This window comes from Hevea brasiliensis, chromosome 12, assembly GCF_030052815.1.
Source record: "Hevea brasiliensis isolate MT/VB/25A 57/8 chromosome 12, ASM3005281v1, whole genome shotgun sequence".
NCBI classification, from domain to species: Eukaryota; Viridiplantae; Streptophyta; class Magnoliopsida; order Malpighiales; family Euphorbiaceae; genus Hevea; species Hevea brasiliensis.
Window position 1 is genome coordinate 13,977,862 of NC_079504.1, and position 60,948 is coordinate 14,038,809.

Consider the following 60,948-nt stretch of genomic DNA (forward strand, 5'->3'; position numbering starts at 1 on the left):
AGTCGATTCTTCATTAGTTAGTCAAATTAATTAACTTTCTAACATCATAATAAATTTTAAAACTTCATCTCCCTTGTGTTGGAGCAGAGTTGAGAAATTAAGCATGGAAAAAAGCATAGTTCCCGAATTATTAAATGGAGATAACTATGAAAACTGTAGTGCTTGCATTAAAAACTATTCGATGGCTCATGAGATGTGGGACATAGTTGAAGCAGACATTACTGGTCCCCCAAAAGAGGCTGGGGTTGAATTCCAGGCTTGGAGGAAAAAGAATGCTGCTGCTTTGCATGCTATTCTAATTTCCTGCTCATCAGACATACTTTCTCTTATTAGAGAAATCGACCGTGCTGATAATTGTTGGGTTATTTTGAAAAACAAGTACGAGCTGCGGCCACCGCCAGAGTTAGAGCCACAAAAAGAGGGCACGTTAATTCTTATCTTGAAGCTCTAGCTCTGGCGGTGGCCTTGTGTATATATATACATATAAGTTGATTTAAATTAATTAATTAAAAGTTATAACTAATTAAATTATTTTCTTATCCATTTTTTTCACGAATCTTTTTTCCTTCTCTCTCCCTTTTTTACATTCTTTTCATTTTATTCACTATCATTTTCATTCTCATATATTTTATTCATCATCTTTTTTTTTCTAACAAATTTTTTTTATCATTTTTTTCTTTCTCATCTATTTTCTTCATCATTTTTTTCTCATCTTTTTTCTTCATCTTTTTTTTTCTCATATATTTTCTTTTTCATCATTTTTTTCTGTCATTTATTTTTTTTCATCATCTTTTTCTTTTTCATCATTTTTTTCTTTGTCATTTATTTTTTTTACCATCTTTTTCTTTCTCATCTATTTTATTCATCAACCTTTTCTTTATCATCTTTGTTCTTCTACATTTTTTTTTTGCTTTCCCATATTTTTTATTTAATTTATTTTTCTTTAATATAAAATAAAATTTTTTGTACAAATATGTCTTTGTTAGCAAATTATTTGTAATATTAATTTTTAATAGTGTTTTTGCTATAATATATATATATATATATATATGAAAATTTTTCGTTAGTAATTTATCTAATAAATATCTTTTTATATTTAATTTTTTGTTATAATAGTTAGTATTAGTAATTTTGTGATAATATTTTATCTTAATTTTTTTTATTAATTTTTCATTAATATTTTATTATTTTGGTAATTTTTTAAAAATTTATTTATTTGAATTTTATATTTATTATTTGGAATTTTATTTTTTTATAATTTTTTTAAATTAGCAATCGACTTTTCGGCTGCTAAATTAGTTACAAATAGTAAGTGATTTATAAAATGGTTGTAAAATTATAAAATTGAAGGCACCAAAATTTGTGCAACTTATTATATTTTGATTGCTATTAGCTACCGATTTTGGTTGCCAAATCGGTTACTAGTAGCAACTAATAGTTTTTAATCAAAAGTTTTAGTTTTTTTTTTTAAATTTAATTAATTCACCAACCAATTTGATTATCGATTGCTATTTCCAACAGATTTAGTTAGCAACCAGCTTTATTACAATCGACTAAATTAGTTACTAAATTAACGTGAATATCCACAAGTATACGGGCCATATCAAGTAATAAAGTGATAAGTCAAGTATCATTCTCATGAGGATTTGTGTTTGTGTCACGACCCAATCTATGGGCCGGACCGGCACTAGGACCTGGGCCAGCCTAAAGCCCCCGAGGCTCATAGTAAGCCTAATTATTCCTTAACCCAACTCTAAGGCCCATTTGGGCCCAATTTCAAGAATTCAACCGGACAGAGTTCGGCTATAAAGTGGACCTTTCAACGGGGAGTTTTTTAACTCACCCGACATGTATACACAATATATAATCAATTTGGGAGCTCAGCTCATCCTCCACATACTCAGAACAACATAAAAATAAATGGGAGCTCAGCTCCCTCATCTAGCCCAACACACATGCATAAAATAATAAGTTCACAGGTCCAAAATGACAATTTATATTACAGACCCAATTCAAATAAACATTTCTAACACATGTAGAAATTGTAAGAGTTAACAGGTTTATACAAACATTAATAAACGACCTGCGAGGGAGAAAAGCAGGTTAACCTCAAAAATATCCTCCTGTGGCCTGGAAAAATATTGAACAGGAGTGAGCGTTTAACTCAGAGAGTAAAATATCAATTTTAACCATAATCTAAAGCTAATGCACCCTGTAAAGTAAAATGCAACATCAGCAATATTTTCATATTATAACAGCAAAAAGGTAATTTGGAGCACTTACACACCCGATAATGTCAAACAATACATATATGGGAGCTGATCCCCTATACAGCTCTCTTATTCCAACCTGTGCCAGCGAAGAACTCAGCTCGGACTTCCACTTAATAAACCAAATCGGGGTCCCAGCGAAGAACTCAAGCTGTGTCTACCCTGAAGGACCGGGTCCCAGCGAAGATCTCAAGCCTTGTCTATCCGTCCTATCCATAGCCAACACCACATTACACACACGCTAACGCACGCACACTGCTCTAAATTACAACAACAACATCCATGGCACTTTAACAGTTGTGAATACAACATAAAACGTGCCTAGAGTTTAACTACATAGATATATACATATAAGTAATGTATGGACATGGTTAAACATATAATAATATCGAAATTACAATTAAAATTAATATTTTACTCACAGACTTGATAGCAGTCACTGTGGTAGTTGGGCGGAGGACGAAGGCTATTCCAGCTCACCTGACAATTTTTATTACAATCATTTAATAAATTTGACTCAATACAAACTAAAAAAAGACCAAATACATCCTAAGTCATGCCGAAAATTCGGCAGAGTCTCCCCTATACCTAGGACCTACCCAACCTGCAAATGGGTTTAAAACACACTTCTATATCCACCAACGATACATCCACATCTCAATCACATCACACAGCCCCTCCTGGGCCCATCCAAACAGTCATCAATCACAATATGTAAAATTACAGTTTAGTCCTTATAATTGACCTTTTTTGCAAAAACTATCCAAATAAACTCTAAAAATTCTAACACTTTGCCTTGCGGGCCTTAGCAATATTACTAGGCTAATGCAAAAAGAATCATAATTTTCTGAGCTACCACGAATATTTTATGGATTTTTAATCCCATTTAAACACTAGAAAATTATGAAAAAGTAAGGTTCGAGTTTACCTATGCCGATTCCGACGCTGAGGACGTGCTCGAGACATCTGACAATGGTGGGGTAGCCAAAATCTCAATCCAATTCGGAGACTTTTTCGGTAGCCAGTCTGTCTGGCCGAAAATTCACAGACCTGGACAACTGTCAAATTTTCGCAAATTGAAGATACCTACACGAAGCCCACAATACGGGGGTTAGTACATAAATTTTACGAAATTTTCTAAGCTCATTTAATGCTCGGAAAAACACTACGAAATTTCGTGGGACCCACTGAAAAACGGTGTCGAAAAATTTCAAAATTTATATTGCCGCGAAGCTCTCGACGAGTGGAGCACTCTGGTACTCTCAGTTTTCTCGTGGGATTCACGGTTTGCGAGAAATCTAGCCCAAAAGTCAAAATGGGCTAAAACTTCTCGGACAAAAATTGGACAAACCGCTAGATGGATTTTGGTGTTCTTGGTGTCTATGGAAAGCTCTCGAGGTGTAGATAGTGTTTGACACAAGACCCGGCCCAATTGGTGGCCGGATCGGCCGGATTTTGGCCGGGAAGACGAAACAGCGCGCACGCGTCGGGTGTTCTTCGCGTGCGTTTTTCGGCCCCCTGGAGCGTCGGCCAACCGTGGGGAGGTGGGGGGGCAGCGCGCCGACGAGGTGGGGTGGCTGGGGAGGCGGCGGTGCGGCCTGGGGGTGAGGGAAGAGAGAGAAAATGGGAGGGGAAGGGGAGAGGTCGGGCGCGCGAGGGAGAAGAAGGAAGAAAAAGAAAAGAGCCGGTCCAATTCGACCAGTCTGATCCGGTCCGGTTTGATTCGGCCAATTCAATTCAGGATACAAAATTTTGAATTTTTACTCTGCCTTGGGACCGAAAATGAGGTCCAAAAATTTCGAAAAAAATTTCAGAAAACTCAAAAAAATTCGTAGACTTTAAATATATTTTTTGTTTTGCCACGTGGTCTTTAAATTAATTTTTAAAAATCATCAAAGTTTTATATTTTCGGGAAATCAAACTCGATTTCGAAAATCCAAAAAATTTCAAATAATTTCCTAAAATTTAAATAAAATTAAAATATTAATATTACTCACAAAATAATAAATTTAAAAATTTGGGATGTTACATTCTTCCCCCCTTACAGAAAATTCGTCCTCGAATTTTACACAAGGCAGAATAAAGTACAAAATTATACATTGAATAGATAAGGGTACTTGCTACGCATGTCCTGCTCTGACTCCTAAGTGCACTCTTCCACTGACTGGCTCCTCCACAAAACCTTAACCATAGGGATCTGTTTTGATCTTAACTGCCTCACTTGATAGTCCACTATGGCTACAGGTTGCTCCTCAAACGTCAAGTTTTCTTTCAGCTCTACTACATCCAGTTGTAGCACATGAGAAGGATCAGGAATGTATTTCCTGAGCATGGAGATGTGAAATACAGGATGAACATGAGAAAGGTTGGGTGGTAACTCCAACCGATAGGCAACTACTCCAACTCTATCCGTAACCTCAAAAGGTCCAATATACCGAGGTGCCAACTTGCCCTTCTTTCCAAATCTCATGACTCCCTTCATCGGAGAAACTTTAAAGAATACATAGTCGCCTACTGCAAACTCTACATCCCTCCATCTGGGGTTTGCATAACTCTTCTGCCTACTGAAAGCTATTTTCAATCGTTCCCTGATTAAAGGAACTATCTCTGAAGTGTACTGCACTAGGTCTACATCATGCACCTTCGCTTCTCCCATTTCCGTCCTACATAGAGGAGACCTACACTTTCTTCCATATAGTGCCTCATAGGGTGCCATCCCTATGCTGGAATGGTAACTGTTGTTGTAGGCAAACTCCACCAAAGCTAGTTGATCATCCCATTGACCTCCAAAATCCAAAACATTCATGCGAAGCATGTCTTCCAGTGTTTGGATTGTCCTTTCAGACTGTCCGTCTGTCTGAGGGTGAAAAGCAGTATTAAAGTTCAACTGTGTGCCAAGTGCCTCCTGCAACTTCCTCCAAAACCGAGAAGTGAACTGGGGCCCTCTGTCAGATATTATGGAAGCAGGGACTCCATGCAATCTAACTATTTCTCGAATGTAGAGTTGGGCGTACTGTGCCACAGAATATGTAGTCTTCACAGGCAAGAAATGAGCTGATTTAGTTAGGCGGTTTACAATTACCCATATCGAATCATATCCTCGCGTGGTACGAGGCAACCCAGTCACAAAATCCATGGTAATCATTTCCCACTTCCATTCTGGGATAGGAAGCTCTTGAGCTTCCCTGACAGTCTCTGGTGTTCAAACTTCACCTTCTGACAAGTCAAGCACTTGGACACAAAGTCTGCTATGTCTCTCTTCATGCCATTCCACCAATAGCTATCTTTCACATCATGGTACATCTTGGTGGAGCCTGGGTGGACATTGTACAGTGCATAGTGTGCCTCTCGTATGATTTCATTTCTGAGATTGTCCACATCGGGCACACATATCCTAAAACCTTGCATAAGGGCGCCATCATTAGCAAATCCAAACTCACCACCTTCACCTTGCTGTACTCTTTCTATGATCTTCATCAATTGTTGGTCTCTGTGCTGGGAAACTCTAACTCTATCTCGCAAGTCTGGTCTCACTGAAAAATGAGCCAGCAATACCCCCTCATCTGAAAGATCTAGGATTAGACCTTGATCCATCAACTCATGTACTTCCTGAATCAATGGTCTCTTCTCTGTTGATATGTGCGCTAAGCTACCAGAAGATTTTCTGCTCAAAGCATCTGCCACTACATTGGCCTTCCCAGGGTGGTACTGGATGGTGCAATCATAGTCCTTCAGAAGCTCCATCCATCTCCGCTGTCTCAAGTTTAAATCCCTCTGTTGGAAGATGTACTTCAAACTCTTGTGGTCGGTGTATATCTTGCACACTTCATCATACAGGTAGTGTCTCTAGATCTTTAGTGCAAAGACTACAGCTACCATTTCTAAATCAAGGGTGGGCTAGTTCTGCTCATGTCTCTTTAGCTGTCTCGAAGCATAAGCCACTACTTTTCCATTTTGCATCAAAACACACCCTAAGCCAACTCTGGAGGCGTCACAGTACACGGTATATCCTTCACCACTCATAGGTAGTGTCAACACAGGGGCAGTGGTTAAACACTCCTTAAGCTTCTGGAAACTCTCCTCACAATCATCTGTCCAAATGAATGGAACTTTCTTCCGAGTTAACCTAGTTAGGGGAGCTACTATCCTGGAAAAATCCTGCACAAAACGCCTATAGTAGCTAGCTAGGCCCAGAAAACTTCGCACCTCGGTGACTGTTGTAGGCTTAAGCCAATCAGTTACAGCCTCAATTTTCTTGGGATCTACTTGAATGCCTTCACTAGAAACCACGTGCCCCAAGAATGAGATGCTTTCTAGCCAAAATTCACATTTTGAAAATTTGGCATATAGCTGGTGCTCCCTCAAAGTCTGTAACACCATCCTCAAATGCCACACGTGTTCTTCCTCGATCCGAGAGTATACCAAAATGTCATCTATGAATATGATGACAAAACAATCCAGGAATGGCCTAAACACCCTATTCATTAAGTCCATGAAGGCTGCTGGTGCATTAGTGTAACACCCCTAAGTTCGGTAGTGCGTTCTGCTGCTCCGGTGACCAGTGTTGTCCGGATAGCTAGGATGCCTAGAACTACACTTCAATATGAGTGAGGAGACATAAAATAATGAAATAAAAGAAAAGAAAATACAAGAAAAACAAAGGAAAGATAATAGCAAAGAAATGTGATCAAGTTAAGCGAGCCGGGAATCCTAGCGATGGGTGACCGCACTGGGAAGTCACGGCGTGGACCGTTGACTAGCCCTGGACTGCGGGGAACCCTGAAAAATATTTATAGGACTTAAAGAGACATCAATTGAAGTATAAATACCATTAGAAATATCAAAGAAAAATTAATTAATTAGTACAAAGAAAAGTGAGAAATCGAAAAACAGACAAAACCCAGTGTTACCGAAAAATCGGGAATACAACCCGAACAGGGGTATTATGGTCATTTGACATCCCGAATTGTCTTTTGACCTAAATTTCCACTAAAAATAAATAATATTACACTTAGAAAATGAAATGAAAAATTAATTTGCTGGTACCTAAAGTAAATAACAAGAATTAAGGGTTTAATGTGGAATAAGTGGGAATTTAACATATTATATGATTTAAATTTATGAGTGGACCACTAAGGGAATAAAATAAAACAAAGTGGGGCAGGTGTACTTCCATTATCCAAGCAGAAACTTCATCTTCTTCAAGGCTCCTCATCCATGCCGAATTGAAGAAACAAGGAAACCTCCATGGCCGTTTTCTTCAAGCTCTCTTAACTCCTCCATTTTAACTCCAATCACTTAGGGTTCTTCATTAAAGTTTGTCTACACATCATAAGGAAGAACTTGATACCAAAATCAAGAAGTTTAATCAAGGTTTAACAAGTTCCAACCATAAGGTAAGTTAGCATTTTTGAAGATAGCTTTGTTAAACTTTGTGTTCATGTTATGGGTGTTGGTTTTGTGAAGAAAATTTTTAAGTTTGAAGAGTTATTGAGATGTTCATTTTGGACAGCCATGAAGTTATGTATTTGATGAAATATTTGTACATATATTTGATGAGAAATGATGTTGGTTAGGGTGATTTAATATCCTAGTAAATTATTCCATATGTATATGGTGATTTTGCACTTGGAATGGTAATTGATGAATTGTAGGACACTTTGGTGTTGAGGAAGCTTTTCGGCAACCTTGGGATTCTTGGATAAATGTATGTGTTCATGAAGGTGTTGGCAGAAATATTGACATTAAGGTTGATGGATATGTATATAGATTGATTGTGTAAAGTGTATGTAAGAATTAGTAAGGTTTAGGTGTATATGTGATTGTATTTAGACTTTGTAAATGTGAGTTTTAATTGGTGTATTAAGGATGTTTGTAATCTGCCCAAAGTGATGTTAATGTAAAGTGGAATATGGTTTTGGTAATGAACCAAAACAGAATTGGTAAGGGAAGTGGACATATAGTAATGTAAGTGTGTAATTGATGTATGTTAAGTAAGGTAGTTAAGGGCAGTATTTATTTTAGTCAATACCTTTACATGTGTAACCTCAATTGGTATGAGACCAATTGGAGGTGAAACTAGGCACAAAATGTGCCAACTTTCATTGAGAAAGCATACCAAAATTCTGCTTGCAAGGTGATATGAAAAATGACCAATTCGGATTAGATGCAATTGAGACCTGAAAATTGACCAATTGGGCAGCAGTTAGTGTTTAGGCCATAACTCACTCAAAACAGGTCCAATTGACCTGAAATTTTAACCATGAATAGTTAAGACCCATACCTACAAGTATTATGAAGACACCAAAGCCCAGAAATGACCAGAAGCAATTCAAAAAGCTTGCACAATTTCGGGTCCAAAAACTGGCCGAACCAGAGTTGAACAAATTGACCTAAAATTGACCTAATTTGATGCCATTTGACCAGCAATAGTATAATGACCATAACTTGGTCTACTTAACTCGGATTGACCTAAAATTTTTCCCCGCGTTCCATAAGACATAGATCTACAAGTTTGTAGTTTTGACCGAAACCCGAAAACCAAGGGAAATAGGTTGTCCGGCTAGGTCAAACTAGTATACCGGAATACAGCAATTTGCAATAAAATGCAAGGAAACGCAGTATACATAGAAATGAGTATGGTAAAACGTACCAACCCTAAAACCCTATCGAATGTGACATATTAATGACACTAAAACCTAATTTACCTAAAACGCATTGAGGGTCGGTATATTAGGTGATTGAACAAATAATAGCCTTCAGTGAATTACTTATCGAACATTATCGATAGAGACAGTTTAATTTAGTACTGAAACACTTAAAATTGTGTTTCTCAGTTACCAAAGACTCGGAAAAAGGGAAGGAAATACTGAGTCGGACCGGAGACGCTTATCGAGAGGTTTGTGCACAACTAGTTTTCAACTGATTTTGCTCTGAATAATATTTCCTATGATTAATTGTATGTTATTGTTTTAAATTGTGTTTGTGCACAACAACTATTTCTTTTGAATTATTTTCAATTGAAATAAATTATGACTATTTGCATATTATTGTTTTAAGTTGTGAAATTGTGAAAAATGGTTTGAAAGATAATTGATGGATACTTATTGATTGAAAAGCACTGTAATTGGTTTGAAACCACAGCTATCATGTACATTGATTGTATTCCTCGCTAGCTTGTCTAGTGGGATGAATTGAATTCCCTCTCTGGCTGAAGTGTTGAGGTGTGTGCCTGTTGAGGACGAATAGAATGAGTACTCATATTTTTGCTAGCTAGCTATGTTATTCCTCATTAGTCATTGACTTTTGGGATGAATTGAATGCCTCATTAGCCATCGGCTTTTGGGATGAATTGAACCTTGAAACATGATAAAGCTGTGTGTGATTTATTGATATGTATTGTGAGATTGTGAAATGAATTTAAACTCTTATTGACATATACTGTCTTTTGAATTCAACCATGATCTGACTTATTGAAATTTATTGTGATATTGAGAAATGGAGTTTAAATTCTGGTTGACAATTATTGTCTTGAAATTAAATATGGTTTTAAGTATCCACTATTTATATGATTTATGAATTGTGATTTAAATTGTATTTGGTTAATGTTGTGCACCACTGAGACATTGTCTCAGAGATAGCTTTATTATTGTCGCCGCAGTAGACATGCATGTGGCAGCAGATTAGGCTGCTAGTACCTCCAGCGAGAGACTACCGGGTATAATGAGTATACCAGTATTTTGTATTTTGTAATGTAATGTATGTTCACTGTATGTACATATTGTTTTTGGTTTTGAGCAGTTGTAAATAAAAATTGTACATTGAAGTTGTAAAATAATTATGAGTTATTTTGACTTGTAAATTTGTATTATATTTTCTCTATCTCAGTCCTTGAAAAAAAAAATTTACTGTGAATTTGACTTGAGAACTGTGTTGGGTTGAGAAAAATGTTGAAGTTGAGATTTGGAAATCTATTAAAGTGCTTTTTAGAGGTTTTCTGAAAAATTGTTTTAGCCAAAATACAGATGGCACTCTGCCAAAATTTTTACAGAAATTCCAAATAAGTCAAATGTGTTAGTTCTATCACTTCAGTTCAAAAAGGTTTTTAACACCTGTAAATAGTGCTCACCACTGTAAAAGAAGTAAGAAAAGTTTTTAAAATCCCTTGTAGTGTATTTAATGGATTATCAGTAGACGGAGTTGGTAATTCATTAGGTATACTACGGGATCATGTTATGCCTTACAGAGGGGTAGGGTGTGACAATTAGTGAGTCCAAAAGACATCACCAAGAACTCATAATGACCATATCTTATCCTAAATGTTGTTTTAGACACATCCTCATTCCTGATTCTCAACTAATAGTAGCCTAATCGTAGGTCTATCTTGGAAAAGAATCTAGCCCCTTGGAGCTGATCAAATAGATCATCGATCCGAGGAAGTGGATACTTGTTCTTCACAGTCACCTTGTTCAGCTGTCTACAGTTAATACACAACCTCAAGGACCCATCCTTCTTTCTCACGAATAGAACAGGAGTACCCCAAGGTGAAGTGCTTGGACGTATAAAACCCTTGTCCAAAAGCTCCTATAGTTGCTCCTTTAACTCTTTTAATTCTGCTGGTGCCATCTTATAAGGTGGCATTGATATGGGTTTTGTACCCGGCACAACATCAATGCAAAACTCTATTTCCCTTCCTGGAGGCAACCCTGGAAGCTCCTCAGGGAAGACATCCATGAATTCTCTGACAACAGAAACATTTTCTATGTTGACACCTTCTACAGATGTATCTCTCACCCATGCCAAATACCCTTGACATCCACGCCTCAACATTTTTCTATCACTAATTGCTGACACCAAATTATATGGAGCCACGCTCCTATCACCATCAAAACTAAACTCTTCCACACCAGGTATGTGAAAATACACCTTTTTGTTCCTACAGTCTAAAGTGGCATAATGAGTTGCCAACCAATCCATCCCCAAGATTACTTCGAAATCTATTACTGGTAGAGTAACCAAGTCTGCTGGGAGGATCTTTCCATCCACTACTACTAGGCTACCCAAAAAAATCATATCTACATCTATGTTATCACTAAGTGGGGTAGCTACAGACAAATGACATTCTAAAGTTGTAAGGTTTCTACCAAATCTTATGGCAAACACTGGGGAGACAAATGAGTGCGTAGCACCCGGATCTATCAAAACATGAGTCTCATAGGAATAGACTAGAAGAATACCTGCCACAACTGCATTGGAAGCCTGAGCATCCTGGTGGGTCATGGTGAAAACCCGAGCTTGACCCCTACCTTGAGTGGCAGAACCCTGATACTGACTTCTACCTCCTGATCTGCCTCCAAATCCATGTCCCCGTTGTCCTCGGTCCTGTTGGCCACTGAACTAACTGCCTGCCATGCTGAAAGCACCAAGATACAACTGACGAGGAACATTTACAACAGAACCCTGTGACCCCATCTGTGGCTCGCTGAACACGAGGCATTCCCTAGCAAAGTGACCTTGTTGGCCACATCTGAAGCATACTCCTGAACCCATCATACAAGGTCCTAAATGTCCTCTTCCACACTGTGCACAAGGTGCCAAGGAGGATCCTGAACCATACCCTGAACTGCTGTACCCCAAACTGTGACCATTGCTAGATTCGTACCCTAGTCTGAATCCTCGAGATTTGTGTCTAAATCCACTCCTCTTGTTCCTACTTCTTCCTCTGTAATTTGTTTGGCCACCACTATCCGCAGTACCCATGTGGGGAACACCTGAAGAACCCTCTGCTCTATTTTTCTTTGCCCTTCTGCTGTCATCCACAGCATAGTTAATCTCAATTTGTCTGGCTCGATTAACTACCACATCAAAAGACTGATCAAACATCATGGCCAGGTTTGCATACCTCCTGTCAAGCCCCTTTAGGAATCTCTTCACCTTCATAGTTTCTGTAGCTACTGCTGTAGGGGCATACCTGCTCAATTCTAGAAATTCTATAGCATACTCATCTACAGACCTGCCATTCTGCCTCAAGGCCTCAAAGGCCCACTGCTTTTGATCTCTGAAATTTTCTGGTACAAATCGGTTGATGAACAGTTCCACAAACTGAGTCCACGACAAACCCTCCATCTGAGGTAATATGTAGTCATTCATCCATTATCTAGGCATAGGCCCCATGACATGCTGCATACACTCTATAAGTCTTCTATCACCAATCGCACTCGTTTCTGCTGTCAGAATCCAAAACCGATATGCATCGTCTGACACATCATAAGTACCAGGCACCAACTTCTTGAAATTGATTATCTGTTTGTAAGGTTCCCCTCTTGGTGCGGTGGACTGCTGCTGCTGTGGAGGGTGGACCATATACTATGCCATCATATCGATGGTTCTCTGCAAACCAGCTAGAGTAGCTGCCATTGGGTCCATGGGACCCTGTGCCATAAAAGACTGATCCTGAACTTGTGGCAGCTGCTCTTCTACTTGAGCAGCTCTAGGCCTCCTACCCCGCCTCTTCGGGGCAGGCGCCTCATCCTGTGCCGACACCTCGTCAGGCACATCTAGTTCTGGTGCAGTGGCAACTCTCCTGCTTCTACGCATTTTCCTGAAATTCAACAGCATTAGCTCACAAAATTCAAAACAGCATGTTACTCAGCTCTATAGACTCATATTTATACATAATTATATGAAGCAGAAACTAGAAGCAAAGATGACAATGCAAGACGAATGTGGACCCTATTTTTCGCATGTGACTCCTAGTAGACTCTTACCAACACTTTAGACAATTATTCCCTATGAATATGGAGCCTAAGCTCTGATACCAAATTTGTCACGACCCAATCTATGGGTCAGACCGGCACTAACACCTGGGCTAGCCTAAAGCCCCCGAGGCCCGTAGTAAGCCTAACTATTCCTTAACCCAACTCTAAGGCCCATTTGGGCTCAATTTCAAGAATTCAACTGGACAAACTATGGCCATAAAGTGGACCTTTCAACGGGGAGTTTTTTGACTCACCCGACCTGTAAACACAATATATAATCAATTGGGGAGCTCAGCTCACCCTCCACATACTCATAACAACATAAAAATAAATGAGAGCTCAGCTCCCTCATCCAGCCCAACACACATGCATAAAATAATAAGTTTACAGGTCCAAAATGACAATTTATATTACAGACCCAATTCAAATAAATATTTCTAACACATGCGGAAATTCTAAGAGTTAACAGGTTTATACAAACATTAATAAATGACCTGTGAGGGAGAAAAGCAGGTTAACCTCAAAAATATCCTCCTGTGGCATGGAAAAATATTGAACAGGAGTGAGCGTTCAACTCAGAGAGTAAAATATCAATTTTAACCATAATCTCTATAGCTATCTAAAGCTAATGCACCCTGTAAAGTAAAATGCAACATCAGCAATATTTTCACATCATAACAGCAAAAAGGTAATTTGGAGCACTTACACACCCGATAATGTCAAACAATACATATATGGAAGCTGATCCCCTATACAGCTCTATTATTCCAACCTGTGCCAGCGAAGAACTCAGCTCGGACTTCCACTTAATAAACCAAATCGGGGTCCCAGCGAAGAACTCAAGCTGTGTCTACCCCGAAGGACCAGGTCCCAGCGAAGATCTCAAGCCGTGTCTATCCGTCCTATCCATAGCCAACACCACATCACACGCACGCTAACGCATGCACATTGCTCCAAATTACGACAACAACATCCATGGCACTTTAACAGTTGTGAATGCAACATAAAATATGCCTAGAGTTTAACTACATAGATATATACATATAAGTAATGTATGGACATGGTTAAACATATAATAATATCGAAATTACAATTAAAATTAATATTTTACTCATAGACTTGACAGCAGTCACTGTGGCGATTGGGCGGAGGACGAAGGCTGTCCCAGCTCACTTGACAATTTTTATTACAATTATTTAATAAATTTGACTCAATACAAATTAAGAAAAGACCAAATACGTCCTAAGTCGTGCCAAAATTCCGGCAGAGTCTCCCCTATACCTAGGACCTACCCAACCTATAAATGAGTTTAAAACACACTTCTATATCCACCAACAATACATCCACATCTCAATCACATCACACAGCCCCTCCTGAGCCCATCCAAATAGTCATCAATCACAATATGTAAAATTACAGTTTAATCCTTATAATTGATCCTTTTTGCAAAACTATCCAAATAAACTCTAAAAATTCTAAAACTTTGCCCCGCGGGCTTTAGCAATATTACTAGGCTAATGCAAAAAGAATCATAATTTTGTGAGCTATCACGAATATTTTATGGATTTTTAATCCCATTTAAGCACTAGAAAATTATGAAAAAGTAAGGTTCGGGTTTACTTATGCCGATTCCGACTCTGGGGACACGCTCGGGACATTTGACAATGGTGGGGTAGCCAAAATCTCGATCCAATTCGGAGACTTTTTCGATAGCCAGTCTGTCTGGCTGAAAATTCACCGACTTGGACAAATATCGAATTTTTACGAATTGAAGATACCTACACGAAGCCCACAACACGAGGGTTAGTACATAAATTTTACAAAATTTTCTAAGTTCATTTAATGCTCGAAAAAACACTACGAAGTTCCGTGGGACCCACCGAAAAACGGTATCGAAAAATTTTGAAATTTATATTGCCACGAAGCTCTCGACGAGTGGAGCACTCTGGTACTCTCGGTTTTCTCATGGGGTTCACGGTTTGCGAGAAATCTAGCCCAAAAATCAAAATGGGCTAAAATTTTCCGAACAAAAATTGGATAAACCGCTCGATGGATTTTGGTGTTCTTGGTGTCTATGGAAAGCTCTCGAGGTGTAGATGGTGTTTGACACAAGACCCGGCCCAATTAGTGGCCGGATCAGCCAGATTTCGGCCAAGAAGACGAAACAGCGCGCGCGCATTGGGTGTTCTTCGCGCGCGATTTCTGGCCGCCTGGAGCGTCGGCCGGCAGTGGGGAGGTGGTGGGGTGGCGCGCCGGCGTGGTGGGGTGGCTGGGGAGGCGGCGGTGCGGCCTGGGGGTGAGGGAGGAGAGAGAAAACGGGAGGGGAAGGGGAGAGGTCGGGTGCGCGAGGGAGAAAAAGGAAGAAAAAGAAAAGAGCCGGTCTGATTCGATCGGTCCGATCCGGTCCGGTTCAATTCAGTCGGTTCGATTCAGGATACAAAATTTTGAATTTTTACTCTGCCTTGGGACCAAAAACGAGGTCCAAAAATTTCGAAAAAAATTTCAGAAAACTCAGAAAAATTCATAGACTCCAAATATATTTTTAGTTTTGCCATGTGGTCTTTAAATTTATTTTTAAAAATTATCAAAGTTTTATATTTTCGGGAAATCAAACCCGATTTCGAAAATCCGAAAAATTTCAAATAATTTTCTAAAATTATAAATAAAATTAAAATATTAATATTACTCACAAAATAATAAATTTAAAAATTTGGAGTGTTACAGTTTGATTACCAAACTATGAATGAAGCGATTATTTGGGCTAATGATAATGGAAGTAAAATGGAATTGTAAATAAACTTAATGAAATTGGTAAATCTAAACAAAATAAGCAAATAGTAAGGCAAATAAATTCTTAATCTAGATACAATTTAACTAAATTAACAATGGTTAATTAAAATTAAAGATTGATTAATGCTAAAATGATTCCAAAGTTGGGGTTCATGCGCAAATTAATTGGGATTTATCTTGATTTATCTAATTTTAAGAGAAAATATAGTTTGAAGGTGATTGATGCTAATGTCCTTTGGTATCTTTTTCAAGCAAATCAAAGAGTATTCCAAGAAAATCAAACCTACTTTCGTATGATATTTGATTTACTTAAAACCCATTAAGTTTTCTAACCAGCCAATGAATCCTCTTAAATTCTAGTTTGTTTCTAAATCTAAGTAATTTTAAGTTCTAAAACTTGATTATATATCAATGATTTTTACCTTTCGATCTTTCTATCAAAGATTAAGATAATACCCAATGGGTACCTCAATTAGGGAAGTAAACTAGGCATACAAGGAAAATAATTAAAATTCATATTTATATAAAATCTAGAATAAACCAGTTCAAATCCACAAATTAATCTAAAACATGTTTTCCAACTCTGAAATTTAGAGTTTCTACTCACTCATGGTGATATTTATAGGTGAAAATGATGGAGAAGAGAGAAACATGAAAATAAGCTAAAAGTAGAAAAACTCAGGTAGAAGAATCTAAGATTTCAAGGTCCTACAACTTTAGATGCTTGAACAGCCACTTTCCCAGAGAAATCAATGGCGTTCTCCTTTTTCTTTCCTTTCCTTTCTTGTATATTTCTCTCTCTTTCTCCTTAAGGAAAAAACTAGATAATTATGCTTTTATATGATCCCAAAAGCTTCTCTAAAGTAGGTCTAAAAATGGGTAATGGCAAATAAATGGAAAGGAGATGAGGTGTAAAAAATTATAGGTTAACATTTGATTTCACGTTGTGGAGTATCTGCTGACAAAGTTGCTTAACCCTAATCAACATCTCTAGTAAGGGTCCAAGCATTACATTGCCTAGTGACATAGGGTTAAGCAAGTTGTTTACCAAATCTCAGCAAGTTCTTATTTTTCAAAGAATTCTTGCTGCACTTGAGCTTCAGCTTGACTTAAGTTGCAGCTTAAGCACGCGACATGCCATAAGCAACATCTTTAGCAATATCACATGCAATTCTCAGCAAGTTGGTTTCCAAAATTCTGAAAATGCTTGAATTCAGCTACGCTTGACTTGTAACTTGTCTTACTATAAAAACCTATTAAAAACACCAAAATTACAAAAATCAAATATCAAGTAACTAAAATTAATAATTTAACTAAAATAAAGACTAAAGACATAAAAACACTAAACTAATAAAGGTAAAATGGATACAAAATTACCTTAAAATGCCTATATGAAATAAGTGTAACAAAAATCAATTAGCAATTGACTTTAATAAATTAGCAACTGATTCGGTCAGTTCGTAATCTAATTTTTTTTTAACACTATATATATGTCCCTATATAAGATTAAAAAAAATAATTGATAATAATATTTTGTTATTATATATTAAGTGTATGTGCATATATATATATATGGAGTAAATGGGATGTTTTCTCTCCATGATACCATTTTTGCTGTTGAGAGTAGATACACAATTTCTGGTGAATAATTCCATTATCATGAAAGAGTTGCATGCATGTAGTGTTGACAAATTCACTACCATTGTCATTTCTCATATGTTTTATTATAGCCTGATAGTTATTTTGAACAAAATTCAAGAACACCGTAATGGCATGGGAAGTTTAAGTCTTGTCTTGTAAGAGGTAGCTCCATGTGAACAAGTATAGTCACCCACAATAATTAACATATAGCGGGCGCCCATAATAGATGGGACTCATTATGGACCCTATAGGTCCATATGCACTAGCTGGAAAGGTTGTGCAGACTGTGTTGTACTTAGGGGGAAGGGTAGACAGTGTTGCTTAGAAAAATGGCATGCTTCACAAACAATAACATCTGTGTTGTGGTCAAGCTATGGGATATGACTAATGGTAATAGCTGCTACGAGTCCTAGCCTGTTGTGCCACACATCACCTAGAGTAAGGGAGCTTTTATTTATACTAATATTGTTTTTGTGTAAGGAAGAACAATGGTTAGCTACAGTTGCAGATAAAGGAGAAAAAATATCCAGAGTACATTTATCATGTGAAGATAATGTTAAGCTATCCAACTTATGCAAGCCCTCAACTTTTCTCCCAATAGCAATTACTTCTTTAATCCATGGGTCCTATATGACACAATGTGTAGAAGAAAAACAAAAAATAAGATTTGAATAAGTAACCAATTATCATAAGATAACAAATTGTATTTAAAATTTTAAAGATAGAAAACGTTTGTCAATTTCAGCTTAGGATGCAAAAATTATAAATTGTCTAGATCCATTAAGTAGGTATGCGGATTTATTATTTATGAAAGTATGGTCAAAATCAAAAAGAGATTAGTAAGATATCATGAGCATTGAAGCACTTGTATCAATGATACACTCACCCTTATAACTATTTTAAGAACCAAGTAAATCACAGTTTGTGGCCATACACGCGCGTCAAGGAAATCCAGAAAATTATAAGTAGTCATCAACATTCATATTACCCTTCATATATTAGGTTGCCTCCTGTTGCACAGCATTGGCAAATTTTTTATTCTACTCTTCTTTTTTCTTATCAAATCTAGAGTCCCCTAATGGTGTATCTTACATAGCGACATTCGCCTGGGCTTTATTATTCTTCTTTTGCTTGAATTCTTGAAACCACTAGGGATAATCATTTAGCTTCAAACAAGCATCATACAAATATCTCGATTTGTGACAATAAGTGTAATACCGATCCTCTTTCTTCTTCCATTTCTTCACCACTACTATTCCCAAAATCCTTTTTCACATATTTTCCTTTAGCAACCATAGCCATATTGTCGCCCGTATCAATAACAGCTTGATGCATCTTCCTTTGTTTCTCCACATGTAAAGCCACTGAATAGGCCTTACTAGCATTAGACAAGGGATCCATTAGCAAGATTTTGTTCCTCACATGATCACAATGATTGCCAAGCCCTATCAAAAACTAGATCATCTTATCATCTTGATCATATTTTGCCATACCTTTTGAAGCACCGCAGGCGCAAGCTCCATAAGTACAAATAGGAAAAGGCTTCAAACATTGCAACTCATCCCACAATTTCTTTAATTGAGTAAAATACATCATCAAAGTCATGTTTCCTTGTGCAAAAGAACTAATATTTCATTTTATATTATAAAGTAAAGGGCCATGGCTGTCCCCAATGTGACGCCCCTTACCCACCTACTGTATAGCCGAGCAAGAAGTGCCACATTCGGTGTCGGAGCACCCTATCTTGTTTTATCATATCTATTGTAAACTTTTAATGTCATTTAAAACATGTATTCTATGCGTAGAATTTTTTTTTATATATATATATATTATTTCTGTGGAAACCAGGACAGAGCCTCCCCTATTTTATTAGCATCTGGCGGGTTTTCTCTAATCACCTGTTAACATGTCCATATTCATTTCACACATTTCCATATCATATTCTCTTTTATCATATCACTCACAACTATTTATGAGATCTCAAAATGAAGTATCATCTATTACATTTATATGGAAATTCATAGATAATAAATTACAAGTTTTCATTTCAATCTCAAGTTTAATTACAAGTCCAAAATGAAATACATCATGACTAGACATAATGAACTAAAATACTAGTCTATACATGGGCCCTACCAAAATACAAAAGACTAGTGAGGTGATTCTGGTCGGTGGCAGATTTGGTCGGAACTCTGTCCAGACACTACTGTGGTGGCTGCTGCTGTGGCAGCTGCTGATCTTCAGTACCTATGCGATGGAAAAACCAACACGCTAACCATAATACTTAGTGGTGCATAATTTATAATAACAATAATTAAACAATTGAATTTATATATGCAAATCATAATTTCTGGGTCTTTTACATTTTTATTGCTCTTTGGAAACAATTAATATTATCAAGATCTTTTATGATTACTTTTTATATTTCAAGTCTTAATTAATTTTTATCAGTGCCCAAGAAATCTATAACAAATTATAAAAGCTAGATGCACGGGTGTATATTGGTTAGACAGCCATATGTCTGTCCAGTATATGTATGTCAAGCACGAGGCCAGCTATCAAGCACGAGACCCGCTGTCAGGCTTGTAAAGTCAGAAATGAAGTTAGGCACAATGGCCAATGGGTAGGCATATAGCCTGTAGAACAATCATATCAGACATATATTGTCAGTTCATGATTTGCTCTGTAAGCAGTACTGCTATCTGTGGTCCCTAATTAGTATATCAATCGATCCAACTATATACATATAAGCCTAGGCATACTTTGGGCAAATTAGTACTATTTAGCACTTATAGTTTTATTATTTCATGCTATATACTATTAAGGATTCATAACATATTTTTATTTCACTTCATGCACTACCTATGCTTTATACCATTTCCATGTTATTATAATGGGAACATAGGTCCCAAGCACTTATTCGTATAACTTATGTATTTATCACTCTCATTATTTTATGTCATGTACTATACATATTTATAGTATTGTTATTTCATATATGATGGAAACATAGTTTCCAAGTGTATTTTCCTATGACTTATGTGTTTAGCAAACCATTTAGGTAAATTTACATTTTATGTTTCAACTAATTTCATGTCACTTTGTAGTGGGAAAGTAGGTCCCACATACCGATTTCATGTAATTTAGCATGTAGAGACTTATTAAGGATAAGTTCTTACTAAAAACAATTTAATTTAAGAACCTTTCTTTAGGTTCAGTGATGGTTATCGAATCCACCAGAAATTAAATTAACTGAAATCACCAAATATGAAATATTTTCTACAGTAAGTGGTGAATCCAGGTCGAATCCTAGAGACTAAATTATTAAATTTCGTACACTTGTGTAATGGAAAACGGAAGAGATAAAGATTGGGGGGGTTTTGTAACACAAAATCAGAAGAAATCAGAAATTCAAGAACTTAAATATGAAATTCTCAATTTAAACAAACTTCAGTCCAAGGTAATTCTCATTCCAATGCATTGATTTGATCATAGACAAAAGAAATACAATTATCTCTTATTGAATACTTAACGTAGATTTAAAAAACAGCGAGGTAAACCCCTGACTTCCCTATACTTATCAATTGGAGCCCAGCACTCTTGTTGACTCTAATTATTAACTGAATTGGTATTAAGCAATCCTCATCAAATTAATAATTGCTTTAAGAATAGGAAGTAGTTAAGCTGAACAATAATTTATGAAGCGTAAATCATTTAATTTCACCCTATTGTTTTCTTAGGTTATTATCAAAAACTGGGATCATAATCAATAAAACCTAATTACTACTCATGTTCAATCTTACACAACAATTACAGATTATGAAGATAAACTAGCAATTGATCTCATTAGACAATTAACTAATAAGCCTTTTTAGCAAATCATTCAATAAATCAAAGACAAAGAAATCAGAAAATAATAGATATTCAAAAAGACATAAATTAAATTAGGAACCTGGTCTCACAAATCAAGCAAAAGAACTTGAATCCCTTGAACTGAATTAAAAACTTAGCCACTCATGTTCATGGCTTACAAAAAAATAAAGAAAAGAAATCTAAAGCATGAATGGAGAATGAAAGTCTTTCTGATGTCGAGAGCGGCTCTCTATTTCCGATCCCCCTTGTGCGGCTACTGTCTCTTCTATTTATAATAAATGATCTAGGGTTAGGTTTTTAGAATTTCTGTCAAAAACTGCAACTAGAGCAAAATCAGGAATCTGACTGTTGACGGATACACGGCCCGTGTATCACTACACGGCCCGGGGCCGTGTAACCTATTGGAGCTGAATGGGGCCGTGTAACCTACTGGAGCTGAATGGGCATGTTTTGCATGGGCACAAAAAGTTACACGGGTCTCCAGGATTTACACGGGTCAAGTTACACGGCCCGTGTACTTTGTTTCTTCCTCGATTCTCTGGATTTCTTCTGGCAGAATGTTACACGGGTCTCCAAGATTTACACTGGTCAAGTTACACGACCCGTGTACTTCGTATCAACCATGCTTCTCAATCCTTCGACCTTTCCAAGTTTCCTTTGGCACTTCTATGTTCTGGGACTTCACCAAAACCCTGAAAAATACAAAAAGAGTCAAATTAATGCAAATGCTAATAATTTTTCCATTTAACACAATTATTCCAATAACTCTCTAAACATATGCCTAATAGATAATTATATTTTAATCAACTGAATTAGACATAAAGATATCCTAGAAACACTCAATGTGATAGAAGTAAAATTAATAAATTATACACTTATCAAATTTCCCCATACTTATTTCATGCTTGTCCTCAAGCATGACTTAAATTCTCAGTCAACTCCACTTAGAAGTTCCTTAACTTCACCCTATCACAACATTCTCTAACAAAAGATTAAAAGTTTGAAAGAGGAGGCAAGTAAGGTAATAAGCATCACAACAAATTCTATCAACACCATACCAATATATCAACAATTCTCCAGCACAAAACAAAAGGCTTGAGATCAATTAAGCTTACACAATTAGAGTTCCATAAAATTTTAAATCAATACATACCAAAACACAAGGTTAATTTATCAAGGGACAACAATTATAGCTCTTTGCAAATCTTAGGGGAGATAGAAATGGGCTTTTTTTTTTTTTTTCAAAATTGAAACTTCTCTCTCGTCATAGTTACTTTTAACCGTCACCTTCAGAAAAGTACCTTGCTCATATCCTAGCTAGCTTTTGGCCTGAGAATCGACATGGGGTTCATGAAGACCCCTGGTCAGTTTGCTTAAATAAAATAGCAGAGTAATTTTCAAGTTCAACCTTTTATTTCCCCCAATTTATGCATCTACAAATTATAAAGTGCCCTGATAGATTAAACAAAGTTCTGAAATATGCATGACACTAGTTTAAAGCACACATAACTAATCATTTCACCATTAAATCAAGCCTAAATGATTTATGTAGGAAAAAATTTCTCTAGGTATGAAGAAGAGGGAAAATCCATCATTAAAGTTACTATTACCTTGCCTAAAATTTCAAAAATTCAATCTAAAATAGAAAAGTCATTTCAAGGACAAAGCACTTCTCTCCAAGAGTTAATATAGAATCATGAATCAAGCTTATAAGAAATTTTTTTTTTTTAAATTAAAGCAACAAATTTCTCCTCCCCCACACTTAAAACTTACATTGTCCCCAATGTAGAGCCCAAATGCAAAAGAAAAAGAAAAAAAAATTTTAGAAAATAAAATAAGATAAGGGAAAGAAAACAAATTTGATTGTGGCTAACAAGCCACGCATGGGTTGCCTCTCAAGAAGCGCCTTTGTTTATTATCGTTAGCTCGACATGGCAAAGCTCCTTAATCCTCATAAATTGGGTTACTCAATTTGAGTTCCTCCACTGTATGCTCCTGAAACCCTTCATAAAATGGGTTGAGTCTATGACCGTTGACCTTGAATACCTTATTAGTTCCTAAACTTTGAATTTCAACTGCACCATAAGGAAACATATTAGTAACAACAAAGGGTCCAATCCAACGAGAACGTAACTTACCAGGCATCAGCTTCAATCTGGAATTATACAATAAAACTTTTTGCCTAACCACAAACTGCTTCCTTAGAATTAGTTTATCGTGGAATGCCTTAGTCTTTTTCTTAAAGATCTTAGAGTTCTCATAAGCCTCAAGTCGAATTTCCTCTAATTCCTGCAATTGTAATTTTCTTTCCACACTAGCAGTATCCCAATTCAAATTTCATTGTCTAACAGCCCAATAAGCCTTATGTTCTAACTCCACAGGAAGGTGACACAACTTACCAAATACCAATCTGAAGGGGGACATACCTATGGGTGTCTTATAAGCAGTCTTGTAAGCCCACAATGCATTATCAAGTCTAAGGCTCCAATCTTTTCTATTTGGCTTCACTATTTTTTCCAAAATAGACTTGATCTCTCTAGTAGACACCTCTGCTTGCCCACTTGTTTGAGGATGATAAGCTGTAAATACTCTATGGAAAACACCATATTTCCTCAACAATGCCTCAACAGTTCTATTACAAAAATGTGTGCCCTGGTCACTGATTATAGCTCTAGGAACTCCAAACCTACTAAAAATGTTTGACTTGATAAAACCTACGACAGCTTTAGAATCATCAGTCCTGGTGGCTTTGGCTTTCACCCATTTCGAAACATAATCAACAGCAAGTATTATATAAACAAAGCCAAAAGAAAAAGGAAATGGACCCATAAAATCAATACCCCACACATCAAAAATCTCACAAACGAGTATTGGATTCTGAATCATCTCATTCCTATGGGTTAAACTTCCTGTTCTTTGACATTGTTCACAATTTTTGCAAATCAAATATGAATCACAAAATATAGTGGGCCAGTAAAAACCACAATCTAATATTTTTCTACCTGTTCTCTTGGGTCCAAAATGACCTCCACTTGCATAGGCATGACAGAATGCAAGAATAGATTGAATCTCATTATCAGGAACACATCTCCTAATAATTTGATCTGAATGAAATTTCCACAAATATGGGTCATCCCACACATAATACTTGGCCTCACTTTTCAATTTCTCTTTCTTAGCTCAACTCAAATCAAAAGGCACAACCTTAGTAACCAAATATTTCACCAAATCAGCGTACCAAGGGATCATACCTTGCAATTTAAATAACTGCTCATCAGGAAAAAGTTCTTGCAAAGGAAGTGGATTTTCTTGTGTCACTAACTTGCTCAAATGATCTGCTACCAGGTTCTCAGCTCCTTTCGTATCCTTGATTTGAAGATCAAATTCTTGCAGCAAAAGGATCCATCTAATCAACCTTGGTTTTGCTTCCTTCTTTGCCAAGAGATACTTCAACGCTGCATGATCAGTGAAGATAATTATTTTAGAACCAAGCAAATATGACTGAAATTTATCTAAAGCAAAAACTATAGCCAAAAACTCTTTTTCGGTAGTAGAATAATTGCGCTGAGCTGAATTAAGTGTTCTAGATGCATAATAAATCACATGAAAGAGCTTCCCAACACGCTGTCCCAAAACTGCTCCCACTACATAATTACTTGTATCACATACAATTTCAAACGGTATTGTCCAATCAGGAGCCTGGATGATGGGGGGTGATGTCAATGCAGATTTCAATTTGTCGAAAGCCTCCTTGCACTCTTCACTGAACTCAAAAGGAACATCTTTTGCAAGAGTCTAGACAAAGGCAATGCTATCTTAGAGAAATCCTTAATGAACCTGTGATAGAAACTTGCATGACCAAAAAAAGAGCGTACTTCCCTCACAGTTGTGGGGTAGGGTAAGTTCACAATTAAATCAATTTTAGATTTATCCACCTCAATACCCCTATTAGAGACAACATGAACCAAAACAATCCCCTGTTCCACCATAAAATGACACTTATCATAGTTCAAAACAAGATTTTTCTCAATGCATCTCTCAAGAACAGAAGTTAAATGATGTAAACATGCATCAAATGAATCACCATACATAGTAAAATCATCCATGAATACCTCAATACAAGTATCAATGTAATCTGAAAATATGCTCATCATGCATCTCTGAAATGTGGCAGGTGCGTTACAAAGCCCAAAGGGCATCCTTCTAAAAGCAAAAGTTCCAAAAGGGCAAGTGAAGTTAGTCTTCTCTTGATCCTTCGATACAATCACAATTTGATTATATCCAGAAAAGCCATCAAGAAAAGAGAAATAAGACTTATCTGCTAACCACTCAAGCATCTGATCAATGAATGGCAGTGGCAAGTGGTCCTTCCTTGTTGTTGAATTCAGCTTGCAGTAGTCTATGCACATTTGCCATCCACTCTGAATCCTTGTTGGAACAAGTTCATTATCTTGATTTGCTACCACAGTGACTGCTGATTTTTTTGGCACTACTTAGACTGGACTTACCCATTTGATGTCTGAAATTGGATAAATAACTCCTGCATCCAGTAGCTTTAAAATCTCCTTCTTCACAACCTCCATCATCTGTGGGTTCAACCTCCTTTGACTTTCTCTACTTGGTTTAGCCTCATCCTCTAGTAAAATCTTGTGCATACACACTGATGGACTTATACCTTTGATGTCAGCTATTATCCATCCAATTTTTTCCCTGTGTACTCTCAGAACCCTAATCAATCTGTCTTCTTGAATCTTTGTTAAATTACTTGAGATGATAACTGGAATTTTCTCATTGTCTCCCAAGTAAACATACTTCAAACGTTCAGGTAAAGGCTTGAGTTCAAGAGCTGGTGCCTGCACCACAGAAGGTAATAATTTTGTGTGAGATATAGGTAAGTCAATCTTCGATACTCCATTCCTTTTTGGAGCAAGAGGTAATGACTGCAATGCCATTACTGCATCTTTAACCTCTATACTTAATGGTTGATTGGTACTGACTTCTTAAATTCCTTGACTAATCACCACTTTTAACTCATCCTCCATGCTTAACTCAAAAACATCCTGTACAATTGTATCAACAACATCAATAGAAAAAATTGAATGGTCATCAGCAGGATACTTCATGGCATCAAAGATATTAAATTTGACAGTCTCTCCATCAAACTCCATAGTTAAGGTGCCATCATCCACATCAATTTTTATCTTGGCAATTTTTAGGAAAGGTCTTCCAAACAAAATCAAAGCTGACTTTGATGTGGGAACACTATCCTCCATATCCAGAATGTAAAAATCTGCAGGAAAAATCAATTCTCCAGCCTGCACCAACACATCGTCAACTACTCCCAATGGGTAAGCATTAGAACTATCAGCTAACTGAATAATGACACTAGTTTCTTTCAAAGGACCCAAATTTAAAGTTTGAAAAACTGAATTTGACATAACATTAATAGATGCTCCTAAATCTTTCATTGCACGTTCAAATTTAGAATCACCTATTCTGCAGGGAATAGAAAACAAACCTAGATCCTTACACTTAGGGGGTAATTTTTACTAAATTAATACCGACACATTTTTCCCTACACTGATCTTCTTATTATTCCTCAACTTGCGCTTTGTAGTACATAGTTCCTTAAGAAATTTAGCATACTTGGGAACTTGTTTGATCACATCAAGTAAAGGTATATTCACCTCTACCTTCCTGAAAGTCTTTAAAATTTCTTTCTCTTGTTCTTCTTTCTTATTTTTAGCCAACCTACATGGGAATGGAGGAAGAACATAATTATTAACCTTATTCAAGTTAGGTTAAGTATTTACCTTAACTTCAGGAACTTCAGACTCTTTTTCTCCTTGCTTCTTCTTTGGCTCAACTAAACTTCTTTCCCACTTCGCAATAGTATCACACTCGCATTTTCTCTGGGGTTCATGACTGTTTGTGATGGGAGCTTTCTAAAAACTTGAGCTTCCAGCTCACTCACTGATGAGGCTAACTGACCAATCAACCTCTCTATGTTTTGAATGCTATTTCTGGTCTCCTGTTGAAACTGTTGTGTATTGTTAGCCAAGGCTTTAACAATTTCATCAAGTGACATACCTTGATTTGAGGGAGGCGGAGGTGGAGGCAGTTGTGATTGATTCACTTGTGGTATTTGCTGCTGGTATTAGTTTTGCACCGGTTGATTCCCATAACTCAAATTGGGATGATCTCGCCATCCTGGATTATAAGTATTAGAATAGGGATCATACCTACGTTGTGGCTGTCCATAATGTCCTACTGCATTAGCATGTTGCATTGACTCATCCTCTTGTAACGCAGGACACATGTCAGTAGCATGACCCAAATCCGAACAAATTCCACATACCTTAACAGTTTGCATGTTTCCTACAGCCAACTGCCTCACCAAAGAAGTTAAATCAGAAATTTGTTTTTCAAGGTTAGATGTACTTACCTCATTAACCTTCATGGGTGTGTGATCCATTCTCATTCCAAACTGCTGAGAATTCGCTGCCATGTTAGCAATCAGCCTCCTTGCCTCTTCTGGTGTCTTGTCAACCAAAGCTCCTCCACTAGCAGCATCTATCATACTGTGGTCTATTGGTAGAAGTCCCTCATAGAAATACTGAATTAAAAGCTGCTCACTTATTTGATGATGGGGACAGCTTGCACACAGCTTCTTAAATCTCTCCCAATACTCATACAAACTCTCTCCATTGTACTGTTGGATGCCACAAATTTCTTTTCTTATATTGGCAGCACGGGAAGCAAGAAAATACTTCTCCAGAAATATCTGCTTCATCCCATTCCATGAGTTGACAGATCCAGATGAAAGGTAATACAACTAATCCTTAGTTGTACCCTCCAGTGAGAAAGGAAAAGCTAAAAGCTTGATTTGATCCTCTGAAACTCGTTGAGGTTTCATGCTGGAACACACAACATGAAATTCCTTTAGATGCTTATGCGGATCCTCACCTGCAAGACCATGAAACTTAGACAATAAATGGATTAGTCTAGATTTCAACTCAAAAGCAATATTTAAAGCAGGGTATTGAATACACAAAGGCTATTGATTTAGATCAGGAGCAGCCAACTTTTTCAAAGTCCTAGTAGCCATGGTTTCGTTTTCAGAATTTGACTCTGAATCTGAATTCGAATCCGAACTTAGCTCCTTCAGAGATTGGACTCCTTCAGATGTACTCGGAATCAGCCTACCTTGCTTAGCCAATTTTCTCAACTGTTTAGCTATTTTTTCTACTTCTGGATCAAAGATCAATTGTGACGCCTCTTACCCGTCTACTGTATAGCCAAGCAAGAAGTGCCATATTCGGTACCGGAGCACCCTATCTTGTTTTATAATATCTATTGTAAACTTTTGATGTCATTTAAAATATGTATTCTATGTGTAGAATTTTTTTTTATATCTTATTTCTGTGGAGACCCGGACAGAGCCTCCCCTGTTTTATTAGCAGGTGGGTTCCACTAATCACCTGTTAACATGTCCATATTCATTTTACACATTTTCATATCATATTCTCATGTATCATATCATTTACAATTATTTATGAGATCTAAAAATGAAGTATCATCTATTGCATTCATATAGAAATTCATAGATAATAAATTACAAGTTTTCATTTCAATCTCAAAGTTTAATTACAAGTCCAAAATGAAATACATCATGACTAGACATAATGAACCAAAATACTAGTCTATACAGGGGCCCTACCAAAATACAAAAGATCGATGAGGTGACTGCGGGCGGTGGCGAGATCTAGTCGAGCTCTGTCGATTGCACTCTGGTCTTTCTTCTTTGGTGATGGACCGATCTCGGTACCTACGTGATGGAAAACTAACGCTCTAAGCATAACGCTTAGTGGTGCATAATTTATAATAACAATAATTTAACAATTGAAATAATATATGCAAATCATAATTTCTGGGTCTTTTACATTTTTATTGCTCTTTGGAAGCAATTAACATTATCGGGAACTTTTATGATTACTTATTGTATTTTAAGTCTCAATTAATTGGTATCAGAGCCGCTCGCGTGTCCTCTTGGGCGATGGTCGGGCAAACCTCAGTGAGGACGTTGAGTCCCAAAAGGGGGGGAGAAAGGTCCATTAGGCAAATCCCACATCGGCAAAGCACGGAGATGGTCTTGGGTTCAAAAAGTAATGATATATAAAAAGGTGGAGCTAATCACTAGAGGCGCCTTTTGGTGGAATGGCCTGGAGAGTTGGAAGAACTCCAGGGTTAAGCGTGTTCGCTTGAGAGAAATCCTAGGATGGGTGACCTCCTGGGAAGTTCTCCATTCCACCTATGGGACAAAACCATGAGACTTATGGCCAAAGCGGACAATTCCTCTAGTGGTTGGAGCCCGATCGTTACATCAACTCACCAGATTGAGAAGTTCTTGTCATAAACAAAAAGAAATCAAAGCAAAAATAGAAAAATGCCTCAAAACCCTAGAAAACAAAGGAATTTGGCCTCAAGAGGGTGGGGCCAACGAATCCTATGGATTCGTTGGTCTTGATCAGAGCGTCGTTTTCTTCAAAATAGATATGGGCCGCCCTCCAAATTCAACCAAAATTCTTAATGAACAGTAACACCGTAAAAAATACTCATTTTTTTTTCAAAAACCTAAAAATAGCACAAACAGAATTAATAACAAAATATCCTAACACCAAAAACACGAATTCCAATAAATTTCAATCCCTGGCAATAGCGCCAAAATTCTTGATGGTTGTCGAATCCACCAGGAATTAAATTAACTGAAATTACCAAGTATGAAATATTTTCTGCAGTAAGTGGTGAATTCAGGTCGAACCCTAGAGACTGAATTATTAAATTTCGTGCACTTGTGTAATGGAAAACGGAAGAGATAAAGATTGGGGGGGTTTTGTAACACAAAATCAGAAGAAATCAGAAATTCAAAAACTTAAATATGAAATTCTCAATTTAAACAAACTTCAGTCCAAGGTAATTATCATTCCAATGCATTGATTTGATCATAGACAAAAGAAATACAATTATCTCTTATTGAATACTTAACGTAGATTTACCAAACAGCGAGGTAAACCCCTGACTTCCCTATACTTATCAATTCGAGCCCAGCACTCTTGTTGACTCTAATTATTAACTGAATTGGTATTAAGCAATCCTCATTAAATTAATAATTGCTTTAAGAATAGGAAGTAATTAAGCTGAACAACAATTTATGAAGCATAAATCATTTAATTTCACCCTATTGTTTCCTTAGGTTATTATCGAAAACTAGAATCATAATCAATAAAACCTAATTGCTACTCATGTTCAATCTTACACAATAATTACGGATTATGAAGATGAACTAGCAATTGATCTCATTAAACAATTAACTAATAGGCCTTTTTAGCGAATCATTCAATAGATCAAAGACAAAGAAATCAGAAAACAATAAATATTCGAAAAGATATAAATTAAATTAGGAACTTGATCTCACAAATCAAGCAAAAGAACTTGAATCCCTTGTATTGAATTAAAAACTTAGCAACTAATGTTCATGGCTTACAAAAAAATAAAGAAAAGAAATCTAAACCGTGAATGGAGAATGAAAGTCTTTCTGATGTCGAGAGCGGCTCTCTATTTCCGATCCCCCTTGTGCGGCTGCTGTCTCTTCTATTTATAATAAATGATCTAAGTTTAGGTTTTTAGAATTTCTGTCAAAAACTGCAACTGAAGCAAAATCAGGAATCTGACTGTCGACGGATACACGGCCCGTGTATCACTACACGGCCCAGGGCCGTGTAACATATTGGAGCTGAATGGGCATGTTTTGCATGGGCACAGAAAGTTACACAGGTCTCCAAGATTTACACGGGTCAAGTTACATGGCCCGTGTACTCTGTTTCTTCCTCGGTTCTCTAGATTTCTTCTGGAAAAATATTACACGGGTCTCCAAGATTTACACAGGTCAAGTTACACGGCCCGTGTACTTCGTATCAACCACGCTTCTCAATCCTTCGACCTTTCCAAGTTTCCTTCCACACTTCTATATTCTGGGACTTCACCAAAACCCTGAAAAATACAGAAAGAGTCAGATTAATGCAAATGCTAGTAATTTCTCCATTTAACACAATTATTCCAATAACTCTCTAAACATATGCCTAATAGATAATTATACTTTAATCAACTGAGTTAGACATAAAGATATCCTAGAAACACTCAATGTGATGGAAGTAAAATTAATAAATTATGCACTTATCATTCAGTTTCACTGTTTTGACTTTACATATCACGTTGAGCAATTACACATTATTACTTATTTTTTTGAAATGTACATATCACTTTATAGTGAAAAAATAGGTCCCACGTACCCTTTCATGTGGTTTAGTATTTAATGGCTTGTTAGGGTTAAATTCCTACCATAAGATAATTTATCTTATGGACCTTTCTTTAGTTTCAGTTTTTGTGTCTTACTTTTACCTATCCATATGATCAGTTTGTAGCCATTGTTTGGCCACACTTCCTTCATGGAAGTTGTTCCTCTATGTCTTATCTTTATTTTCCCTTTTGAATCATATCAATTTGATTTTTAGAACTCAAGTTATGGTTGGATAACCATAACTGACTCATTCCTAGATTCTAGTTCCTTAACTAGGCAACTTTTGGACTTAAATTTTACCTAATTAATGGAACAGGTTGCAGTCACTTTTAGGCATGGTGATCTACACACTCTCTGCTCACAACACACATAGCACACATACACTTCTGAAAGCTCTAGCACTCTTCCTTTTTATAGGCAAAGGAATGCCTTTCTCAAGTTAATAACGCTTAGACAAACTTCCTATAATTCGTACTACAAACATGGAGAGTCATTCCTTTTTCAATCAACATATTACATAAAGAAATTTCTAGTATCAAAATATCTCTCACTTTCCAACACTCCTCCTTGAATGAAACTCATGGACCTTCAACAACAAATTCACAAAGTTTTGCAGTTTATAGATATGCATGATTCCTTCAAACAAGTTTTCAACAGTTTATGGACATGCATAAGTCCCTTCCAACAAGATTTAATTTCTACAGTTTAGATACTTGCAGGTCTTTGTTATTCTACAATTTATGGACATGCCGGGAAATTCCCAGCAACAAACTTTCAAGAAAACAACAATCATTCAAAACTTTTCATGGATGAGAAAACATACTTGATAACAACCATGCTTCATTTTAACAAAAACAACCATAAATGATTTGAAATAGGCTCTCAAAGATCATTTTCGGTCTCTTACTATTTGTTGGAAAAAAAAAAAAAAAAAACCAGAAGAGAGAGGGATTTGGATCGTCTTTAACAAAGACAAAAGTTTCAAACATTAAGATAATAGAAAAAAGATTGAAGATAAAGAGTAAAACACGTATTTCATTATTTAAAAAAAAAAAACATTTACAAAAACATTAAAACAAAATATTTTTCTTCTCCTTCTTCTTCATTTTTCTCTCACAGGTCACTCCTTCACTCTTTGCACACATACAACACACATGCGCTTCTCAAAGCTCTAGCACCCTTCCTTTTTATTGGCAAAGGAATGCCTTTTACAAGTTAATAAACACACACCTAACACTTGGACAAACTTCCAATAACTCTTCCTACAAACATGGAGAGTCATTCTTTTTGAACTTATACGTTACATAAAAAATTTCCAACAGCAAAATATCTCACTTTCCAATAGTTGTGTATTGAACAACACAAGTACAAGCTTTTATAGTACAAAATTATAGCTGATGGAAACAACAGATGACTATATGAAACTATGTGATCAAACACAACAAATAATCTTTATAACTGAAACAGGGATAAGAATCTAACACTCTTATAATAACTATCAATGTTGCTTTCTTCCTCGGGATTGAGAAAATACTCCAAAGGAAGGAAGAATCTTCCAAACTGTTTCAAAAGCATCTTGTATTACTGTCCGATATAGATGGATTTGCAATATTGTGAACACCGAGACAGGGAAGAAAGCAGCAATGGAAATGAGACTTGTTGTCCATTCTTTCTCAGAACGAATGACTAGTAAGATGGTGGCACCAAATGCAAGCATGGCACTAATCACCGAGAGGAAGAGTAAAATGAAGCCAAATTTAAGTTTCCAAGGGATAGAGCGACGAAAATCATCAAGTTCAAATGGAGAAGTGAGGATAGAGAGGAAAGCCACAACTGAAGTTAGGGAGAACGCTAAGGCAATCACATCCATGACAGTGAAAAATATGAAATAAGGAGCACGTAGGAAAACAGGAAAACCCCTTTCATTAACACCTCCAGGTATAGTGTAGGCGGCAGCAAAAACAACAGTGGCAACTAGGGCAGCAACGGTAGAGCATGACTGAGAGGTTCCCTTAATCCAGGTCTGTGCTTCTTGAAGTTGTGTTTTGTGCGTCAATTCAAGGAGCATTCTTGGAGTCAAAGGATTTTTGAATTCCTCTTTTGCAATCACACGTGCAAATTTTAGCCGATTTTGGCTCTCTTTACTCATTTTTGCTCGAAGCAAAGGATAGTAAGAGGGAACAACCGACTTCACACGCTGCATAGATATGATGTATATGAAGAGTTCCTCAATCAATTGATCAATCAATCAATCAATCAATAATAATAATAATTGAGCAGAATGGGAGTTGTATGTTGATTCTTAATTAGATGAAAGTGACTAATGGATTTATGTACCAAAGATGTAAAGGATGATGGCAGGAGAGGAGAGGGGCTCACATCAAACCACTGTAACTCTTCTTGTAGTTGGAGTGCAGGACCGGGCTTGGTGCCTCCAGTGTAATGCTCGGTGTCCGCAACAAGGTGCAGCAAGTTGCTGCCATCATCATCAATTTTCCGAGCCATCTTATCCCATGACATTCCCTTATCTTTTAACAGGTTGAAAATCTCCTCGCGTCTGTACATCACAGCCCAATGCAATATGTTTTGACCTTTATTGTTACGAAGGTCCACATAATACTGAGGAATCGCATCAATAATTTCACTGACAATCTCTACTATTCCTGTCTTAATTGCGATAAACAAAGGGGATGGCCTCCCTGAAGTTAATAAGGGAATTCTACTCCAGTTAAATTGATCTGATTCAAAATCTTCCACCCAAACAGTATTCCTTATTAGCTTCTGGGCAAGCTGTAAAGCAAATTTGTGCTTTCTCTTCTCTTCCCATATTCTTCCCGCCATTGGGTATCCTAAAAAATATCAACGTTGGATCCAGAAATTTTGTTAGTTGCGTATATATATAATTTTATTTTAATTTTAAGCAAAATTTTACTATTAAAAATTAATTTCAAGAAAAATTTAACTTAAAGCACCTAAAAAACTCGAATTCAACCTCTAATTTTTATTTTGATAATTAAATAAAAATTTAAAAATTTAAGATATGTAAAATTATAAAAATGTAAAATATTAAAACAAACAAACCATTAGATTTAGAAGCAAAATATACTTGTAATGCAAATTTTACTTTAGAGAGAGAGAGAGAGAGAGAGAGAGAGAGAGAGAGAGAGAGAACCTTTGATGATTTTGCGAGTCAATCGTCTGATACATTTTGATCCTCTCAAACGAGCCACTAATCAAACAAAACGATAAAGTTAAAGTAATCATTGTTTTCTTTAAATCATCAATTATATAACAATAATGTTAAATACGAATGATAATCAATAGATAAACACAGATTGAACATATTTTTAGAATTGTAAGTTCATAATTATTTTGAATACAACAGAGAGGGCTCATCCATCAGATTACTATTGAACTAAAATGTATGCTTTATTTTTATTATTATTACAACATTTATGTCTAATCTTTTATTACATTCAAACGATACTTAGAACAATTAAAATTAATTATGTGAATTATTTTAAATGTTATTTTTTTATATAAAAAAAAAAGAAAATAAATTTTATGAATTCAACTATTGTTTAACATATATTATGCTATATTTTATTAGTTGCTGAATGCAATTATTAGCTTCAATAATATATTATTTTTAAGAAAAAAAAAAGATATATTTTGAGATCAGATTAAAAAGAAAAATCAAATAAAAAAAATTAAAAGCGCCAAATAAAAAGTGAAAATTTTCTAAGTTAAATTTTTGAAGTTGATTATAAATTAGTAGTGCAAATATATAGTTTAAAATTATAATCAAATATGGTAATTTTTATCCGATTTAGTTTACTTGGTTTAAAGACACATGTAATCCATTAAATTTACATAATTTTAAACAAATTAAATTTAAATAACTTATAAATTTAAGAGGCAATTTGATAATTTATTTGATCCAACTCAAATTTAATTCAAAAATTAAATAGATAAATTTTATTTTTAAAATAAAAATTTTATAAAAACAATTTTGTAAGCGACTCAAATAAAAACCACTTGGAACTTGTAAATTGATCTAAACTTATTTTTATGTAATAAAGGTGATAAATTTTAATCCGATCCATTATATTTAAAGCCACTAATAGTTCATTTCAATCCACACAAAATGTAAGAATGACTTAAATGAAAAATTGAGGATCAAACAAGCCCATTTGTATTGACATAATCAACCCAAATTTAATTGGAAAAAAGATTAACATTTTGATTTGACGATTAAATTTATTTTGTATACATAGCAATTGGATATATATATATATATATATATATATATATATATATATATATATATATATATATATATATATATATATATATATATATAGAAATATTATACTTAATATCATTCTTGATTTTCTGCTTTATATAGGCAAGCAAATATCTTGGTTTCTGTTTTCCAAATTTTTTTCCTTCTTTTATAGAGAAATTAGGAAAGTGATACTCAAATATTTAATTCTATGAGATAAATAATAAAAACGATGTCATAAATCAAGGAGAATGACAATAATTAATGTATTATCTTAATTTAAATAAATTATTATTAGATTATGAAGAAAAATAAGTCAATACCAAAGTTGTGGAATAAACTGCGTTCTGGATTGCATGTTTTGCCACTCTCCAAATCTTCCTGCAATCTTGAATCTGGATCTTGATTGTCATTTTCTTCCACATCTATGACGGGAATGCCTGTAATATATCAAATTAGTGTATCAAGATTCACATATTTTATGTAGCAGAGTTAATTTAGACAGCTATAAAATTATTAAACTTAAAATTCCACCTTGGAATCCTCTTATTTATATAGTGGCAAATAACTAATTAAATTGGTTTATTACCCAGATTTTATATATATATATAATGGATCTGGAGTTAAACAAATTAAATAATAACTCAGCTGGAAATGGAACATACAAAAGTAAACCAAGTATTCAAAAATGTTCCCCACGGTGTATCCACTCCAGAAAGCAGAAGGCATATCAGCGAGAACATGAAGAGCAGTTGTCAGAACAATCGGGCGACTTTCACCCTTCTCAAACTCTGAAACCTTGGGAGTTTCTTCCTTTTTTCTTTTTAGTTGGAGCGGAGAAGTTGTCAGTGCAAACGGACGACTTTCACCCCCCTTCGACTCTGAAGTCGAGGGAATTTCTTCCCCCAACGACTTTTTTTTCTCCTTGTTTATCCTTTGCTGGAACTCAGAAGTTTTCTGTGCAATCGTGCCTTCTTCATCCTCCGACACTGAAGTGGTGTCATTCCACACTGTAAGTGATGCATCAAGATTAACCAACCACAAAGCAGTCTCTGCATGGGAAGACCAAATTAATTATATATAATTAGATTGTACACGAGTGAGTGCGTGCATGCATGCATGAAGAGAGAGAGAGAGAGAGAGAGAGAGAGAGAGCGGAACCGAAGTGTTGTCCTTCCATGGCAATTTGAAGGATAGATTTCCCATCAACATATCTTGTTCTGCTATCATCTGCTATCTTATTGAGAATTGTTTGTCTTTTATTTGTTATTTCAATCTGTCCTTCTTGACTCGCTAAGAACTTGACTATTTTTGTCCTACCAAATGCAGCAGCTGTAAACAGTGGGACCTCGCCGTCCACATTTTTAAGCCCAAGTAGCTTCTTTACTAGTTCTTTGTAGGGGCCATCGACCAGGAAGTTTATGACCTCAAAGTTTCCAACGATGGCAGCCTCGTGAAGAATATTGTTTTTCTCTTCGTTTTCCGTAAGGATGATATCCCGAACGGTATTTTCCGGAAATGCCCTAGAACTGACAATTTCAAGAAGATCTTCAAATGGTTTCTTCTTTTTGCTGTTCAGTGCCAAGTGAAATACCCTATCACCATTGATATTCACCGGAGACAGCAGGTGCTCAGGACAACGCTTATAGTAATTAATCAACCCATCCCAGTTTCTATCCGCGATTGCGCAATAAACTTCTTTCAATTCTTCAAGGTGCTCTCGCTGTGTATTACTTTGTCTGCATTGCATGAGCTAAAATTTTATTAGAAATTAGAGTTCTCAAAATAGAATTCTTAGTTTAGAATTAAGGACTTTTTATTTTATTAGAAATTATTAAAATGAATATGAATATTCTAAATTGAAAGAATAAAAAATTTATTAGAATTTCTCTTAATATACAATTTTATTTCTGTTGTTTTAAAATTAATAATTTTAATTTTTTTTAATTTCGATAAAAATATATTATTGATAAAGAAAATATTGCAAAAAATAAAGCATATTATATGAAAATAAATTACACTTATGCTCTATTTTTTAAGCTGTAATGTAATTATATTTACTATTGAATCTTAATAAAAAAAATTTAATCGTATTATATTGCATTACAATCTACTAAATATAATCTTAGTGTGTATTTACACTAAATAAATTAATAATTGCTACATACTGCAAAAACTTTATTCATAATTATAAATGAAATGACAGATATTTCTAAATTTTCCAAACCCGTAATATATAATATATTCTCATTTGTGTAATGTAATGCTATGAGTATAATAAAATGAATATATTCTTAAAAATGATTGTGAATAATTCTACAAAAGAGAAAATTTAGTCTTATCAGAAAAATTTTTATTTAAATTCGATTTATTATAAACTAAAAACATAAATATATGATATTCATATATTTAATATATGAGTTTCATGATATTGAGTTCATAATGAATCAGATTTAGATAAGAAAAATCATATACATGTGTAGAATAGCTATAATAAGCATATATGATGGTGTTACCTTTCAGTAGCCATGCGTTGTTATGCTGACGGAGGCCAGAATTGGCCGGAATGAATGCTGATGGTGTTACCTTTGTAGATCCTACCCATCTAAATTTATTGGGGTCTGTTCATCCTGTAACGCGCGGTGGATGCCATGGTGGTATCTTCACTTTGCTTGCTTAATTTATAAAGTTAAAGCTATGTCATGATGAGGATACCAAATGTAAAGGTAAGGTCATAACTTCTTTACAGCTAGTTAAAAGATTAAGTAGAAATTAAGCAAGGTATATGTACTGCAAAAACATTTAATAAAACCTCTCAAAAAAACAAAATTCTAGTTTAGAATTAAGGAACTTTTATTTTATTAGAAATTAAATATGAATATTCCAAAACTAAAGAAATTAATTTATTTTTTATTTTATTTTGTTTATCATTATATACTAATACTTTATTTATTAATATTATATATTAATATTGACCAATAGCCAATAATAAATATTTATCTTCATAAAACATTTAATAAAAAATTCATTAGAAATTTTCTTAATATACAATTTTATTTCTGTTGTATGAAAATTAATAGTTTTAATTAATTTTTTTCTAATTTAGATAAAAATATACTATTGATAAATAAAATTCTGTATCTGTATCTTTATCTCTACTTATCCATCCAGTGACGGAGCAAGAATTTTAATTTTAGAGGTTCAATTAAAATATATTATTTTTGGAGGTCCAAGAATTTTAATAAATTACTTACATAAGTATTAATTGAAGGGATTGATTAACTAACGATGATAATCGTTTCATAACTATAAAATAAAAATATTTAATAAATATAATAATAAAAATAAATACTTTAATTTTTTTCAAAAAAAGATTGATTTGCTAAAAATTAAATAGAATTGCTGTTAGTTTAAAGAGTGATTAATATTGTGAATTGCTAAAACTAAAATATATTGATGGTCTAATATTAAAAAATTTATTCAATTTATGTCAAATCTATTTCTTAAAAAAAATTATGGAAAGCAAATTCAATTAAAATTATAGATTAAATAAAATAAAAAAATTATGAAAAATAAATTCAGTTAAAATTATAGATTTAATAAAAACAAATAACATAGTTTAACTTTTAATATTGTGAAAGAAATTTTTTTTGTCTAACTTAAGTATGAAGACATTTAAGTAAGAAAAAAAAATCCAAAATAGTAATGAAATTACAAGAAGAAAGCTACTAATATTTTAAATTAATAAAAAAAATGAGAAAATTATGTTAGATTTTTTTAATGATATTATTCAATAATTTAAATCTTAAAGAATAGAAATTAGTAATTATAGATTTATTAAATAAGAAAATGATAAAATAAAATTGATGAAAAATATAGGGTCAAGAAATAATAACGATTTGATTTTTTTTTTGTATGAGAATTTGTATTTCATTATATTATTTTTTTAATAAAATTACTATTAAACTCACTTAAAACTTTTAAAATTTTCAAACTTTCATACTCATCAAAATTTAATATAAGAATTGAAAAAAACTTTAATTACCATTAAATCCTTGAAATTTTCAAAATTTTAAGGAGGCCCAATGCCTCCCTTGGCTCTGTTTATGTATCCTTCCATCTGTCTATATATTAGTATCATATATATATATATATATATATATATATATATATATATATATATATATATGATGAAAGCCTAAATTAATTTTCAAGAGAAGAATTAATGTACCTTCATTTTGTGGCTCTAGCTCTGGCTGTGGCTGTGGCATGTACTTTTTTCCCATAATAACCCAACAAATATGAGCAAAGTCGATCTCTCTAATCTCAGAAAGTATGTCTGATGAACAGGAAATTAGAATAGCATGCAAAGCAGCAGCATTCTTTTTCCTCCAAGCCTCGAATTCAACCTTAGCCCCTTCCAGAGGTTTAGCGTTTGCTTCAACTATGTCCCACATAACATGAGCTATCAAATAGTTTCAATGCAAGCACTCCAGTTTTCATAGTTATCTTCTGTTAATAATTGGGGAACTATATTTTTTTCCATGCTTGTATAATTTCTCAGCTTAGCTCTGCTCCAATACAAGGGATATGAACTTTTAAAGTTTATCATGATATATATGACGGTGTCACCTTCCAGTAGCTTTGTGTTCTTGTGCTGACGGCGGCCAGAATAGCCGGAATGAATGCTCCTTTGCAGAGACTAATCTCCACAAAGAAATTAAGAAGAAAACAAGTAATTGGTTGAATTAGTTAGTTAATTTGGGTAGCTCCTAGCATCTAAATTTATATGGTTCTCTTCATCCTGTTACATGATGTGGTATCTTCACTTTTCTTGTTTAATTTGTAAAGTTAAAGCTTAATTATTATATCATGATGAGGATATATACCATATGTAAAGGTAATGTTATAATTTCTTTTCAGCTAATTAATTATTAAATATTTTTTTAATATTTTTATCTCTATACTGTTTCAGAATGATCTTAAAATTATCTGCAATGAAAAAAGGTTTCATTCTTAAAATATAAAATATTAATATAATGTATATCCACTTCTTTCATCAATATTATTTAATATACTTCTTTAAATATAATATTAATATGCTTATTCCTGTGAGTCTCTTGCTGCAAATCTTCAACAAAGTTCATGAGCTTTGCAATCAATATATATATATATAAAATTTATTTGGCATGAATATTCTTTAAATTGTTAAAATAAATTGTAGATAAAGTTATATTCAAAAAAAAAATTGTTAAAATTTTAATTTTGCATCATCAATTCAAAAATTATCAAATATAAGTGATAATTATATATATATATATATCATATATACATATGCAATTAATAATTTATTTAGACTCTATTTTATTTTATGAAAAATAATTTATATATTTTTTAAGAAAATATTTTTCATAAAAATATTTTTTTATTATTTAATTATGATGTTAAATTAATAATACGTATTTATTTTATGTAAGTATAATTATTTTCATATTTTAATAAGATTATAAAATTTAAAAAATAGAAAATAACTTTTTCTTTTGAAAAATGAAAGTTATTTTCTTTGAAAATAACTTAATCTTTCTTTTAATCAAGAAAATATTTTCATTAATAATTTTTTTAAATACTCTTAACACTAAAAAATACAGAAAATATATAATTAATGGTGCAGCAAAACATGTCGACTTTCCTAAATGTGCTCAAATGATGCTTGTAGGACTGAAATATTCCGATATTTCAACATCTTTTATTATTATTATTATTATTATTATTATTATTATTATTATTATTATTATTATTGTAATTTTTTTGAAAGATTACATTTACTCAGTAAAATTGATTGATAATAATATGAAATCAATAGACATTTTCCTACAGAAGATAAGAAAATAATATCCACCCATCAACTCCACATGAAGAGAGAACAAAAACTTTACAAGATGAGAAAAATGAAAGAATAAACACACATATGGCAATAAGATATACAAATTTATTAAAAATAAATAAAAGAAAAAGGGGTGGAGACTACTGCTTATTAACAGCATCAGCTTCATTGAGTAGAGCAAAAAGCATAAGTTTTTTTTTTTTTTCCTTAGAAAATAAAGCAGCTTTTATTAATGGAGAAAAAATACAATTCTCAAGCATAAAATTTCATCGTACTATAATAATAATAATAATAATAATAATAATAATAATAATAATAACCTAATCGTGTTAATAAAGAATTTGAATAGATCAAAATAAACATTACAAAGCTAAGAAAGAACGAAATTCCAATAGAAATTTAAAGATCAATTTTCAAGTTTAATACTTCCAAGAATTAGATTCCAAAGCAACCAATTCTTAAACCAACCTAACAATCCATGCGATTCTACAATTCATCTTTAACAAAAATTACATCTCAATCTGAAGAACTTAGTATACATTGAATAATTATAAAACGAAAAAATTGATTCATAAGGGACCACCAAAAAAGGGGAGGGAATGAATTAGGCCACCCCAAGTGAAAAAAAAAAAAAAAAAAAAAGAGGGAAGTCTCAGTCTGCCAAATCAATCGGTTCCAGTTCAACATGCACAACCACCCCTTTGCTCGCTTTCGGAAACAGCCTCAGGGATGCCTTGGAAGTATCTGCAACATATCAATAAGACAATAAGGCTCAAAAAGGTTGTATGCTGCCATAATAAACAAACAAAATGGTCAACCATCCCAAGCAGGTTCTTCATATTAATAACAAAGAACTAAAAAAAAAAAAAATGCTTGAAAGCATGCATCTAACAAATACTCACATTTTGAATTGTAGATACTGAGTTCTAAAGGATAGTAAATTCCTCATTCATTCCAGGACTTCAAATTGTAAAATGACCAAAAAACAATATCATTTGAAGAAATGATATCTGAAGTTATTTGAAAACAGCATGCCACTTAAACCTAGGAAGAAGTAATGAAGAAAGCCACCTTTTTGACAATTTTTCTAATATAAATAAATCACCGTAAACAGCAGCATTGACATGCTTAACGAGACACAAACAGCAATCAAAAAATTTTATGATAGGGCTACTTGTCCGCTTAATCAGGGAAATTATTTGTTACTGCATGCACCAATATGAAACTGATTTCAATTAATACAAAAATGCCTTTTCATATTCTACCAAATTATTGTTCATCAGAAAGGGCTAATTTTCTATGACGTTAACATCTATTTTATTTAGAAAAAGACCTCATGAAATAGAAATCAGGAAGTCAACAGAGTGTGCTCAATTACAAAATTTATGTAATTAGCAGTTCATCCAACATATCACATCCTTTCAACCTTTTAGCCATACCACAGTTAGTAAAATGGGGTGGAAGAAAGAAAACCACACCAATTTTCACTCACTCCATGTCCAGTTAACTTCATTGGTACCCTACCAATCCTAAAAGAGACTGTTATCCAGTTATGGTCCTTCTTGAGTGGGATTCTGGCAAGAAGAATTTGGAAGGGTACTAACTTTAGCACTTATCTGTGAGGTCATTACTGTCAAAACTCAAATCTGCATCTTGTGGTTGCAATTCCAAGACTTGTACCAAGCATTTGCCCCCATCCAACCCTTTTAGTGTTATTCAGCAATTCAATCCATGGTTGGTAAAAATCAATGTTTAATTGTGTCAGCAGACTAAGACAATAATGAAAATCTATTAGAAATTTTGGCTTGGTCCATGGCTTCCTCCAAAATAACTATAACCAGAATTGATGGCATCTTCATACAAAATTTTACTATAACTTGGAACAGTCATAGCAGATTCAAGGCTCAGCATCCTATTGTAATCATAAAAATCAAACTTTTGCAACATGAATGGGAAAAGAAAACTCTGATAACATCAGAGCAAAATCATAAGAAACTTAAGAACGAGAAATGATGCACATGGAAAAAGAAAATTGACATTACACAACAAGATCCAGAATTCAGAATTCAGGTTTCCTTATTTTCACAATGTTAAAATTTTTATATCTTAAACTTACTAAACAAGAGAGAATAATTCACACTCATGCAAACGTATGTATATATGAACAAAGGACTAAGAATTAAAGGGAAATTGACCAAAAGATCATGCATATAAGTATGCAAAGCTAGGAGAGTAAAAGCAAGTCAAAGAATTCCTGATTTTAACCCAATAAGAATGCTTCCTTCCCCTTTAAATTCAAACTTGTTTCACTACAAGCGCTACAATATGCTACATAAGCATTTTTCAAGCTGTGCAAAAATGCCTCTTCCACCAATTACTCAATGACGGTCCAAAACTTGTACCATGCAGAAAAATAGCAGTACAACAGTACCAATTTTACAGAGCATGCAATACCAGAATGGCAAAACAAAAGATGTTCAACTCTGTTGTGATAACAGTGTACAACACTAGTCTGTACATATCTAATTGATAGGCTAACGCACTAGTACATTGAGGATTAGTAGGTTTGATTAAGAGAGAAATTAAAAAGGAAAACCAAATATTGATAAACAGTACTCTCTCTCTCTTTTTTTTTTTTAATTGCCCTTTTGAGAGAGAGAGAGAGAGAGAGAGAGAGAGAGAGAGAAGGACGTGACCTAAAAAAAAATCCCTCTCAAATAAGAAGTCAATGGTGCCAACAATTTGAAATGAGGACATTTTCATAGTTAAAATACAAAATTAAAAAGAACACAAAAAGATAGGGAGAGAAATAGAAGAAGACAGCAGCCCACTGCTTCTATAATTGTTATGAGCTACTGAAATATAATTGAACTGAGGCATTTTACACGGCTACAAGAACTAATGCAAGATTAGGGTTTTAATAAAAGTCAAGCTTTTAATAATTTGTTTTCCAGAAAATGTATGACCGAGTTCTTTCTTATGCTACATAAGACTTTGTTCAACATAGCTGATGGTGCTATGCTTCACATGATAAAAGTTTTTCACAGCTATTAACACTGCCAAAGAGTGATTCTCTTCTGAAGGTTACTGAATGGTTAATTTGGTTCTTTTTTTAATTTCATATAATGTTTTCAACATAAATTGTCTATAGCTCATAAATATGCATGGAAACAATTATGTTTATGCATAATATGCATTAAAAAAAATTAAAACAAAAAGGATATTCATGGAAGGCCTGATTGCTATTTTCTCTTCTAAACATACAGTTGTAATTATCATTATAATTACCAACAATAGTCATACCATCTGACAACTTAAACTTACATGTCTTGTTCATGCTCATTGGCTAGAGCAGTTCTCGCAATACACAGGAATGCAGGATCAACATTGTAATCCTCTTTTGCTGATGTCTCAAAGTAAGGAATGTTTCCTTTAGAAGCACACCACTCCTTTGCTTTCTTCTCAGAAACCTGTATAGCCAAAAATTAGACCAAGATTTGAGAAACAAAGAGATCTAGTTTTCAATAAACTGTATTTCCTTACCACTCGACTATTTCCACCATCAATGTCAATCTTGTTTCCAAGCAATATAAATGGAAACATCCCGGGATCAGGTGGGTTTGCCTGGAAGCAACAGGAATAAAACAACGCTAAGATTATTCAACAAAAAGGGGCATTGTCTGCAACTACTAGAGCTACTGTCTGACACAACAGGATGAATAGTCAGCATAAAGCATAAGATGCATAGTTAAATAGAGGAAGAAATCAATATAAGGAGCAATAAAAAAGATTATAACACACCGAGTTAATGATTCAAGCTAGAATTAAAATAATCTTGGACATAATGTGGTCAGGGTGTTAAGTTTGTGGCTCATATTTTCAAAGAAAATACTACACACTAAAAGCTCCAAGCAATCAGGTGAAGTGGGGCGGTTTTGCAGAGAGGCTGTGGAATTGTTGGGATATTTTGTAATTATAAGTTTCTCCTATTCAGCAAGTAAAAAGAAAATTCTAGCAATTCTATAAATTGGTGCTTGTAATTTTATCCTTCAAAGTGAAAGACACATGTGTCTCTCCATGGATGTGGCCACGTCACTAAACCATGCAAAATTCCTTCTATAGTGTCTCTCCTTTTCCGTAATCATTATCGTATTTTTTGTGCATGTTTTGAGGGGCCAATTGCAAGTGCCTAACCTCAGATATGCATACTAAGTAACTAAAATATATACATTCAAAAAAAAGTTAACTAAAATATATAAGTGGTTGCAAAAAGCCCCAGTTGCAAAACCTAACAATTCCTAGGACTAAGTGAAGATGTGACTAGTCTCTAGCTCTAACTAACAAAACCAAAAGCTTAAAGTCATAAACTGAGTTTTCTTCACTTCTCAAGCCAAATTTTTAGATTTCCTGAAATCAAATCAAATTCAACCAAATTAATTGATCAAAATCAAATTGAACCAAGTTAATTCATCAGTTTGCTTTACAATATAAAAATTATGCATGTATCTCCATCAATAAGTAACCACTTCTTAAAATGCAATGCCCTCTATAAAGACTAGCAAGATACCAAGAAATGACACTGAAACAAGTTCATAGGATGTTAATTCCAACAAGACTAAGGCACCATCAGAATTGATAAATAAAAAAATAAGTTAGAAATTAAGAAGGAATAGAACAAACAAGAAGCCTTATCTAGTTAAATCTCTTAATATAATTATGTCCAAGGAAGTCAACGATAGGGTGGAAATTAAATTCTCTAACAACTCAAGCTGATAGCTAACCAGCTAGCAGAATAGTTAGCTGGATGTATACGAGATCTATGACTGAAACCCAACTCCACTTAAGTAATGAGTAAATAATAATAAAGGCACAAAAAGCCTCCATTATCTAGAACTATCATCAGCAACAAAAGCTAAAAATTATTAACAAGCATTACATTCCAAACTAATATTAAGCTTCATTGTGTCACTGTTACTTAAGTGAATTTTTTTGCTATACATCATGGTTTTGACCTGTGAGGCATCATGGAAATATTCTACAAAAGGAATCACCAAAAATAAATAAAATAAAATAAAATGTGAAGAAAAAGTAACAAAGAACCTGTTTAAGAAACTCCTCATGCCAATTGTCAAGAGTGTCAAACGATCTCATCACATTAACATCATAAACCAGAACGCAGCAATCTGCCCCTCTATAGAATGCAGCTCCAAGACTCTGAAATCTTTCTTGCCCAGCTGTGTCCCATATCTACACAGGTGAAATTCCATTGCAACATAAAAGCCATTTTCACACACACTCCAAAATTGAATTAACATGAAACAAAGAAGAACCGTTTGAACTAGGAAACCTACTTGCAGGGTGACGAGCCTGTCATCAATTTGAAGTTCTTTGGTCACAAAGTCAGCACCAATTGTAGCTTTATACTGCTGACTGAACTTCTTATGCACATATCTAGGCAAGCGGTTAAGGGCAAGAAACACTAATCCAACCAATCCAAAAAGTGCAATAAAGCGTAATGTTCTATTGTACAGCTATTTACCGAAAAGAAAAAATTTGTTTACCGTAATAATAGCAATAGAATGCGAAGAAGAATAAGAACCAAAATCCTCTGTGGCTAAATTTGCTTGAAAGTAATTGTCATCTCTACGATATCATTCATTCTAGCGCATTGATAAAAAAATTCAATAAAATATGAATTGAATTGGAGAAAATCCAAAAGCACGCAAAGCATATGGGAAACAAAAACTAAGACACACAAATTCCAAATTAACAACAAATAATCCACAAAATTATATATATAAAAAAAAAGATTTAAAAAAAAAAATCAAAGCAATGCACAGAGCAAATCAAGGGGAAATAAAATACAGAACATCCTACTAGCAGCTCAAAAGAGGATACTGATTCATCAAAGAAGTCTTGCCAACCCTGAAATTAACAAAAAGCAAATTAGAATTTTCTATTCCGCTTCTTTACACAAATACACAAAAATCAAAGAAGAGAAACAGAATGCCAGAGAAAAAAAAAAAAACCTAGAAATCGTACCCGCTGTCCCCGAGAACGATCACCTTGAGCAAGGTACGCCTCCGCAGTGACATGGCGCTAAATTGCCAAAAATTAAAATAAATTAACGATTACAAAGCAATTCAAAACCGGAAAGTATTCGAAAGAAAGAAAGCAGAAAAGCTATCCTTTTCAATTTCTTTCACTGTTAGATAACTTTTTCAGAAGGAAGCCAGAGAGAAGGGCAGAAGGAGAAAAAGAGAGGAGAAGAAGAAAAAAGGGGCGCCAATATCGATCTGCCTTTTTTGTTTTTTTTTTGCTTTTTATTAAAAAAAATTCAAAAAAAAATATTTATTTCTTGCGTTTGCCGGCAAAATTGATTAGTTCAATTGATTTTTAAGTAATTACGTAATTAAGCATCATTTAGAGCTTGTGCGGTGTTGAAATTTTTTATCTACTTTTTTGGGTAGGGACCACTAGTGATTTGTGATGGATGTTTTGTGACGTGTGATGCCTGATGTGAGATGGAGCTGAGAATTCCATGGGCCCGGCGGGAGGAGATGTGATATATAATATATATTATATGGTTTTATCATTTACAGAATCTTTTATCCATATATATATATATATATATATATATATATATATATATATATATATATATATATATATTTTTTTTTTTTTTTTTTTTTTTTTTTTTTAAATTTAGGGTGTGCTTATATTTGGAACGTGCTATGTTTTGTTATTTTTGTTGGTGAGTGCAAAAAATTGTTTTTTAAAAAAATTATATTTATCTATTTTATTTATTTATATAAAATATAATATATAAATATAAATAAAAGAGTGAATTTATAAATAAATAAAAATATTATATATATATATAATTATGTTTGAAATAATTTGATTAGTCACCTTTTGAGTTGTATAATTAAATTTGCTATTTTACTTTGTTTTTGAGTTGTGTAATTATATTAATTTTTTTAATATAGTTTTTGTTTGTTTATTTGTTATTGAGATGATGAAAGGTATATTATATATATGCAAGTGAATATGCTAATAACCAAAGTTTGATGCTTAATCTATATGGTTTAATAATTGAAAGTAAATTACTCATTAAAGTCTTATTTAATAATATTAATTATTTTAATAATTATTAACTAATTTTATAACTGTCATTTATTTTATTAGTCGTTAAATAATAATTATTAGTGATCAACTATTTATATAGTATTTTAAAATAAAAAATATTTAATAAAATTAATTATTAAATATAAAAATCATGTTATTATTTTATTAATTTTTGTCAAAAGTTCTCTCAATACTATTAAATATTATGTCACTGAACAGTGTAAATAAAAGAGATAATATTTTAATTATAATTAAAATATTAAATACTATCTTAAAAACTGTTATTAAATGATTTAAATTTGACTCTACTTTTTTAATATTCTACTTAAAAAATAAAAAATTTAAAGAAAAAAAAAACCAAGCTTGATATTATTTTTTAATGTTTTTCTACACAGGAGTAGAAGAATATGATAGTGATAATTGGTTTTGGAAGTAAATGTTTCCATCACAATTCAAATGTAATTATGAAAAATTTTCTTATTTTAATAAGTATTTTGAAATTAATGATGTGCTTTTGAATTCATTTCTCAAATAAAATTTAAAAAAAAAAAACTATTTATTGTATTTACTTATCAAACACTTTTTTTTTTTTTTTACAGTTCTGAGTTGGAAAGTTTCATTGTTTTAAGGTTAAGGTGAGATTGCATAAAAATCTAACAAATGAAATTAAACAATACTCATATTTAATAAAATATTGAGAGATTTTATGGTGACTTTATAATTACTATAGTTGAATAGGATAAAACTGCATTCTATAGTTAAATTTTTATAAGTCATGTTTTTCAAAAATCTAAAACTTTATAAATTTTCTTGACTTTATCAATTTAATTTTCAAATTTTTATATTAATTTCAAATTTAATAATTAACTTAGTTGAATATTCAATTGAAAAATATATTTTAAATCTTTATTTACACTATCAACATTAACCCATTTTTCAATTTTTGTTATATCAATTTTTATCATTATTCTCAAATCCATAAAAATATTATTTTATTAAATAAAATATTATATTATTTTAATTAATTTCTCTTTCTCTCTGAATATATAGAGAGTTAGATTCTTTTGAATATATTATTTATATTTAGATTATTTTTTTTCACTTGTAGGAATTAAATTGGAGATAAGATAGTGTAAAAAATATGAATCAGAATTATAAATAAAAAGAAAGAGAAAAAAAATTAAAAATTCAGATAATAATAATAATAATAATAATAATAATAATAATAATAATAATAATATTCAACTATTAAATTTTTTTTATATAAAATTTATTAAAATTAATGAAAATATTAAAAATTAAAATTAAAAGATTTAATTAAACTTAAAAAAGTTTATAGTTTTTTTATCATTTAGCCAAACTTAAAAGTATAAAGTGAAAACAGAGTTAGGGGTAAGTATTCGGTTCAAACCGAACCGAATAAAATTAAATCAAATTAAATTATAAAAATTAAATTACATATTTTGGAAATCGAATCCAAATGAATGAAAAATCGAATCGAATCGAACCGTTCTATTTTGATTCGGTTCAATTCAATCTGATCAATTTTGATTTTTAATTATTTTTTAATTTAGACTTAATTTTCAAGTTATTTAGTCTAATTTTAATTTTAGTTTGAACCTAATACTATTAATCAATGAAATTAAACAATATATATATATAATTCATAAATTCTCCATAAAAATAAATCAATTCAAAAATCGATTCGATTCGATTTGAATATATAAAATTACTATTCAGTTCGGTTCAGTTTAATCGATTTTTTCTCTTTAAAATCGAACAAAAAAAATCAAAATTTTTATAATATAAAACTGAACTGAACCAAACCGATTAAAATTTAAAACCGGACGGATTGAATCAGTTCAGTTCGATTTGATTTTTTTATTTGAATCGAAATCTACTCTGCTTACCCCTAAATAGTGTATTAAAATAATAAAAGAATATAAAAGACAACAACAATATATATATATATATATATATATATATATATATATATATATATATATATATATATATATATATATATATATATATATTTTGCAATAAAAAATGTGTAATTCAGCAAAAATGAAATAATGCCACTCTCCTGAGTTATGATGCAAATGATACATTATTATTAGATGCCAAAATAAAAGTGAAAATGGAAAATAATAAGTGTATTTTTTTAAGAAAAAACAAAATATAGTCAAAATTCAGATCATTATTAAAATTCATTTAATCCATATGAACAATTATAAACTCAATAGTCCATATGTACTGGAACAAATATTTAAAATTTGTATTTAAGCCCTCCAAAATTTAATAATAAAATTCCTATTCCTATAACATTTATTAGGAAAAAAAAAAAACTTTTCTTTTCTTCAAATTCATTTGTCTAATGGATTATTCTTAAAAAGTAATTAAATAAATAAATGAACTGATTAGAAATTCATATATAATGATTCCTTTACATGCTAGATATCACTACCAGATTCAAAGAATACTGGAAAAGAGGAACTAAAAAAAAAATGTAATTTTCGGAGTAACATTGATTGAGTCATTGAGGATGCATTTGAACCTAATATTTTCTGGCTCTGTTTATGATTTAATGAAATCTTCAATCAACATCTCACAAAACCAAAAGGAAACTGCTGCTTAATAATGTTGTTTTAGCATCTTTTATGGTTGTTTTACACAAAACTTCATTTAAAGCTCCTCCCCGTCCCACAACCCCACGCAAAAGCAATGTGTTTACCAGCCATGTTTCTTTAAGAAGTCCCTGGTTCTCTTCCTCATACGAGTAAAAACAATAACTGCACAAGCAAGGATCCATGGTGGGAAGCTTCCACCAAAAAAGTTAGATTTTTTTATCCATTCAGGAGGATCTTTCACAGCCATTGTTATAAAAAGGGTTATAACTGCTACCCCAAACAAGATTTTGGTCAGGGGTTTGATCAAGGAGTCCTGCAATTGCATAAATAATTTTGTCAGATTAATGGAACTTCAAAGTTAAAATAATTTCACCAAAACATAATTTGTCAACACCAAAATATGCAACATGCCAAGGGTTCATTCTTCCCCAAGAGCATAATTTAAATCGAAGGCAAGACTTTTGCAAGATGGTTAAGCACAAAATATTACTACTAGAAAGTTCAATTACACAAAAAGTGGGAGGAGTTTAAGAAACTATGGGAATAAAATGAGAGATACTCTAGGTATTACTTGATCAGGGTAGTTTTTATTGGACATAAATGGCAATTACACGGAAGACAAATTTCAAGAGGCTTGCAAATTCCAATGCTCATTATTGAGAAAGGAAAAAGGTTAAAAAAGTGTGTATATGTGTGTATACACGGATCAAACTTGCTTATTCATGCAAAAAAAAAAAAAAAAAAGAGGTCCAAGTGAAGTGCAGACTGAAGAGGAATTCACGTAATGTGTAGCCTTCATCCTTTGATTTAAAACATCACATTGGCTCATATCTTCTATGCAAGCAATTTAACAAAAGGGAGAGAATCTTACTATAATGCAGTAGCAATTGGGAAGGGAAAAAAAAAAAAAAGGACATGAACTCTAATATACACTTTCTAAATATAGGTTATCCTCCAAAACCATATGAAATTCACATCTTTTACTGAAGAAAAATAAATGGAAGTTTACCGTCAGAACCACTTAGAACAGTAATAAAATGAAGAATCTTAGTGTAGATTTTTAGAAGCTAAAATGTATAGCTCCAAGACCTGATTGGCAATCTTAAGCAGCTTAACAAATTCAAAAGACACGTGGGGAAGAACTAGCACTGCCTGTTGTTTATTCTGAGTGCAGATCTCTCACTGAGGCAATAGATCAATATCTAAAATGGACCAAACTTGTTTGGGAGAAATTCTAAAAATGCTACAATCGACAAATGGGTTTTTGGTACACGAAGTTCATTTGGTCAGAACCTTAATTACCTTTGGCATTGTATCACTCATGTTAGCATGTAGTGAAAGTTAGACAGTGTACATTTCAAATGATTTTATCTACAGTATGCATATGGTCAATTATGTAAATCCACTGTGAACTTCCTATATTTAAGTACAGATCTTCCCAGACTTGTTGGGTAAATTCATCCATAAAGGTGTTCAGTGACAAGTGGGAGACTGGAACAGAAACAGAGAAATCAAAGACTATACTATAAATTTATGCTACCATATTTTGATTATCTAGAGTCAAAACACAGAAGAATTTGCATTAAAAGAACTCGGAATATGGTAACTTTGCTCTGCTTAGCACGAATTTTGGAATTAGCCCCAATCAATGTTTGTACTCTAGGCATCTACTGGAGTGGCTTTTAGGAATAAGAACACTAAAAAAAAAAAAAAAAAAGAAAAAAAAGAGAGAGAACGATTGATGAAATTAGCTTCTAACAGAGGCCTTGCACAGCTAACTACCTTCCCTTCACTTTCCCAAAAACCAAACGGAAACTGAATCGAATTCCATTTCTCGTTAATCAATCAAGCAAGCAAGCAAACAATTTTATGTTCTTAAACAACCAGAAAATGAATTATTGCAGCATTAGTTTAAAAAAAAAATACGAACTATAATTACCTTTGGCTCTCCATCAATGCAAATCACCGATCCATCTCTGTACCCAAGAATAGACCTCCCATTCCTCCCATTGAACCTGATCGGCGCGGCCCGTCCGGAATCGGGATTGAAAGCGTAGACTGACTTGAACCCATACTTGTCGAGGATATCTCGAACCTCCAACAGGTCCTGGTCCCACCCTCCCAAGCTAGACTTGAACACGTCGATCGGACCCTTGCCTTGTCGGTATAGATGGATCTCCACCTCCGGCACCTTTGTCCTGACCATTTTGGGTTTGGGGTTCGGATTCGTATCATCTGGGTTTGTTTCTTTGATTTCTCTGATTTCGTTGTCAGTCTCCATTTTGCTGTAGAGAGCCGACCTTGCTCGTATTAAAGGCCAACATATGTCAATCTCACATGTTTATCTATTACTTTATGTATTTAATTTTCACAATTTTATTTCGAAATACTGTGTCTCAATTTTTATTTTTCTTAACACATAAGCATTAAATTAAACTGTTGTGCTATATATAAATTGAGATATAATATATTTATATACATATATTTATGATTACAAATGTTTTTATAAAAATGCACTAATTATATAGCATATAGTTCAGATTAAATTAATTCATTTATAATTAAATAATAATATACCTATCAATTAATTAAAAAATACTTTTAAAATATTTAAAAATAATGAATGAAAGTCAATTTTAATTATTTTTCTTATCAACATAATTTATTGAATAATTACTTTATTAATAAAATTTAAAAAATTAATTTGAATAAAAATTCATTATTAATTAATAAAAAAGATAATTAATTATAATAATAGTTATTTAACATAGTATATTAAATTGCAATTAATTGTTTATAATACTGAATAAATTAATGTAATTTTAATTTACTTATAAATAAAAAAATATTTAATTTTTTATGATAAATTTTATTGTGCATTTATCATAAAAAAAATATATTTTTTATAAAAAAAAAAGATTTAATTGAGGGAAGACTTTGGTAATTCCAAGCCAAAACATATAATCAATCTTTTTAGTAAATTATTCTTTATTAATTGAATTAACTCTCATTGACTGCGGAGCATCTTATTTTCATATGAATTTAAAATAATTTTATAAAATAATTTTTAATAAGTAAAATTATATTATTTAAAATTTATTAACAATTTATAATTAAAATTAAATTCAAATAATTGACACATAATAAATGTTATACAATCACTCATATCTAATTTTCATATAGTTTAATGTAAGGCGTCATTTAGTTTAAAATAATTTTTTATTATTTGGTTGACATGTTATATTCTAGAAGATAAAATGTATTAATAGAAAATAATAATAAAAATGATATGAATATCATAATAATGATAATGACATAAATACCCTTACTCCAATTAAAAATATAATATTTGAGAAAAATTGAAAAAAGAAGTAGCATAATTACATGCTAAGAAACTTAGAATTACTTGAATTGAAATAAGAAACCAAACAAAATTTTTATATTTTCAGGAAATCTCAAGTTTCCTAGATAATTTACCCCAACTAAATCCACCACTTCTTTGACTAAAAACATTGCAAGATCCTCCACAACAACTGGATTATCCTGAGCAGTGTCATCCGCAGATTTTATCAACATAACAAACCCATTCAACACATCATCCACTGGGTAGCACAAAGATGATAGCAAAACAGGAGCCATTTCCTTTTCCCTATATTTTCTATCCATTGCCAGGGCTATCAAGCTCTTAACAAAGATAGCATTCAATTCAGCAGAACTATTACTGTTTTCTGATGCAAGACGACTACTGTCCTCTGAAATATCACCAGACAAGAAATATTCTTGAAGGCGGATTTGTGTGAAAGAGGGAAGAAGTGATAGTTGGAAAATAAAAGTAGAGAAATTGATTAGCAATGAAGGCGGATCTCCCGCCGCTCCGCTGTGCCTTCTCAAACGGAAAAATCGTTGGTCTGCTAACTGGTCGTGTAAATGCATTTAGACGATTAAATTGCACCAGACGACATCGTATCAGCCTAAGAAGCGAAGACATGGCCCAAGGGAAAAAATAAAAATAAAAAATTGGGAGTAGGGTTGGGCTTCTGTATGGGAGTGGTTCCCGCTAGGGAAAAGGATAAAAAAACGCGCCTGTTTACGATGGTTTCGGAAGAGAATAGAAGGCAAGGGAATTGAAATTTCCTTTCCTTTTGTTTTTGTTTCCTTTTCTGATTGTTTCTTCCTGTGGAAGGAAAGTGAAAGAAAGGAAAGGAACAGAAAGTGATGGAAGCTGCCATGGGATTGATCAGAAGAATGCATCCTAAGAAATCGCAGACTGCTCTCTCCGCTCTCCTCAGCCTCCTGCCTCACCACTCCTCCGATCTCCTCTCCCAAGTCGATCAGCCTCTCCAGGTGCTTTTACGTTTTCTCTACATTTTTTTATGTATACGACGGAATTGAAGTTCGGCGTTTTTTTTTTTTTTTGATTTTGTTTGGGGCTTGGTTTTCATTTGGTTAACTTGTGCTAGTTGTTTGTTTGGTTGGTCGGTTGGTTGATTTGTTGCATGTTTGGTTTCGGTGCCTTGTTTTTGTAGTTTTTCGTGTTAGAATATGTTATGTATATGTTTGGTTACTGAGAAAGAAGAGGAAATGTGATGTAGATGGTATTCACTTTCTAAGAAATTTTTTTGTACCTTGTGAAAATTTTGAAATGCTTAAAGGACATCTATTTAATTGAACTAAAATGAGGAAAAAAGTTGAATGAGAGATCAACATTTTGCATCCCGAATTTTGAAAAAAAAAATGATAAAATAAATTTGAAGTTAGATCTGTTTTCTCCTGCTAAGATTTTGACATGTAAATAGCAGTAGTGCTTTTGGCAGCATGTATACAGCCTCAAAATTGGAGTGGTAGGTTCCCTTCTTGGGGAATATTGAGGACAGAATCTCCAGTTTTACTCCATATCAGTTTTGAAACTCTTAATACATGTTGCATTTCAGTTCTTATCCATTTTTATGATTCAATTTCATGTTCTGGGTTAGTTTTTTTTAGTAATATTAATTAATTGCGTTCCTTAATCTGAAAGATATTCGTATGAGTTAGTTTTGTTTCTTCTATAATAGTAAACAATTATACAGTATTTACTGTGAACACAGAACGGAGGTTCTGTCCTGTTCTTTTAAAATATTGTATAATGTCAAAGATATCTTTTTAAGTCAGTAATTTTTTTTTTCAATTGAGAAAGCAGGTTTTATGTGATGTGGATTGTGGAAAGGAGTTCATATTATGTGAATACAATAGAGATGCTGACTCTTACAGGTAAGTGCTTGACTGTATCTTGTATTGAAGATTATGGTTGTAGTATGATATGTCTAGAAGTTGATCTATTTGTGTAGGTTCTGTTGTCATTGAAAAACTGATCTGCCCTGAATTCCTAGATATATGCATATGGATTTTGCTAATATGGGCTGCTTTGAGGACATCTTTTGCACCAAAAATCAAAGGAACACATTTTCTGGATTTTAATTGAAAAAATCACATTGTTATGTTTTACTCCCTAACACTTCATATGATCATATCTTTTGTGTGATTATGCTTTATGGCTTATGTTACTCAAGTTCAGAGTTGCACGGCTACGGTTTACCCACTGTGCATGACCATGATTTCAGTTTACATCATAGGATGTTGATTTTGTGTGTGTGCATGCACACTTGCATGTGTTTGTATTTGTTTCTCCAATAGAAATTGGTCATATGTGGTGATTAGTTTTGCTTTTTTTTGTAGGTCACCGTGGTCAAATAAATATCACCCACCACTAGAAGATGCACTCTATCCGTCTTCAGAGTTGAGGAAACTTGAAATTGAAGCAAATGAAGTCTTTGCCATCTATTGTGACCAGTGAGGTCCTTTACTTACCTTGTCTTTGAGTCGGTTTCTTTGTTTCAATAGTGATATTGCTAGAGAAGAGTTGCTAAAGATTTTTCCCCTTCATTTTTCCCTTTCTACTTGACTTGTTTATTTTTTCAAATGACTAGGTGTTGTTTTTGTGATTATTTTTGTCTGGTGGAAATTCCAGTATATCCTTATTTCCATTGACTGTTGCTAGTTTTTTTTTTTTTAATTTTTTATTATTTTCATTTATTTATGCTGTCCAAAGGTTTAGCAGTCTGATCAACTGGTAAGCTGTAGGTATTATGAAGGTGGCATCTCATCTGTATACTTGTGGGAAGATGATTATAAAGAAGGTTTTATAGCATGCTTTTTGATAAAGAAAGGTGATTACTTCTGCCTAAATTAGCACTTAGAGTACACAGATTTATATCTCTGACTAGATTGCTGTTACTTTGAGAGGATTAAGATGGCTCAAAAACAGGGCAGGGCAGAAGGGGTTACCTGCAGGAGGGAGCTTGGGACGCCATTCATGTTATTGAGGTAAGCTCCTGCCAGGGACTCTAGTCTTCATGGGACAAAATTTCCTCTTTCCCCCTCCTTTTGTCTCTGTCCGAATTATCTTCATGCATGAGTATATTGATTATTGTTCTGCTAATGCTGAAATTTTAATTTGTTCTTTAGGTGGGGCCAGAAGAGGAAGGAGCAGCCCATTATTGTTTGACCAGTACTGTTATGCTATCTTTGACTACAAATGGCGAGTCATCTGGCACTTTCAGTCTCTCAGGGTCTATTAGACGACAGGTATTTTGCATGTTATATCTCCTGTCTCTTCGCTTCACCAAACCCACCCACCACACCCCACCACACCACCTACAGCCCCCCCTCCCTTCCTCATCTTTTCCTTTATTTAGAACAGACAGTTTCACTTTTCATGTGTTGAAAGAGTTAATCAATTCACTAGGGTTGCAGAGAAGGGTTTTTTTTTTTTTTTTGGGTCAAAAATGACCCTTTTCCTGATTATGAGAAATTCATCTGTTGCTTTTGAGTGCTACCTTAAACTCTTTTTGACAGGTTCAACTGAAGTTACAATTTTTAAGAATTGCTTTTTTTTTTCCCTTCTGATAAAAAACACTAAGTAAATAAAAATAAAAATTATTCTGGTTCAAGAGTGTGAACTTTGTAAATAGTGGATGGTTGAAAATTATGCTATTTTTATCCATTTGATTTTAATGAGCAACAGGTGTAGGACAGAAATTACCCGTTTATTTCTTGTGAGCAAATAGATATTAATATGTTCTAACCAGAGTGTATTCTTTCCTAGTTTTCAATGACTCAGATCTTAATGTTTTCGTTTTCTTCATGAAATTTGAAATTTTCATTATTATAATAGGTACTTGTTACCATAGATTGCCACATTCACAATAGTCACAGTCTCCATTTCCATTATATGTTTGATTCATGGAAAATGCAAATGGAATGAAAAAGAAAATAATAAAGATTATTCAAATTGCTTAAGAAAACTATGGTTCAAGAGCATTCCTTCCCTTGTAAGAAATTATGTTCATAACTTTTGCTGTTGATAAAGTAGCAATTTGGCATCCATTTATCTTTTTAAATGATGACAAGAAGGCTGGAATACAACTATCATGTTTGGAGGTGCACGTGTATATTTCTTCACCATTGATTGAAGTCCTTGATTGATTTTCCATTTTATCTCATGTAGATGAACATGGACCTCGCAATTGCAGATGGTCATCTTTGTAACATGGGAAGGATGATAGAAGAAATGGAGGGTAAACTTAGGAACTCACTTGATCAGGTATGTGGTTCATGGCTTCAGATTCTGAAGTGTGTCTATTATTGGATAGCAAGGTGTCCAGCAAATTTTCAGTTATTACATGGGCGTTCCACATTGAACCAAAGTACTGTATTATACCGTTTAGGAACTGAAAAGGAACTATTACTGTAAAAACTAAAGAGAACTCATATTTACTGTTTTGATTCGGTTATGTTTCTTCATCAAAAACCGAACTAGAACTACACTAGAACAATCTTGAACCAAAGAATCATTTTTATACATTTTTTTAATGTTTTTTAGATATGTTTAATAATTTTGATAAAATTATATATATTTATATGTAATTAAGATTGTATTATATATATATATATTTTTGATATTAATATTATTATTTTAATGTTAGTATTATTATTTTTATTGTTGTTGTGATATTAGAAATTTAATATTGTTTTTACTATTTTAAAATGAATATAAGAATGTTATAGTTTTACTAGTAAAAATTGAGATTTGAAATGAAATAGAAACCAAAATTGAAATCAAAATAGAACCTAAACTAGAATCGAAACCATATTGAAATTGCTTAAAACCGAGTCGGAATCAGTACAAAATTTGATTCCAAGTCTAGTTCTTAAAAATCAAAGGATCGAAGGTTGGTTCCTATTTCGGTTCTTAGCTAGAACCGTAAAATAACCGAAACTGAACACTCCTAATTACCATTGGTCCTATAATCCAATAATCAAGTGTCTATCTCATAATGCAAAACAAAAAGTTTTCTTTCTCTTGCATCCGCCCTCCTTTCAAATAATTAATTTAGGGAAAAAAAAATGCTATGTTGCAGCTACAACGGTCAAGTGGGGCCTTGCAACCAATGAATTGTCTGTAGGATTTCAAGATGAGTTACTTGGTATCTAAGCAATTACAGTCCTCTTACAGGTTTATTTTGGGAAGACAAAAGAGATGGTTTGCACTTTACGACCCCCAGCTGAAGTAGTGATGAGACTGCCAAACAGCTGAGCATTATATGATGATGGCAACAGAAGATGCATTCTGTCTATGTCAGAAATTCGTGTAACAGTGATTGCTGAAGGATATTTGTAGATTTTCTCGTCTCTTCACCTTTTGGCTCATTACTTGAGATCATTATATATTCACAGTTTGTCTAATTGTAAACTGAGGTGGTTCCTTTTGCACAGGAGAGTTATCCTTTTTGTGCTTTGCCATGACATCATTTGAACAAATTTTCAATTATTGATGCAATGTTTTCTGAAATGACCATGGGTGCCGTTCCTTTGTTTTCTAGCTGAGACATTATTGTGAAACAATCACCATTTTTTTTCCTTCATTTTGGAAGTGAGATTCAGATCTATGTAGTAGTTAAAAAAAAAAAAAAAAAAACACTATTAAGAAAAAATTTTTCAAAAACATGGCAATATTAGTAGAATCAAAATTTAGTGATTTTACATATATGAATTGAAATGCATTGGTCATAGGCTCTTTGTTAGTTTGTCCTAGACACAAAAAAGCTCTTGTAAGATCATCTACTAGTCCAAAAACATGAGAATTTTTATACCAAAATAAACAAATGAATACAGGCCGGTAAAGAATTAGATGGTCATGGCCTGCAGAATTTGACTGCACTCTAAAAACAGTCTTGTCTAGCTTTTCACAGGGTAAAATCATGTGGAAATGCCGAGTCCTTACTCCCCCAATCT

The 60,948-nt window shown here is 33.4% G+C and overlaps 4 protein-coding genes and 1 non-coding gene across 6 annotated transcripts; 2 read left to right on the top strand and 3 right to left on the bottom strand.

Annotated features, from left to right (window-relative positions):
* Positions 1-27,969: 27,969 nt before the first annotated feature.
* LOC131171483 (small nucleolar RNA R71) lies at positions 27,970-28,076 on the top strand. Its single transcript, XR_009142143.1, has one exon. It is a non-coding gene; the product is annotated as a small nucleolar RNA R71 (small nucleolar RNA).
* Positions 28,077-32,848: 4,772 nt separating this feature from the next.
* On the bottom strand, positions 32,849-38,623 carry LOC110640535 (uncharacterized). The gene is made up of 7 exons (XM_058131181.1): positions 38,490-38,623; positions 37,135-37,712; positions 36,639-37,025; positions 36,297-36,413; positions 34,861-34,917; positions 34,068-34,537; positions 32,849-33,885 (listed from the first exon to the last, which is right to left on the bottom strand). The coding sequence occupies exons 1-7, from the start codon at positions 38,501-38,503 to the stop codon at positions 33,187-33,189; spliced, it is 2,322 nt and encodes a 773-aa protein (XP_057987164.1). The 5' UTR covers positions 38,504-38,623; the 3' UTR covers positions 32,849-33,186.
* Positions 38,624-42,228: 3,605 nt separating this feature from the next.
* LOC110640548 (ras-related protein Rab7) lies at positions 42,229-48,171 on the bottom strand. The gene is made up of 7 exons (XM_021791892.2): positions 47,900-48,171; positions 47,756-47,782; positions 47,209-47,308; positions 46,958-47,104; positions 45,401-45,481; positions 45,182-45,327; positions 42,229-42,601 (listed from the first exon to the last, which is right to left on the bottom strand). Exons 1-7 carry the CDS (start codon positions 47,950-47,952, stop codon positions 42,538-42,540), a joined length of 618 nt encoding a protein of 205 aa, XP_021647584.1. The 5' UTR covers positions 47,953-48,171; the 3' UTR covers positions 42,229-42,537.
* Positions 48,172-51,381: 3,210 nt separating this feature from the next.
* Positions 51,382-53,962, bottom strand: LOC110640534 (uncharacterized). Its single transcript, XM_021791867.2, has 2 exons — positions 53,555-53,962; positions 51,382-51,928 (listed from the first exon to the last, which is right to left on the bottom strand). Exons 1-2 carry the CDS (start codon positions 53,894-53,896, stop codon positions 51,716-51,718), a joined length of 555 nt encoding a protein of 184 aa, XP_021647559.2. The 5' UTR covers positions 53,897-53,962; the 3' UTR covers positions 51,382-51,715.
* Positions 53,963-55,688: 1,726 nt separating this feature from the next.
* On the top strand, positions 55,689-60,505 carry LOC110640547 (probable F-actin-capping protein subunit beta). Of its 2 annotated transcripts, XM_058131183.1 has the most exons (8): positions 55,689-55,959; positions 56,795-56,865; positions 57,331-57,444; positions 57,736-57,821; positions 57,905-57,978; positions 58,120-58,239; positions 59,162-59,257; positions 60,170-60,505. In XM_058131183.1, the coding sequence occupies exons 1-8, from the start codon at positions 55,831-55,833 to the stop codon at positions 60,248-60,250; spliced, it is 771 nt and encodes a 256-aa protein (XP_057987166.1). In that variant the 5' UTR covers positions 55,689-55,830; the 3' UTR covers positions 60,251-60,505. The 2 variants fall into 2 exon arrangements, with proteins under 2 accessions (XP_057987166.1, XP_057987167.1); XM_058131184.1 differs by lacking the exon at positions 57,331-57,444.
* The last annotated feature ends 443 nt before the right edge of the window (positions 60,506-60,948 follow it).

Coding starts and splice junctions, on each gene's coding strand:
- LOC110640535 (XM_058131181.1), bottom strand. Junction 36,414..36,638: donor TGAATACTTGGTTTACTTTT/GTATGTTCCATT, acceptor GATATATTACAG/GCATTCCCGTCATAGATGTG. Junction 34,538..34,860: donor GACTCGCAAAATCATCAAAG/GTTCTCTCTCTC, acceptor GATATTTTTTAG/GATACCCAATGGCGGGAAGA.
- LOC110640548 (XM_021791892.2), bottom strand. CDS start 47,952: ATGTCACTGCGGAGGCGTACCTTGCTCAAGGTGATCGTTCTCGGGGAC. Junction 47,783..47,899: donor ATCGTTCTCGGGGACAGCGG/GTACGATTTCTA, acceptor TGTTAATTTCAG/GGTTGGCAAGACTTCTTTGA. Junction 47,105..47,208: donor ACAGGCTCGTCACCCTGCAA/GTAGGTTTCCTA, acceptor TCACCTGTGTAG/ATATGGGACACAGCTGGGCA.
- LOC110640534 (XM_021791867.2), bottom strand. CDS start 53,896: ATGGAGACTGACAACGAAATCAGAGAAATCAAAGAAACAAACCCAGAT. Junction 51,929..53,554: donor GCATTGATGGAGAGCCAAAG/GTAATTATAGTT, acceptor ATGCAATTGCAG/GACTCCTTGATCAAACCCCT.
- LOC110640547 (XM_058131183.1), top strand. CDS start 55,831: ATGGAAGCTGCCATGGGATTGATCAGAAGAATGCATCCTAAGAAATCG. Junction 57,445..57,735: donor TTTGCCATCTATTGTGACCA/GTGAGGTCCTTT, acceptor GGTAAGCTGTAG/GTATTATGAAGGTGGCATCT. Junction 57,979..58,119: donor ACGCCATTCATGTTATTGAG/GTAAGCTCCTGC, acceptor TTTGTTCTTTAG/GTGGGGCCAGAAGAGGAAGG.